Here is a 67,250-nt window from a genome sequence, read left to right as displayed (position 1 = left end):
CACAAACAACTGACCTGGGCTCCTCTCTCCGCTCTGCGATGATCTGCAGAGCCTCTTCCTCTGAGTGTAACTGAAAGAGAGCATTCGTGGAGTTAGCGTTTGACGCGTCACGGCGGGCTCCTCCTCGGCGGACCTCGCGGGATTTACCTTTCCTGCTGGGTTTTGAAGTATTTAATTCCTTTCGCAAACGGATTCTCCTCGATCTTCAGCAGCGACAGCTACAGAAACAAGAGACACCGTGAGATCGGGAGGAGCGAGGGGGCCCGGGGGCAGGAGGGGCATCTGCCGGGGTTCGGGGGGGACGGGGTCACCACGGACGTGGCAGACGGACTGACCCTGGGGTTCTGGTAGCTCGTCACGGCTATGAACGCCGTCTCGGGGAAAGCGATGGTGGCCGCGGCTTGCGGATGAGATCCGTGGCAAGAGGTGGGAATGACGTACAGGCGCAGGAGGTAGCGGTGCATGGACTGCAGCACGATCTGGGGAGGAAAAACAGGGTTAAAGTACATAATTACATGCAAGAGAGACCCCGAGAGGGTGGGGGCCAGGAGGATGTATAGATCAAATGACAGGCGCAGGAGGGGGTATCAGGAGCAGTTCAGTTGGTACAGCGCTGGTACAGGGGGCAGTTTAGCGGGGGTACACTGCTGGTACGGGGGGCAGGTAGGGCGCCCTCACCTGGCCGTTCTGATTCAGGGTATTGTTAGTCAGCCGGACTTTGTTGAAGCTGATTGGTCGGTCCATCCAGCGGTGACCCGGAGCAGGGGATTCTGGGTGCAAGTAGAGACGCGTCGGGGGCCCCGGCTCGGCCCGGCCGCTCGCACTCCACGCCCCGTCGCGCCACTTGTACCGGGTCTCACCGTCGGGGACGGCCTGGACGCAGAGCGTGTAGAGGGAGTGCGGCTCCAGCCCCGAGAGGGACACCGAAAATTCAGGGAACATCCGCCTGCGGAGAGGAAGGGTTAATAGAAACAACACAAAAACTTTTAAGAAGTTTCTACGGCAACAACCTATCGGAGCCTGACGGTGCGTCATGTGACAAAAAATCTGAGCAAAGCGAGACTTTCCATGATTAGGGGAGCCACATTGTACAGCGCTGCGGAGTATGACGGCGATATATAAATAATAATAACACACATTGTACAGCGCTGCAGAGTATGACGGCGATATATAAATAATAATAACACACATTGTACAGCGCTGCGGAGTATGACGGCGATATATAAATAATAATAACACATTGTACAGCGCTGCGGAGTATGACGGCGATATATAAATAATAACACATTGTACAGCGCTGCGGAGTATGGCGGCGATATATAAATAATCATTTTGTGGGATTCAGGAGCGGAGGTGGAACTGCAGCTTTAATCGGTTGAATCGGCTTCCCAGATCGGCCGCTAGAGGCGGCGGCCATATTGGAATTACCCCACCCCCAGCACCCCAACACCCCACCCCTTTAGCCCCCCCAGGTCCCCCCAGGTCCCCCATATCGCTGCCTCTCACCTGCCACTCTTAGTAAGAATCATTTCAGTTCCCACAGCGTTAAATTTCTCCCATAATTCCTTGTTCTCCAGCTCTGCAGTAACCGGGGGGTGAGGGGGTGGGGGTGACGGTGCAGGGGGGCACTGATGGGGCAGATAATACCCCACAGGGGGGGGGAATGAAACACCTGAGACAGGAGAAGGCAGAAAGAAACAGTTAAATACATAAAAGGACAGAAGTGGTAGATAAGTGGAACAGTCTCCCAGCAGAGGTGGTAGAGGGTAATACAGCGAGGGGAGTAAACATGCATGGGACAGACTTTCGGCTCCTGAATGTAAGACGAGACCAACGACTGATTAAGGTTTGAGTCGTTGTGACTAGACGGGGGCCGCGGGGGGCCGATCCACCGGCGGGTTCTGTTTCAACTAAATTGTGAAACCAGCTGGCGAGAAGCTGACGGCGCGTCCGACATCAACATAAAAACCGTCAGGAATCCATCGGCTCGGCGGAAAATCTTTTGGTTTCATTTTCTGTTGTGTAAAACCCGGGTATTTCTGTGCCAACTTCTACCACCTCTGCCGGAAGCTCATTCCATGCATTAACAACACTCAAGGGCCCAAATGAAAAACACTTAATGTAATATTTTGCTGTAAAGAACTCGCCCGGCATTCAAAAAAAATGTAATAATTATCCCAAAAAATACAAAAATACCCAAATCATGAACACAAAAATCTACCCAGACGGACCGGCGGCCGGACGGCTCATCCCGGGGGATTTTGGGGTAAAGTGAAGTCGTCGGTGAATATAGTGATTATTGGGCTGGGGAATCTGCCCCTGTTGCCCCGCGACTCACCCGTCTCTCTGCCCGGCGCGGGAGGCTCGGGGGCCGGCCGGCTGTAGCCCAGCATCGCTCTGCTGTGCATGGTGGTGGATACTGTCCCCGGGTGTCAGGGGGAGAGAGCTTTATACAGGGGGAGGGGAGAGGCGGTGGGGCAGGAGGCGGAGGGCGGCAGCTGGAAGAGTCATAATATAACCCATTACCTGGAACAGAGTGTAAGCTCTTGGGGCAAGTTAGCACAGAATGTGCAGAAGCGCTCAGCAACAGAAGCTTCTTATTATATAATAATATCTGCGGCCAATGATCTGCAACGCCGGCCTCTGTAATCCAATTAGTATCTGTTTATAATAACAACAACAACAACAACAACAACAATACTAATAATAACAACAACAACAACAACAATACTAATAATAATAACAACAACAACAACAATACTAATAATAACAACAACAACAACAACAACAATACTAATAATAACAACAACAACAACAACAATACTAATAATAACAACAACAACAACAACAATACTAATAATAACAACAACAACAACAATACTAATAATAATAACAACAACAACAACAACAATACTAATAACAATAATAATAATCATTTCACCCAGCAGGGGGTTGAGTCCAGATTCTGGGAGACCCCAATTGCCACCCAGCACTCCTGCCGCTCCTCCACGTGGACCTTCCCACGCGTGTGCGGCTGCATATGGGCTCCGTATCAGTGGCCAATCGCGCCGACATCCAGGGCATTCAGTATCATCCAATCCCAATGGGTCACAGAATGCCGCGTTACGGCAATAGAATGCCGCGTTACGGCAATAGAATGCCGCGTTACGGGAATAGAATGCCGCGTTACGGGAATAGAATGCCGCGTTACGGGAATAGAATGCCGCGTTACGGCAATAGAATGCCGCGTCAAGGGAATAGAATGCCGCGTTACGGGAATAGAATGCCGCGTTACGGGAATAGAATGCCGCGTTACGGGAATAGAATGCCGCGTTACGGGAATAGAATGCCGCGTTACGGGAATAGAATGCCGCGTAGCTCACGGAACGCCACGTTTGTGATTTGTTGCATGCAGACATTTTAGACGCACATTCTAGTTACGATTAGTAATCGATGTTTCTGCCCGGGTTTCTCTTTGACCATCTGCAGAGAGCACCAGTGGCTGCGGTAGCCGGGTAAATAAACACGCGGTCCATTTGTCCGTGGCTCTCGCTCCTTCTCTCCCCTTCGCTTCCTCCCTCTGTTTTGCTTTCTCTCCTCCGCTTGTTTTTCTCCCTGTGATCAGAGGCTGCTCTCCCCCGGGGCTCGCCGGGTGCTGAGTGTCCTTTAATCTGCCTCACACTCCACGTGTCGCTTTCCCCACCCGAGCAGGGAGTGTGGAAATGCCGAGTGTCCCTTCCCAGCGGCCACGACACCTGCCCCGGCCCTCTCACCGGGATAAAAGTCAATCTGCTCCCCTCTGATCTCCTGGGGGGGGGCAGCGGATCTCCCACAATCCCCCCGGGACAGCCTCTGCTTCTATGGACTTTGGCGTGGGCAGTAACGGGTTAATGTATGGACGTCAGACCTGATATACAGATCTCACAGAGCCCCCAGAACCCCAAATCCCTGCCAACTGCCCCATCTGCCCCGCGCACATCGTACAGGGGCAGACATCTCGTCTAAAGAGCTCACACTCCTCAGAAGAGGAGGTCATTAGACCCTCGGGACCTCCTATCCCAGTGTACAGCGTTACTGAATATGATGGCGATATATAAACCAATAAATAATAATATCAGCCCGTGGCCCATGCACACTAATAAGCCTAGACCCATAGATCGGGGGGTTGCGACTGTGGGAGTCCGATTAACCCCCCCATGGACTGGAAGAGAAAAAACTAATTTAAAGTGGGCCCCGCGGTAATTATATGTATTTAAGGTCATGTGTTCAACGTGCGCTTTCTATCAGGGGGTGTCGGATAACTAAATGGTGAGTTTGATGTCAGAGCGCAATCTTTTAGATCAATCAAGACCCCGACTCTCGAAGCCTTCGCCGCCCCCTGTGGTGATATCAGGAACTGCAGGTAAAAAGAACGCACAGAAACCTATAACCCGCTGGCAGATTGGCCCCCATCCGGCCCCCGTCTAGTCCCCCGTTTCTCCTGCTGTGAAGACTCAAACCTTAATCAGTCGTTGGTCTCGTCTTAGATTCAGGAGCCGTATGTCTATCCCATGCATGTTTAATACCCTCACTGTATTACCCTCTACCACTTCTGCTGGGAGGCTGTTCCACTGATCTGCTGCCCTCTCAGCAATATTCAGATTAGGCCAGTTGACCCACATGAGAGGTAGAAATTCCATGATAATTACAGTCATTACAGCGACGATTTCTTCACTTCATTATTTGCAAACAACCATTAAAGCCCCTCGATGGAGGACGACGATGACCCCCGGACTGGGCAAATATTTCACGGACGTGATACCGGCGGCAGCTGCTTCATTAGCACGTGGCTGTCGCCTAATTACCGGCCAGGGAATCTAAACCCCTTATCTGACATCATTATATAGCGCCATCATATTCCACAGCGCAGTACAACGGGGTAACCTGATCGCAGCACGTAGCATAGAAACTAAACAAAAAGGAAGCAGCTGCTTGAAAGAGCTTACAGTCTAAAGAGGTCGGATCTAACCTGCATATTCCACTTATGATCAGGTGGTGGATGCATGGAACAGCCTCTCAGCAGAGGTGACAGAGGATCTCGGGCTCCTTGGCCTTTCTTTCTAATACGTAGCGAGACCCCCGGCCTCTCCTTATAATACGTAGCGAGACCCCCGGCCTTTCCTTATAATACGCAGCGAGTTCCAGTAACATGCATTCCGTGTGGGACCCCGGGTTGAGCCCCCCCGTACTGTTCACACGTGGCTGAGAAGTGACTACAAAGCGTCATTTGGTGTCTGCAGCTCCGTGTGACTGGGGGGGGGGTGACATCTGGGGGCTGGGGGTGTCTGGGTTTTGGGGAATCTTTGTATAAGGGGAGATAGACCATATAGATCCATGTACAGGAACACGTGTTCTGTGAGATCTTCATGTATAGATCTATGCATGAAGCATACGTGTCCGGTCTCACGCACCTATACACATGGCTGTACATTATACACGTGTCCGGACCCTGTATATGACATACGGACAGAGCTCACGTATATCGGGGCCCCGTATCAGCTTCAAACCCCAACACATAAATCTCAAACAGGCATCATATATAGACCTGCGCGGGGCCCATATGTCCCAACCCCATATATATATATATAAAAACATGTAATATCTGTGCAGTCTTTGTCGAGATACTAAAAATCGCAGAAAACCCGGCGGCCGCATGTCTCACGTTACTACAATGAATATATGGTACATTTATTCTGATATCTGTAGGTATATAATGTATATATATAATGTATATATATATACTGTGTATCTGTAAACAAGCTTCTGCATAAGGATAGGTGACGGTTAGAAAACCCTTTTGCGATTATGTTCCAACAAAACAGCTCAGCGACCCCAAATGTTCTGTATGGATGTATAATATATATTTGTATACGTTCTGTATGGATATATAATATATATTTGAATATGTTCTGTATGGATGTATATAATATATATTTGTATACGTTCTGTATGGATATATAATATATATTTGTATACGTTCTGTATGGATATATAATATATATTTGAATATGTTCTGTGTGGATGTATATAATATATATTTGTATACGTTCTGTATGGATGTATAATATATATTTGTATACGTTCTGTATGGATATATAATATATATTTGAATATGTTCTGTATGGATGTATATAATATATATTTGTATACGTTCTGTATGGATATATAATATATATTTGTATACGTTCTGTATGGATATATAATATATATTTGAATATGTTCTGTATGGATGTATATAATATATATTTGTATACGTTCTGTATGGATATATAATATATATTTGTATACGTTCTGTATGGATATATAATATATATTTGAATATGTTCTGTATGGATGTATATAATATATATTTGTATACGTTCTGTATGGATATATAATATATATTTGTATACGTTCTGTATGGATATATAATATATATTTGAATATGTTCTGTGTGGATGTATATAATATATATTTGTATACGTTCTGTATGGATATATAATATATATTTGTATACGTTCTGTATGGATATATAATATATATTTGTATACGTTCTGTATGGATATATAATATATATTTGAATATGTTCTGTATGGATGTATATAATATATATTTGTATACGTTCTGTATGGATATATAATATATATTTGTATACGTTCTGTATGGATATATAATATATATTTGAATATGTTCTGTATGGATGTATATAATATATATTTGTATACGTTCTGTATGGATATATAATATATATTTGTATACGTTCTGTATGGATATATAATATATATTTGAATATGTTCTGTGTGGATATATAATATATATTTGTATACGTTCTGTATGGATATATAATATATATTTGAATATGTTCTGTGTGGATATATAATATATATTTGTATACGTTCTGTATGGATATATAATATATATTTGTATACGTTCTGTATGGATATATAATATATATTTGAATATGTTCTGTGTGGATGTATATAATATATATGTATATACTGTACTGTAGGTACGCGTCCCTGTTGTTGCCCCTCCTGTCGCCCCCACTAGGTGCATTTCCTGACAACTGGACAAACTGAACGTCAGGCGGGTCATAAAGACCCTTTAATAAAGTTTAATTCAGTCCTAATGTGTGAAGCGACCTCCCCCGGCTCTCCCCTCTCACCTAGCAGGAGGGTCTCACATCAAAAGGTGTAGGATGGGCTTTAAGGATCACTCGCTGTCCGGCCCTCAGAAGACATCAGCGGCCCCAGCAGACAACGTCTCCATCATTGTGTATCGCGAATCCCGGGCTCCTGCCGTCCATGGTCTGACCTCCCTGCGCCATGTATCCCTCAGACATATTCCAGCAATACGGGCCCTCTTACGGGGTGAGGCCCCCCCCGGCGCTCGCGCCCAACTACCCAGCGGCCAACGGCCACCACGAAGCCTACAGATACCCAGGTAGGTGGCGGAGACCCTTGCGGGGCTTCATTCGAGATCCATCAGGGTGGGAAGTCTTCTTAATGGTGGACGTGGCGGACCAGGGGACCGATTTAAAGTCAAGTCCCAAGTAGATCCACTCACCGCCAACGCGCGTAACTCGTGATTTTGGGTCGGGCGGCTGCGTTAGGGTTGTCGTATTATACCCCATGGCCACCAATGGTCCTCGTGTTGGTGGCAGCCTTACCAGGAGCTTGTGAAGTTCTAATACATGCGGGGTGTTTGGGTTCCTTCACCAGGTTTTTCCGCACAATTGGGGGATATCCAGGTGGGAAGAGGTCTCTTTTTTATGGGGTTCTGGAAGATAACGTTGTATCTGGCTCTACATTCTGAAGACTTTCTGTGGATCTGGAAGGGTTTGGTGAAGTTGGGTCTCTGGGGTTCTCCTGTATCCGGAGCTCTGAGGTTCTGATCATCTGGGTTGTTCTAATATATCTGGATCGGTGATGTGTTTGGGGTTGGGAAATTCTGGATTTGTGATGTTTTTGGTTTTATAAGATTCTGGTGCTCTAGATTTGTGATAGTTGGGTTTTTCAGGTTCTAGTGTTCTGAATTTGTGATGTTTTGGGGTTTGTGGGGTTCCGGTGTTCTCGATTTGTGATGTTTTAGGGTTTGTGAGGTTCTGGTGGTCAGGATTTGGGATGTTTTGGGGTTTGTGAGGTTCTGGTGTTCTGGATTTGTGATGTTTTGGGGTTTGTAAGGTTCTGATGTTCTAGATTTGTGATGTTTTGGGGGTTTGTAAGGGTCTGATGTTCTAGATTTGTGATGTTTTGGGGTTTGTAAGGGTCTGATTTTCTAGATTTGTGATGTTTCGGGGTTTGTAAGGGTCTGATGTTCTAGATTTGTGATGTTTTGGGGTTTGTAAGGGTCTGATTTTCTAGATTTGTGATGTTTTGGGGTTTGTAAGGGTCTGATGTTCTAGATTTGTGATGTTTTGGGGTTTGTAAGGTTCTGATGTGGTGGAACCCGTATAGACGCTGTGTCTGTGAGCTCTATGGGAAGAGGGGATTCCTCCCGGCTCGTTAACATAATGCCCCCCAGGGTTCCAATTAGCAGAATACAGGTGTCAGTTAGCACCTACCTGCCAACAGCATTCACTGCAGCCGCCACTCACACCATTAACCGGACATGTGAGAAGCACCCTTACCTTCAATCAAAGGGTTAAATCCCACCCCTATATTCCCCCCTAGACCCCCATTAACCCTTTTCCTGCTGCCGGGGTCCCCAGTGTGTTGTGTACTGATATTGCCTCCCTGTTCTAGAGCTGGACGTTCCCGCTCAGAGGTATGATGGTCTTTTCGCAGCATTGGACCCGTCGCAGAGGATCCTCGGAGCGCCCCCTCTCACGCCGCTCTCCTTGCCCCCCGGGCCAGCTCTGGGGTTTGGCCAGCCGCAGCCCCCGTGTGAAGCCCCCCGTCTTCCCGGGAACGTCAAGATGACCCTGGAGAACAGGGATCTGTGGAAAGAATTCCACGCCATCGGAACGGAGATGATTATAACCAAATCGGGGAGGTAAGACCATAAATATATATAAAAGGCAAAGAGATCTGGGGTCCTGAGGGGCCACTTTACAAATTTGAATACTTTCGTAACATTCCATTTGTTTCCATGGTGACTGCGGCACAACCAACCTCCGAAGTGCCCTGGTCTGCAGTTGCGCATGCTGGGGCCTCTGGACGGAGGGGTTCTAGATCCTGAGCGTAACTCGGTTCCCCGGTGACGCCTCTGATTTCTCCCCCTCAGGCGCATGTTCCCCCAGTGCAAAGTCAGCGTGAGCGGCCTGGAACCCGAAGGCAAGTACCTGCTCCTGGCGGACGTCGTCCCCGTCGACAACTCTCGCTACAAGTGGCAGGAGGATCACTGGGAGCCGAGTGGCGGAGCGGAGCCCCGGCTACCGGAGAGGGTTTATATCCACCCCGACTCGCCCGCCTCGGGGGCCCACTGGATGAAGCAGCCCATATCCTTCCACAAGATGAAGCTCACCAACAACACGCTGGACCAGATGGGACATGTGAGTGCGAGACCTATAACCCCACGGGGGGGGCGACCCGGGGTCCCCCCAGATCTATGACCCCCGCTCTCTCTCCCCAGATTATCCTGCACTCCATGCACCGGTACCAGCCTCGCTTCCACATCGTCCGCGCTCAGGACGTCTTCAGCCGCCGCTGGGGGGGCTGCTCGTCGTTCACCTTCCCGGAGACCATGTTCCTGACGGTCACCGCCTACCAGAACGAGAAGGTGCGGGGGGCAAATTCGGGACAGAATGGGGCAAATGTCGTGGGCAGATCAGTAGATCTTTTTCTGATGGTTCCTCTCTTCTAGATAACGCAACTCAAAATCCAGACCAACCCCTTCGCCAAAGGATTCCGGGAGGACGGGATGAAGACCAAGAGGTGAGGGAAGCCCCTCCAACCCCTCTCTGCCCAATGTTAACATTACCTTATGTACTGGGCGGCCGTGCCATCTATGTACTACACCCTCGTATGCGTTAGTATCCCTCCTCACTGTGTATTAACCCCGCGTTTCCCGTGCAGAGACCGCTCAGCCCGAGCGAAGAGGAAAGCGGCCGCCGGCGTGGAGCAGGAGCCCTTCGAAGCCGGTAGGTGATACTCGGGACCGCTATGGATGTTTTCTCAGACAGATAAATACCCGGCAGTCCTATACATGGCGCCGTCATACGTTATACTGACACACTCACTGTTTTTCCTCCCCACAGCTGAGTGTAAGCGGCCCCTGTATAGCGGCCCCTGCGACTCGACTCTGAGCGAGGAGCTGGATATATCCGGGGGTCTCGGAATCCCGCTCCCCAGCCCTGACTGCTCCTTCCATCCCATCACGCCGCCTACCCCAGGACCCCCCTCCACGGATGCCTCCGATCCATCCCCCCACCCCACGAAAGCCAATCAGGACCAAGTGCCCGAGCTGGAGATGCCCCAGCAAGCCACAGACACCTTCCTGCAGCCCGGACCACCCACTTACCCCGAGCAGCCCCGGGACAGCGGCATGTTCTCATGGTGAGTATCTGCCCGGTTACCGGGTCATGAACCGAGCCCGTGGGGGGACCTTAGCCATGTTTAATCCCCTCACTGTATTACCCTCTACCACTTCTGCTGGGAGGCTGTTCCACTTATCTACCACCCTTCCTGCAGCTTAGTATTCTTTCATTTTTACGGGGTAAGAGCTTATTCCCCATCGAGGTGTAACTAGGAGGAGTATAAATCTGAGCCCCCCGGTTCTTGCCATGAAGGGGTTCAGGGTGCAGTTACAGATCCAACTGCCTTCTTGCCCCAAGCGACTAGAAGGGGGCAGCTGCAGACACCCCCAATTACACACGGAACGCAGACCCGGTGTGATGTCATAGAGCTCGTCGCTGATTTAGGGTGGATATGTTGATGTCTCGCTCATCTCTCTCCTGTCTGTCTCGTCCTCTGCAGCCCCTCCGAGACCCCCATCGCGCAGGTCCAGGCGGCCCGTCCACCGCAGTCTCTTCAGAGATTCCCGCCATCCTTCCCAAGTGCCCAGGATCAACTAACCGACAGCCAATCAGATTTCAGGCTCTACGGGTCAGACCTCGCCTGCGGAGGAGAATTTACCCCCTCGGCCTGCGCGGTTACCCCACCTGCCCGCAGCGAAGGCGGCGCCGGCGTCCGGGGTTACCCCATGAACTCTGACCTCCGCTTTCCACACTTCCTGCCCAACACCGGCCCAAAGCTGGGCCTGCAGTTTTCGGGGCCACAACTGTCGCGTTTGTACCGGGGGGGCGGCTGGTTGTGAGCAGCGCGTTAACCCCACAAGCGCTACAAAAAACTTTAAAGAATTTCACGTCTATTTGGAGAATATTCTGCTTTTTATGTTACTTCTGTACATTTTTTCCAATCCCGATCTCCCCAGCACCCCCCCCCAACAACCCCCCTGGGTGCAAAACCCACGTGCCTCTCGCTAGCTATAAGTAACGGACAGCGTGCGCTCAATCACGCCAGGGATACCATCAAGCAGCTTCGCAGTGTGGCAATGTCTTCAAGGAGAAGCGAGGGGCGGGGCTTATCGAGGCAAGATGGCCGCCCGCGGCTCCCGGGACCACGAAGAAAATATGAACATAACCGGCGCTTACAACTAGAGGGAATTAACACTTTATTAATTGTTGATTATTTTTTTTATATTTGTCTGTTTTTTTTGCAGAATTATCCCAAAAATATAATAAACAAGAAGAGATTTGAAATGTAATTGAGTTGGGGGTCTCGGGGGGGTCTTTAGAATACTCCATCCGCATTTTCTGAATTTTTTACGACCAGGGATCTTTTATGTTGGGATATAAGTTTTGCATTGTGATATAAAAAAAGGGTTAATTAAAGGGGGGCCGCGGGGGGTCCCGCATTTCTTTCTCTTTTGTGATTATTTATCTTTTTTTTGTTTTGTTTTTATCGCTGTTTCTGTCGTCTTGTAATTTTTTTTCTGATGTACAAATAAAGTTATCTTTTGCAATAAAAGAAATTTAAATTGAGGATCAGTGTTGGGTTTTGGGGTAATGGCGGGGGGGCAGTAGGGGTACATGGAATGAGGGGGTGGTCCCAGACCACCAGGGTGTTATGGGGGTATTTACCCACCCTTGCTGTGGTTGTAATTATTCCTCGCCCTGGCTGCCTCAGATTGATAGGAGTTGCAGTCCTGTCACCATGAGGTGTCTGCCGGCCCGCGTGGGCATCCGGCGTGGCAGCTGCGCCCGTATAAATTCCAATTCATCTGTCTGCACCTGCAGTCCTCCCCCCAGACCCCGGCCACCATTTGTCCTCCCCCCACCTCCTGTCCCAGCGTCTGTTTTCACACCTAAGCTCCAGCCGCCGGCCCCCCGGACCAAACATCTGCCGGGACATCACAGCTCGGGGGCCGCGTTAACGAGCGAATAATGCCAGGCGATCAAATGGCCCGGACGTCAGGGGACAGTCACCCGGCAGAGACCCCCAACCCCATTTATGTGCCCCGAACCCGACAGCAGCGAAAATACACCGAGGGGGCAAATAATTTTATTTAATGCCCCCAACAATAAAATAATAAAAACGCCATTAATAACTCAAACGCACGGGAAAAAAGTTATATATTAAACAAAGTAATCGAATACAATACAGAGTGCAGGAGACCTCGCTGCGTATTATAAGGAAAGGTCGGGGGTCTCGCTACGTATTATAAGGGCTTAGACAGAATGGAAGAAAGTTTAACTTTACCGAGAGGGGGTGGATAAGTGGAACAGCCCCCCAGCAGAAGTGGTAGAGGGTAATACAGCGAGGGTATTAAACATGCATGGGATAGACATACGGCTCCTGAATCTAAGACGAGACCAACGACTGATTAAGGTTTGAGTCGTTGTTGTAATTGTTTTATTTGCGTGACATTTGAGGATTTGTCCGCAGATTTAAACATTAATGAGTGGATTAAAGTATTAAGAGACGCGCAGCTGTCCCCCCCCCCCCGTAAGGTGTGAATAGGGGAATCTGGCAGAGCTACGCCGCGGTCACATCGCCCCCTGCTGTACAACCAGCAGAACGCACGTCAGTTTCACGCTATTCTAATACAGGGCACAGGGTACCAGGGCTGCCATCAGGGGGTAGAAACAGTAACTGGTAAACTCTGCCTTCTTTAGACGTCGGGGCAGATAATATACCCCACGCGGGGCAGCAACCCGCAGATAGCGTCTGTTAAATGTTTGTTTGTCCCCAGCACCAAAAAGCATTGGGGGGTCTTCTGGGGTCTGCAGCCAATTACCCCCATTGAAAGCTACCATAGAGTTGAGGCAGAAAGCTCTTCTCTGGAAGGGGCAGAGGGGGAAGCGAGTCCTCCAGCTCTCCGTTCGGGAAGCATCAGGCGGTTTGAGCTCCAAACTAAAACAAGAAAACTAAAAAGGGGCCCATTATTTTTCTGAATAAGAAAATTCATAACGATTCTACCCCGTCCACAGCATGAGAAAGAACCTTAACGCATGAATTAGACTATTCCGTGCCCGGGATGCGCCCCCTGCTGGCTGGGGTCATAAGTCTTGCTTCCTTTTATTACTGGTGATTGTTATTGCTTCCTATAGCACCAACATATTCTGCAGCGCTGTATAGCAGTGACCCCCGTAACCTCCCCCATTGTGACTCTCAGCAGTCCTGCCAGCAAGGGGTTACAGAGCAGAACGCGTCGGGCCGGCAGCTTATCTCGCTGCTTGGAGTTTGGCGCAGTTCCCGCAGCAGGTTATACCGCGCCCCGGAGAACGCTGATACCCCGGGGGGGCAAAGTGTTCTGGTTTACACCGTGAGCAGGTGGGGGTGAATCTCACTGGGAGCCGGCGGACAAGAACCGGGGAGGGGTATTATAATATATATATATATAAATAAATCTTTTACTCCCACTCCCAGGACTAGTTCTCTACCTAGAGAACCAGGTTACAGTAATATAGAGCGGTAAAAACCTAAATCTGTAATTAATTCCCTAATAATCCCCCCCCCCCCCCATTCCAATAGTAAAAGTGATGGAAACATTTCTTAGAAGCCCGCAGAGGGGTGGGGGGGGGGGGCAAGTACACACCCTGACCCAGTTTAGGCACACAAAGGGTTAACTTTGATAGTTGAGGTGAACAGAATCCAGGCAGAGAATAGCCAGCCTCAAGTACAGCACCGGTTTAGGACTCGCTGGTGCGCCCACCTCCCCGTGTGTCTGAGTGTGATGGGAGTCGTGGCACAAAGAGCTAAATCAGTCCTTTAAATGGAAAAAATAAAATCATGAGTTCATAAAATGTGTCATTCTGTGTTTTTTCTGCCAACCCGACATCACGTTAGATCAGCGGGCAGAGTAATGTGGCGGCGGAACCGGTTACACGCTGGTAGCGCACGCAGGAGGCACCCGGGGCGGCTGAACGTGGCAACAAAATAAACTTCTATCTACAATCAGATCGATCGTCAGCTTCTCGGCCCCGGATCGCGCTTCAGAGTAAAAACACCAGACAGTCGTCTGATTACGTGAGACTTCGACTAAACGAGACGTTAGACGGCACGACCGCTGCAGCAAAGTGTTTCAGCGACCGCTTAAGCCTTAGGACTGTCGCTAGGTAGGAAACACATGGCTGGCACTCCAGGGGTTAAAAGTTACAGCGCAAGCCTCATATACCCCAACGCATCAGAAAGCCGAGCCTTACCCTGCAACCACATCTCACATAAAACCCTCCACGCGTTCGGCTCCAGCCCCCGTCCGCCAACCTCGTGTGATGTTACCAAGGGGGTCCGACGAGACCCCAGCCACGTTTGGCAACCCGAACAATCTCAAGAATGCACCAAGTCCTGAATCCTTTTCATACGAATGCACGGCGGATGAGGCGGTCCCCTTATAACCATCGAAGCGTATAGCGGAGGGGCTCCGGCCCAGACGGAACGCGGCATCAGCCCAACAGAACACAACCAAGCCCCAAGTGCAGGGGGAGTGTATATAAAACGAGGAAGGGGTATATAACCAGGCGGTCACCGGGGAACACAAGTGGGCACCACCTACACGACCAGAGCCCTGAGGGGGTCCGCAGCCCCGACGCTCTGTTATAACAAACACGTTACAGGACAGACTTCATAAAAATAACGAACCGAAAAGATGAATTTTTTTCCATTTTTAATAAGATTTTTGTTCTTGTTTTATTAGCAGATTTCCGAAGATTTATCCACCAAAAAAGTAACATAAAAAATAATAAAAACTCTTGACTGGTGATCGTGGGGGCAGGGTGGGGGAGACCGGAGAGTGCGGAGCGGGCTACGCCGACGGGAGGAGGGATGGAAAGATACGGCCGCTGGAAACACCTTTTCTGCAGACGCTTCCAATGGGAGAATAGTACATGGCGGCCAACCGATGGCTGCGCACGCTGTGCCTTAGTCTATGTAATGCTGCCCCCCCTCTCCCTAAAAAAAATAAGTTTTACTGCTTAATTGTGGCTTGAAATAGCCGCAGACCATGTGGGCAGCAGCCTCACGGCCAGTAAGAGCCAGCCTGGGAAATCAGAACAAAGCCCTGACTGCGCCCAAAAGCCGTCGGCACCAGAGACATCCACCAAATGTCAGCGTACAACCTCTAAATAAAGCTTCACATTATTTCAACCCACATCCTGGTACCCACCGGAATTTTCAGGCCGGCACCTGCGTACTAAGGCACTCCAAACAATCTCAGCAGGGATCGGCCCGCGAGGACGGGGCTCCGTCAGTGGGGGGGGCGGGGGGGTAGCGGGAAAGGAACGAACGGATTTGGGTGTCAGGAATTTTATAAAAATCATGGAAGAAACTCCTAAAAATGTCTACGTAAAACAAATTGGTTTCTTTGCATAAACACTGCCCGGTACCCCCCGCCCCCCCGGCGTAAGGATCCCCCTCTCTTTCCTGAGACTCGGCCCATCGATCCATCCACAGACGAGATCCTCTCGCAACCCTGCAGAGCATCCCTCCCGCACCCCCCTATATAAAGACACGAGGCAGATTCAGTGTCAGGACCCACAGGCCACCCTCCCAACCAGACAGGTCCTCCTCACCCCGTCCCCGATCACAGCGCCCGTTCCAGAGACCCGCAGAGCAATGTTCGACAGAGGCGCCCGCCAGCCGCAGACTGCGCTCCCCAGAAGGTTGTTCTAGTCCCGCTGGCACAGAGAGAGGGGGTGAAGGGGAAGAGGCGGCGCTGGGAGTCGTTTAGAGAGACACCGGGAGGAAGTAGTGGAGGCGATGGACTCCGGCCGGGAGGTCACAGGAAGTAGTCGGCGACGGGTTTCTTGGAGGGAATGCCTCTCGTTTCCTGCGGCGCGGCCTCGAAGATGATGAACTCTTTCTGTAGGTGCTCGTCGAGCTCCAGGATGGCAGCTACGTTGCCGCATCTATAGGAAGGAGGAGGAGTGAGACGCGGGCGGAGCGCAGAACGTAGCGGTGGGCTATACATACATTAAAGACTCACCTATAGCAGTAGTTGGGAGCCGACCACACGGTGAGCACCGTTTCATTGAAATGCCACTTGTAACCCTCCATGACCAGCTGATGTGCGCGGCAGATCATGTCTATGTTGTTCGCTGCATTAAACTGCGCCACCACGTCGCTGCCAAACAGGTAGCCGGCTCCACGCGGACTCACGCCCCAGCCGGTCGTATCTGCAAGGAATAAACCTCCGTCAGTATATCGCATAGCGAGCCCCAGTAAAAGCGCTAGCGCCTAAACACAGATACCAGCCAGGACGGGCACCGCCACCAGACACCAGCCAAACGGGACGGGCGCCAATACAGAGGCACCAAGATACCATCCAAACTGGCAGCTGCTACCCTGAACCCATCCACCGCCCTCCCTATACTTACAAAATGAATGACCGGTAAACTGCTAAATATCCCGTCCTCTCTGGCTTCAATAGTAGTTTCACCCGCCCTCGGTTTTAATTTGTACCTTATGCAAGAACTTAGTGCAATTATCTAACGGCCCCCGTCTTATGGGCCCGCAGTAAAGCGCTGCAGAGTACCGCATTTACATTACCTTCGGGATCCGACCAGAGCAAGTCACACATCGGCCCGTCGTGCGGCACTTCCTGCTTGCGATCGATGGTCCGGATCTGGTCGAGCGTTTGGATCGAGGGGGACAGACCGCCATGTACACAGAAGATCTGAGGAGGAGGATGATAAACGACAAGCTGTTCTTACTCCAGAATAAAGAGCACCGGCACCGGGCAAACACCTCGGAACCACATAATAAAGAAAGACAAGGTAAACGAACCCCCCCACACACACACACACACAGGGACACCGCTTAGCAGAACGTTCCCATCACTACTCCTCACCTTGCCGTCGATGATGGCCGACAGGCTGAGGTAGTCGAAGATCTCTGTGCAGTATCGCCATACTGTCACCGAGCCGTACTTGCGCAGACACTCGTCATAGAAGCCATAGACCTGAGTGATCTGTCGACTCTCGTGGTTCCCACGGATCAGAGTTATCCTGTCTGGGTAGCGGACCTGAAAATAAGGCATTACACCCGATTACACCGCAACCACCTGTAAATGTCACCCAAACCCAGGAGCCTGACCTCTACCCAACGTATAACCTCACACGGTTCTGCTATCACGCTGTACGGCTGTCCGTAGGATACCAGCAACAGAAGAGATCATTGTATCATCTAAAAAGCAACAACCCCACAGTGAAACAGAACAAGCGGACGCCGCAATCAATTACCCACCTTCAGGGCGAGGAGGAGCAGGAATGTTTCTACGCTGTAGAATCCTCGATCCACAAAGTCTCCCATGAACAGGTAATTCGTCTCGGGGACATCGCCTCCCACCTGAAACAGGAACACAATGCAGGGAGGATTAGGGGTTAACTGTTTAAAGAATATCACCTGCCTTGTATAAGGGTCGGGGATATAGCGCAGGAAAGCGACCGGCCGCTCCGGCGAGCAGCAGATTACTTCCTGTCTTCAACAACCTTTCTACAAACCGGGAGCGGTAACAGCCGACACGCAGCACTTACTCTGAACAACTCTTTGAGGTCATAGAACTGGCCATGGATGTCACCGCACACCTGCAGGAGAGACGCGAGGAAACCGTTACAGCAGCAGAGAGGTAATGACAATTTCTCGCCTAACCCCATCTTATAAATTATAACAAAGCTCTCCGATGGGGGGCGAGACGGGACACAGGGGGACCGGCAGCACTCACCGTGACTGGAGAGTCCACTCTCTGGACGTTACTCTCTTCCACAAGGATCTCTCTGCAAAAGTCAAAACGGAGCATGGTCAGTCGCCGCGTATCAAAGAGCCGAGTTGCTTTTATTACCAAGGATCAAAGATTAAGCCAGCGATTAACATTCGGGAGCACTCGGGTGAAGAGCTCCTGAGCAGCGGGCATGCGCGGCTGGCACTCACCGGGCCTTGGCACACAGGGCTTTCACTTCGCTTTCCTTTATGAGTTCACAGCGTCTCAGCTGCTCGATCTGACGGTCCAGGTCGCTGATCTCCGTCATGGCTCCTTCTCACCGAGCCTCGGTCACCTGAAAAGGAGCAAGAGGTCAAAACAGAGATCATTCATCATATCGGAGAACAAACGCCCACCGCCCGCCCGGCTGACACCAGTCTGTTAAACAACCCTTTTGGAGAGATTTATCACACTATAATCAGCACCGCGCAGGAGTACACAACCGGCTCGCCATCCATCGGTACCGGGTTCTAGCGGGAAGAGCAGGGGGTAGACCACCGTCACAGGTAACAAGGTAACGAAGCAGAAGCGTCACGCGTCAGACATGCGTCAGCGTTCCGCGGGGAGACCTCAGCCCGACGCGTTCGGAGCGTCACATCTCACACGGAGATTTAGAATTCCCGGTCCTCCCCGCGCATGTTTTCCAGAAGCTCTCCAGGACTTTTAGCCGCGTGTCAACGTGTCAGACTCTTGATCGAAGACGCAGCTCGTTACATGAAGCGGTATCCATAGTTATATCGCTTTCCCGAATATTAGAATATGTGGGGGCCACACAGAGCCGGGGGGCCACAACAAAGCATTACAGTACAAGGTAGCAGCAAAGGACAGCGCGAGCAGCCCGCAGGGGGGGGCACGTTATCAGACGAATTATTCACATCACGTACAGATACCCCGGTGATACTAAACGTTTCTGGGTTAAACGCTCACCCGTTTCCTGACGTCATGTTAGCTAATTGGATGGAATCCGAGGAAACGCGGCGGGAGGAAGAATGCGGGGACTCCGGGTATAAGCCGGAGGGGCTCTGGGTGGGTATCCGGGTATAAGCCAGCCGGGCACAGACCTTATACCCCGGAGCCTTAGTATAAGCCGGCCGGGCACTGATGGGGGTAGAATGGCCAGAATGCCCCTGTATACTGGCTATGTACAATGGCCCGTTATGTGCCCCAGGAATTGGGGTATAAGGCAGGCCAGGCTCTGCAATAGATAGCCGTTTAATGATCAGCTTCGACCGTAACCTAAGTACCTGGGCATAAGCCGAGCCCGCACCGCGTTAGCTGTATAATGGGAGAAACTCCCCCGTACACCGGGACCGCGGAATAAGCCAGGCCTTGCGTCGTGTTAGGCGTTTAATGGCCGGGATTCCCAGGTTTCTGAGTATAAGCTGCGCCTAGCACCGTATAATGACTTTGACGCCCCGGTATCCCGGGTATAAGACGGGGTTCCCACCATATTAGTCGTAGATTAGCCGAGATTTTCCTGATCTACGGCCCAGGCCTCAGGCTCAAGACGCGCAAGGCCCAGGACGCTGCCTGGAACTCTCCTGCTGACTCAGGCCGCTCTCCCTCACACCCAAACCGATTACCTGCGGTGGTTGGGGCCTCGGGATGCTGGTGCTTGTCCCGGTCGTATCGGTGTCTCCCGCTTCCTCCTCCGCACACCGAGAGCCCGCTACCGCGAGAGGCTGACGTCAATGCCGCGTCACGCACTGCACAGTCGCTCCTGCGCGCGCTCCTATCGTCACCAGGCAACGGTCCGTGCGCGAGCACGAGGCGGGAAAAGGGCTGTTGTTTGTGGGTGCGTTTGGATTGGAGAACTTTATTGGCAGCAGAGCGCAGACAGCAGCATGTGACTCTGAAACGTCTACAGAGTGGGCGGGGAGCGCAATCACCATGACAACCATAGGAATAGCCCTCCGAACTGCATCACGTTCAGCACGTTGCGCTTTATGCGCAACCCGATGCGGAGCCCATTAATAAAAAAGAAAAAGGAGCGATTCTTTGGTAATACGAGCTAAAATATTTCTAAAAGCAAAACGTGAAGCTGTTGCCATGTAAACCAAAGAACGTTACACAGGTTTTGTGGCCTCGTTTGGGATAAGCAGTCTGCTAATGATAACTACAACTCCCATCATCCGCCTCAGTTGCTGGGAGACTGTCTATATAAAATGGCCTCAGGATTCTGGTCTGTGATTAGCCGGGCGCCCAGGCAGTGGCCGGCAGTCTGTGCAGCGCGTGGGGAGCAGTTTTTAATGGGTTAATCCGCTGCGGCCAATATGTGCTGTGCGGGAACTACAATGCCCAGTATCCCAGACCGTGAAGAGACTATAATGCCAAGTATCCCGGACCGTGCAGGGACTGTAATACCCAGGATCCCAGACCATGCAATGACTACAATGCCCAGTATCCCAGACCGTGAAGGGACTATAATGCCCAGTATCCCAGACCGTGCAAGGAGTACAATGCCCAGTTTCCCAGACCGTGCAAGGACTATAAAGCCCAGTATCCCAGATGATGCAGGAGGTCTATAATGTCAAGTATTCAAGGGCTTCATATTGAACATAATGCCCAATAGCCCTGGGGTATGCTACGACAATAATGCCCAGTGTCCCAGATCTTTGCAGGGACTATAATGCCCAGTGTCCCAGATCTTTACAGGGACTACAATGCCCAGTATCCCAGAGCTCTCAGTCAGGCCCCGGAGACGTGAGGCTGTCAGCTAACTCTGTGTATACTAGTTGGATGGTTTGCGCCTATAGAGCAATTCTGTAGCAGACTGGAAAAGGTGCTGCAATCACCACGGCAACCAGAGCAACGTTTCTACCAGCAGGTCCACATGGCACACACCAGCAGTGGCCCCCGGCCGTGGCCTGAGGGTCCACCGAATATTAGCCTTTGCATACATATCCCAGAACCCTTTGCAGACGCATCGCTCTGTGCCACAGACATTGGGTCTGGGATAAGTACCCCGGGGGGGGGGGGAGGCAGTGCCCCAGCGGGTCAGAGCCCAGCTTACTGTATTTTGGGGGGTAAATTGTTGTTTTTGAAACATATTACAATATTATTGGTTTCTCTTTTATGATTTGGTGTGACTGGGTAATTGCCCCACAGCAGGCCAGTGTCACTTCACTGCGGGGTATTTACCCAGGGAGCTGCTCTATGCCTCACCCAGGAACGCCGGCACTCAGAACTCTCCGGGTGAAGTGCGCCTCCTTCGAGGCTCCCCGGGGAAACTCCAGGAGGTGGGAGTGGTCTTGCTGGATGCCCCACCCTCCGCCTACTTCCCATCCAACCCCGGAGCTCTCTTGCAGGCCGGAAAAGGGAGGACTCCGGGTAGCTGGGTGTTCCCAGGAATGTCCGCCACCCCCTCCGTGCTGCTGCCCTTAATACTACTACGGCGTCAGGATATGACATCATACACAGGCTCCCAACTTTTAAAGGAAGTGGGGCGCGGAAGGAGTGACAAGCGCGTATTAACACTTTATTCTGCACTAACTCGCCCCATTGGCTGCACAATACTAATTATTTTTATTATCGGGTAGAGTTTGCACCCTAATCCTTACATATTTCTAATTATTTTCTGGTGATTTATACCCAGCACACGAAGCCATACCTGTACACTGTCACGTTCTAGCCTTGGGTAGTCCCAATCACCCCAAGAATGCACTATGGCTTCATTATATTTCATCGTATTGGGCCGGAATCTTTCCCCAGAGGGTCGGAGGCTGAGATGGAAGGAAGTTTTACTTTACTGAGAGGGTGGTAGGTAAATGGAGCAGCAGCCCAGCAGAAGTGGTAGAGGGTAATACAGTGAGGGTATTAAACATGCATGGGATAGGCATATGGCTCCTGAATCTAGATAAATTGAACAGCCTCCCAGCAGAAGTGGTAGAGGGTAATACAGTGAGGGGATTAAACATGCGCGGGATACATACGGCTCCTGAATCTAAGACAAGACCAACGACTGATTTAGGTTTGAGTCGTTACAGCAGGAGAAACGGGGGCCGGATGGGGCCGATCTGCCGGTGGGGTCCGATACTGAATCCAGTGACGTCGCCTCAGGTTGTATTTACTAGAAGCAGAGCCAGGGCCGCACTGAGGGGCCGGAGTTACCTGGAAAGGTTTATTGAGGGGGCTCCCATGTGCACAGTGCCTCTTATCCAGACCCCCATACCGGTAGAGATCTGCCCGTGGCGGGATTTGGCGAGCACTGTGGATGTGGTACGGACCCCCAAACGCCCCTCCTTTCCCTTCCATGCAGTTACCCCGAGGGGCAAGAAGAGGTTCAGACAAACGTCGTGTTTCAGAGATCTGCTTTATTGGGATTTATCCAGCAGCAACACTAATAACGGTGACTCAGAGCTGAGAACGGGTGAACAACACGGACTAAAGCGCAGACGTGAGCACACACTCACACTCACAAGCAGCCCCACACATCGCTCGCTCCCTCTGCCGGTCCGCTGCGCTCTCTCCCCGGCGGCAGGCTAGCAGGAGGGGGCTTCACAAACTACGTTACACGGAAGCTGCCATCACAGCGACGACGCGACTCCAGCCAAGGACACGGAAATCAGTAAGCGTGATTCGACACAAACAGGGACTCTCCGGCCGCGGCGCCGGCCTGGCCGCTCGGCACGTATTTGCCCTGGCAGGCGAGGCTGTTAGCCTAGGGAGAGAAGAAGAGGAGGCAATTAGGGCATTTAAAAGGCACCTGTCACAGATCATAGAATATCTACATTCATTAACCTCGTGGGACGATCAGTTGTAATGGGGAGGAATAATTATGCGGATCTTAAAACAGGAAGTTAAGACGGAATACACACGGGGTGGGGTATTATCTCCCATTAGTTAATGTATAGAAGGTCAGGGAGAGCGCCTATATGTTTCTCTATCCTCGGGGGCGTGGGAATGGTGGCCCCTAGTGCCCGCCGGCGGTACTGCAGGACCCCCCTGGGCACACGTACCAGCGCACGCTTGGTGTACTCCTCCTGAGCGTTCTTCACGTTCTCCTTCTTGCCACCCCAGGCTTTGAGGGCAGAGGCCTGGAGAGCGCGGCCGTAGGAGAAGGTCAGGGGCCACGGCTTGTGCAGGGGGCAGTTGTTGATTGCGTTCAAGTGAACGGTGGCCTCCTCCTCACTCTGACCTCCGGACAGGAAAGTGATTCCTAGGGGCAAGAAAGATGGCGCGTTATAGACCCCCCCAACTACTGTCAATGGCCCCCGGCCGCCCTCTCGCCCGTACTCTGCGCTCCTCACCGGAGACAGCTGGGGGGACGGTGCGCCTCAGAGCTGTGACTGTGGCCATGGCCACCTCCTCGGGGGAGTACTTCTTGGTGCAGGCGTGTCCAGGGGTCACCATGTTGGGTTTCAGCAGGGTTCCTTCAAGGTAGACATGGTGGTCGCTCAGAGCTTTGTACACGGCAGCCAGGACCTGGCAGGGGGACACAAAGAACCCTCAGCACACCTCGTGGAGCGCGGCCGGCCCTCCCTCCAGCCCCCCCGGAAACACGCGTACCTTCTCGGTGACGTACTGGCACCTCTTCAAATCGTGATCACCGTCGGGGAGGACCTCGGGCTCAACGATGGGGACAATCCCGTTCTGGAAAGAGACTCATGAGGGTCAAAAGAGGAAAATAAAGAATACAAGATTGTGGGCGGCCCCCCGACGCGGAGCGGCTCCCCTCCTCCCGGCAGCCGTACCTGCTGGCAGATGCTGGCGTAGCGGGCCAGCACGTTGGCGTTCTCCAGAATGGCCAGGTGAGACGGCGTGTGCTCGGAGATCTTCAGCACGCAGCGCCACTTGGCAAAGTCAGCGCCGTCCTTCTTGTATTGAGCGCAGCGCTCAGACAGGCCGTCCAGACCTAGAGGGGACAGCAACCCGCGGTCACACACGGTCCATGCGCAACCCAATTACCGGAGGGACCGTCCAATCGGAAAGCTCCATCACACACACAAGGCGAGGTCATAGACACCAGTGCCCCCTCCCCCGACCAGGTCTTCCAACATCCCCCAAAATATACAGCCGCTCCCCACGTACCCTGAGTGGTGGTTTCTCCGTTGGTTCCGGCCAGGGGGACGACACCTTTGTCGACCTGGGAATGGGGAGGAAGAACATATGGAAGAGTTACCCCCAAAAGCAGCACCGCCGCCCTCCGTCCCACCCACACGTCCAGCCGCCATCTCTCACCTTGATGCCAACGATGGCGCCTTTGTCCTTGATGACTTTGGTGAAGGCGGTGCCGTCGTCGGTCTTGTGGTAGAGGGTCTCGTGGAAGAGGATGACGCCGCCGATGCAGGGGTTCACCCTCTGGTCGGCCGTGAAGAGGAGCTGGCGGTAGAAGCGGCGGTTCTCCTCGGTGTTCTCGGCTCCGATGGAGCTCAGGCGCTTGGCGATGCTTCCTGGAGACAGGATGTAGATTTCATAAGTGTATGATGACATCATACCGCGACTCTCGCTACGGTGACATCGGTAAGCCCACGTTCAGGGGCCACACTAACCTGTGGACTCATCGGCAGCCAGGATCCCCTTGCCAGTGGCTACAATGCGTGTGGCGATGCCATGGAGCTCCTTCTTCTGCTCTGCGGTCAGCGCGGGGTATTCGTGAGGCATGGTGCAACGTTCTGCGGGGCAAGAGGGAGGGAGCGTTAAGCGTTGGGGGGAGAGAGGTAAACGGGGAGGGGAGAGAGCGCTCTACGCCACTCAGATTTATGTACAGAAGGTGTGGCGTGTGCCAACCTGCGCAAACACGACTTGGGCACGCCTAGAGCGTGTTAGCGACCAGGCCAGCAACCATTAACCCCGTCTGCTGCACTGATAAACCATCAAATTCTAGAATCTGCCGATGAATCCCCTCCTACCCCGGGGGGCCACACAGGTTGCGTAATTAGTCCCCGCAGGTCTGCTGGATGTCTGGGGACGGTCTGTGATGTCACAGCTGTATTAATATGACATGCCCCATCCCCCACCGGGGTATTAAAATAAACTACCCCCACCACACCCCCGAGGTGTAATATGCAGATACACACTAGGGACACATCGACCGCCAGTCAAGGTGAGTTAAAGGACAGACGGCCGTCTGCAGAGGCACAGACCCCGGGCCCCATAGGCAAAAATAACAGAGGGGCAAGTACCCTTAGGCATCCCCAGCACCGTAATAGGCGTCTGATCCACGGGGTGGGAAAGGGTTAAATCTTACACATTCTCGCTCATTATTTCCCAAAGCAGCGGGGGGGGGGGGGGGGCATTTCCTTCTCTATTAAACGGAAATGATGAAGCAAAAATGCCCTCAATAAGCGGGGCAGAAAAAACCCGGGGGCAGAAAACCCGTGGGGGGGGGTTGCGGGACCGCAGAATACCCCTCTGCACCAGGCGCTATTAACCCTTTCTCACAGGAACCTCCAGAACAGAAAAATCAACCCATTCACCGCCAGCAACCTCCAAGAAATAGTCGTATTAACCCATTCCGCACCGGAAATGTACGCAACACAGTGATATTAACCCAATACCTGCCTCTGATCTACTGGATACAGAGTTAACCCTTTTCCTTCCAGTACTCTAAAGAAATCCGTTAGATTAACCCTTTCAATGCAAGGAATCTAAAAAAACATTAGGATATTAACTTCTTCCCTACACTTTAGCGATCTCCTCTCCCCAATGAGCAAGCTGTATCCGAGCATCAATCTACAGGACCGCATTGCCCATTAACCCTTTCAGTAACCGGTTTGTGGGTGTGGAGGCACCGGCTGGGTCTCTTTCTATGCCATGCACAGTGCCGTATATATCAAGCAGTCTGCCTGATCATAACAAGAGCCCCCCAACCAAGAGTGACACCCCCACCAACCCCAGCCGTGACACCCCAACTCCTCCAATACAGACCACCTGCCCTCAATCACCCTGCATCCGCTGCCCCCCCCCCCCCGCCCATCACCTGTCCTCCACCCAGGGATACTCTGCCCCCCCCATCCATGCTCCAAACTGCACCGTCCTCTGCCCCCATCATGCCTCAGCTCCTACTTTCTGACCCAACGGAGCCCATCGACCCTCTCAGCGGGATTACCGAGAACAGCTAAGCATGTTTTACCTCATCACCCCCTTCCTCTCATCTCTGCCCTCCATCCTCACACCCCTTTCTCTCTTTACCATTGGAACAGTCTGCCTCCTTTGCCTCAGTTAGGGGGTCTTTATTGCCCCTCTTTACACCCCACTAGTCATGGTCCCCGGGTTAACCCTCCGCGCGCAGCCCGGAGCTCTCACCTCCTCTCCGTTCTCAGGCGAAATGATCCCTAACGCTCTAAATCAGAACGTCACGTACCACCGGAAGGGGGCGGGGCTGATCTTAAAGGGCCCGGGATCCCTCTGCGAGGAGAGTGATGGTGAAGGTCACGCAGCTCCCCCACCCTGACACCCGGCATTACACGCAAGACAGTGACCCAGACCCACGCACACCCAACACGCCGTATACATGCTATATTTATTACGTGAAAACATACAATGCATGTATGACACACACGTCACGCAGTACACTGAGTCACACGCAGGACGTGACAGGAATCACATCTGATGCAATTACATGTCAGCCAGGGGCCGGCCCCCTGTACCCCTCCAGCAGAGCATCTCACCCCACCAACATGGGCAGAGCATCTCACCCCACTAACAGGAGCAGAGCATCTCACCCCACTAACAGGAGCAGAGCATCTCACCCCACTAACAGGAGGAGAGCATCTCACCCCACTAACAGGGGCAGAGCATCTCACCCCACTAACAGGGGCAGAGCATCTCACCCCACTAACAGGAGGAGAGCATCTCACCCCACTAACAGGGGCAGAGCATCTCACCCCACTAACAGGAGCAGAGCATCTCACCCCACTAACAGGAGCAGAGCATCTCACCCCACTAACAGGGGCAGAGCATCTCACCCCACTAACAGGAGGAGAGCATCTCACCCCACTAACAGGAGCAGAGCATCTCACCCCACTAACAGGAGCAGAGCATCTCACCCCACCGATAGGGACAGAGCATCTCACCCCACTAACAGGGGCAAAGCATCTCACTCCACTAACAGGAGCAGAGCATCTCACCCCACCGATAGGGACAGAGCATCTCACCCCACTAACAGGAGCAGAGCATCTCACCCCACTAACATGAGCAGAGCATCTCACCCCACTAACTTGGGCAGAGCATCTCACTCGAGTAACATCTCAACGTTTTAACAAGAGTGAGATGCAGAACATCTCGTTTGTCACTAGTGATGAGCTGAACGCCCCCGCAGCACACGGTGTGGCTTCGCCGGTTACCCCCGGGGTAGGATGTGGACTTCATAGCAGATCATGTCCCTCGGAGTAAAATAAACCCGGTAAGCGGGTGGGTGACGAGAGGAAGAATTTTAAAAGATTTATTAATATTGGGCGGTAAAAAGGTTGTGCGTTGGCCGGGAATCGAACCCGGGTCAACTGCTTGGAAGGCAGCTATGCTCACCACTATACCACCAACGCTGCACGGAGGATTCGTCCGCCTGAGAGTTTCTCATACCCGGCAAGGGGACAACACGTGACCTGCTCTTATAATTTATTATTAATTAATATTATTATCATTACATGTAGCTGCTGAGCTGGAGGTAGTAGATACAGGGTATTAAGGTAAGTATTTATGGCACAGGGCAAGGGGCATGTTAAGGGTAAATATAGAGGGGGGGTCTGGGCAGGTGGTGGGGGGCGGCTGGCGTGGCAGGATCAGGGGGTGCAGAGCTCCTGGCCACCAGCAACCGCCGGGGCGAGAGAAACCAATCCCACACGCCTGAAATAGCCCTGACCTTTACAGAGAGGCAGCTGCCGGTCACGGTCAACATGTGTGTGACAGGACTGCCCGTGTGTGTGACAGGAATGCCCGTGTCACGGGGAAACCGGAAGGCGCACCGGGGGCATCTGCGTGTTACTGCCCCAAACCCGGGCAGCGCAGGGATTTTATTCTGAGTGTGTAATGTGTTCTGTTGCGTGTTACGTGTTCTGTTGCGCGTGTCCTGAGAAGTCTTGTATGTTGTATGAGCCGTTGAGCCGGGGCATGTGCCTGCAGAATTTGCCCCCAGGGCCTTTTAAAAAGGAACAAAAGGCGCCGTCTGGACCTGCCCCGTGTGATCAGCGAAGCGTCCTGACGGGATTAAACACCCCGCCGGGAATCCGCCAGAGTCAGCGGGAAACGTCTGGACAGACAGGGTGACCGAGAGGCTGATTGACAGACAGGGAGAGTGACAACCGAGAGAGAGAGACTGACAGGGAGAGTGACAACCAACAGACAGAGAGACAGCCAACAGACTGACAGGGAGAGTGACAGCCAACAGACAGAGAGAGAGAAAGAGACAGACAGCCAACAGACTGACAGAGAGAGTGACAGACAGACAGACAGAAAGGGACAGACAGCCAACAGACTGACAGGGAGAGTGACAGCCAACAGACAGACAGAGAGAAAGAGACAGACAGCCAACAGACTGACAGAGAGAGTGACAGACAGACAGACAGAAAGGGACAGACAGCCAACAGACTGACAGGGAGAGTGACAGCCAACAGACAGACAGAGAGAAAGAGACAGACAGCCAACAGACTGACAGAGAGAGTGACAGCCAACAGACAGACAGACAGAAAGAGACAGACAGCCAACAGACTGACAGGGAGAGTGACAGCCAACAGACAGACAGAGAGAAAGAGACAGACAGCCAACAGACTGACAGAGAGAGTGACAGACAGACAGACAGAAAGGGACAGACAGCCAACAGACTGACAGGGAGAGTGACAGCCAACAGACAGACAGAGAGAAAGAGACAGACAGCCAACAGACTGACAGAGAGAGTGACAGCCAACAGACAGACAGACAGAAAGAGACAGACAGCCAACAGACTGACAGGGAGAGTGACAGCCAACAGACAGACAGAGAGAAAGAGACAGACAGCCAACAGACTGACAGAGAGAGTGACAGCCAACAGACAGACAGACAGAAAGAGACAGACAGCCAACAGACTGACAGGGAGAGTGACAGCCAACAGACAGGGAGAGTGACAGCCAACAGACTGACAGGGAGAGTGACAGCAAACAGAGAGAGCGAGACAGACAGCCAACAGACAGAGAGACAGCCAACAGACAGAGAGACAGCCAACAGACTGACAGACAGCCAACAGACAGACAGAGAGACAGCCAACAGACTGACAGAAGGACAGAGAAGCCTCATCAGGACACACACATAAAACCTTCACCCACTAGTCCGTGTCTTTAACCCTTTCAGTGTTACAGTGGTTGATCTTGCTGACAATGAAAGGGTTAATCTCCCCACCCCCCAACTTTTTTTGGCCATTTCTATAAAACATTTTGGCAGGGAGTGGGCTGTGCTCAGCAGTAATTACGGTAGCTCTCAATTCTAGTAATTACGGTAGCCATGTGTGTGACAGAGCTCACGTAGCCCACTTGCACGTACACAGAGACCCCCTGTACCCACGTCAGGCAGCCCGGGGGGCACGTGAGGGCACACGCAGAAGAAAGCACCATTCATTACATATATGTTTAAAAACACTCTATAAAATATTACTGTTATCTATTGATTTATATAGCGCCGTCATATACCGCAGCGCTGTCAGCTGATGGCATAGAAGTTCATGAAAGGGAATGACTATTTTATTAATGACATCATCAGCTCTGCCCAACAAAACCCTACTTAGTGTTACCCCGCAGCGTGTATTGGGATAACTTTACTGACACCCCAGTCCCTTACCCTGTAACCCCTCCCTCATTATTTAATTACCCCTTCCCATAGAGAGCCTTGGCTCCTGGCGTCTCTTTCCTAATCGCGCCTTAGACTGCGGGCTTCTATGGTTCGCCCTATTTGTGTTAAGAGGTCCTGGCTACATTATGAGTCTATGAATGATACTAAGGGGTTAATTAATATAAATTATATATTAATATTAAAATATCTTATCCCTCCTATTAAAACATTTTCTTTACATTGAGGTTCCTTAAAGTACCCCGGGGTCTCCCTGACCCCTCCCCCACCTTGTGTCACATAATACTGGGGGTACAGTGTAATTTACCCCCCCCCATCTGATCACACACACCCCTGTCCCCCTTACCTGGGGTCTCTGCAGATAGCCGGTGGGAAGCGGTGGGGAGACTCTCAACTCTGAGTGGCCGCTCTTGGTGCCCCGGGGTGGTTTATAAACCCTCCTGCCCCGGAGTGCGTGTGTCTGACCTTCACTAACAACCCCTGACCTTTCCCATACGGCTAAATATAGAAACCCGGCCCCCGCTATGTGAAACCGGAGAGACTGACATTCACAGGACGGAGGGCTATATTCACCAAGGTGAGGAGAGACCTGACCCCCGACGCATCATTAACCCCTACATTACATACAGACCCGCCGCTGTCTGACCAGTCCTGATAACGCGGTCACATCCCCTACATTACATACAGACCCGCTGCTGTCTGACCAGTCCTGATAACGCGGTCACATCCTCTACATTACATACAGACCCGCTGCTGTCTGACCAGTCCTGATAACGCGGTCACATCCCCTACATTACATACAGACCCGCCGCTGTCTGACCAGTCCTGATAACGCAGTTGCATCCCCTACATTACATACAGACCCGCCGCTGTCTGACCAGTCCTGATAACGCGGTCGCATCCCCTACATTACATACAGACCCGCCGCTGTCTGACCAGTCCTGATAACGCGGTCGCATCCCCTACATTACATACAGACCCGCCGCTGTCTGACCAGTCCTGATAACGCGGTCGCATCCCCTACATTACATACAGACCCGCCGCTGTCTGACCAGTCCTGATAACGCAGTCGCATCCCCTACATTACATACAGACCCGCCGCTGTCTGACCAGTCCTGATAACGCAGTCGCATCCCCTACATTACATACAGACCCGCCGCTGTCTGACCAGTCCTGATAACGCAGTCGCATCCCCTACATTACATACAGACCCGCCGCTGTCTGACCAGTCCTGATAACGCAGTCAAATCCCCTACATTACATACAGACCCGCCGCTGTCTGACCAGTCCTGATAACGCGGTCGCATCCCCTACATTACATACAGACCCGCCGCTGTCTGACCAGTCCTGATAACACAGTCACATCCCCTACATTACATACAGACCCGCCGCTGTCTGACCAGTCCTGATAACGCAGTTGCATCCCCTACATTACATACAGACCCGCCGCTGTCTGACCAGTCCTGATAACGTGGTCGCATCCCCTACATTACATACAGACCCGCCGCTGTCTGACCAGTCCTGATAACGCGGTCGCATCCCCTACATTACATACAGACCCGCCGCTGTCTGACCAGTCCTGATAACGCAGTCGCATCCCCTACATTACATACAGACCCGCCGCTGTCTGACCAGTCCTGATAACGCAGTCGCATCCCCTACATTACATACAGACCCGCCGCTGTCTGACCAGTCCTGATAACGCAGTCGCATCCCCTACATTACATACAGACCCGCCGCTGTCTGACCAGTCCTGATAACGCAGTCGCATCCCCTACATTACATACAGACCCGCCGCTGTCTCTGTATAACCCGCAGCGGTCTCTCAGGAGGTATTACGGATGCACCTTCCATCTCTTCCAGTTAATTAGATTAATTTACAAGCTGCGCCCGTCCTGTTTTTTCCCAGAGGGCCGACGCTGATCTCTGCACATTATGCCCTGAAGATATTTTTATTGTGCTTAATACCAACTCATCTGGGTTGCCCGTCCCAGCGCGGCGTCTCCGCGGTAATTTAATAAAATCATTCAAAAGTTGTTGGTTTTGGTTTTTTTTTTAAAACTCTGAAATTTAATTTAAAAATGAAATGCAAATAAATGTCACTCCTGCCAGGCTTAACCCTTTACATCCAGCGCCGGAGGTGCGAGGAGTTTGTTGTCTTTGCCATGTAAGGCATTTTTGGGGGAAGGTTAACCCCTTCCCTGCTGGGTTGCCCATTATACTTAGTTATATTAGGGCAAAGGGTCACCTCTGGGGCAAAGTTAAAAATATTGCAGGGTGTTTAAAGGGCAGCTTTTTGCAGGATACATATGACAGACGTGGCGGGTGACATTTAGAGACAGACGAGGCGGCCACAGGCGAAAAAAAATATCTTCACGGGTTAAACTCACAGCTGAGGGGTCAGAGGGGTAAATCGTGACCCCCTGCAAAGGCATAACAGAGGAGAGTATGTTCACTAACGACTCCCTTTGGCCATGAGAGATATTGGGGGTGATTTATTTAAAGCCCCTCTCGTGGAGATTGGAGTCTTTGGTTGAAGACGATACCTCTTATTGGTGTCTTCTTCACTTTTATCTGAAGGAGAGACCACTGAGGTCCCAAAACATATCTGTGTCAGCCAAATGAAATGTATCGCCTTCGGATAAAGACCCAGCCTTCTCTGCATAAAGCCGCCGGGGGCAGATCCCGTCGGCCGGGCAATTCTACTTGTTGCTGTGGTTAGAAATGATCATTAGAATCCCGCGTTGCGCTCTGTGCTGTCGAAATAGAATATTTTGAGCATCTCAGTGTAGCTGCATACCTCCCAAGTATCCCTATTTAGCTAAGCAAGTCCCTCTCCCAAACCCTTGTGCCCCCCCCGATGCCCCTCTTTTCTAGGAGGTCAGAATGTTTGCTGGGTATGAGGGTATCGCAGGGTTCTACGGCCCTAAAAGCCCCGATAATGTGTATAGAAACAGCAGGAAACGGATTTATACATTAAACGGGGTAAATAAACCCCATTATTATAAATGCCCCCCTCAGTTACACAGATGGGGCTATTTGTGGTCTGGCTCTAGGGAACACACACACCTGGGAGTGCAGCCCTCACTGCTCCTGGCACTGGGTCACCAGGAGATGAGCCCTGATCACTGAACCTGCTGATCTCTCAGCTACAGGGTGTTATCCTGGGCGAAGCAGGGCTCTTTGGGCCCCCATACATTGGGTAGATGCCAACCCAGCAGGGAGGCTGCAGACTCCCTAATGCACAGAGCCCGCAGTCTCCACAGCGCCACCTGCTGGGCTGAGCTAAGAATGGTAACCAGGAGAAACCGCCCGTTGACCGCTGGTTTTATGCCGTAACAGAATATTGAAAAACAATACAAATCAATTTCCGTTACTAAAAGTAACATTTAGAATCCCCAAAACAAACAAAATGTAAAAAATAAAATAAAAAGATGGAGTCGCCCGAACAGGGACTTGAACCCTGGACCCTCAGATTAAAAGTCTGATGCTCTACCGACTGAGCTATCCGGGCTCCATGCAGGTTTGTCTCGCAGGATCGTATATCAGGGAACTGCACAGTCTGCTGAGGACTTTAAATTTACCCCAGAACTTCCTGTTAAAAGCCCCCTTTATGGATGTGTTTGAACAGTGCTTTATTTTTATAGACTTTTAACAAAAATGTTCATTTTAAAACTGATTTGCTGTGAATTTTGAGGATTAGATCCCTAGGGGTCCGAGGAAGCACTGAGTTCCAATAGCCACAGTTAAAGCAGTTGCATCAGCACTCACACTCGCACTCAGAAGTGATCTCAAGTCAATGTCGCACACACTCAGCAAAATCCCAAACTGAACTCGGCAGAGGGCGATCGCCGGGGGCCAGGAGCCAGATCCGGCCAATATTAACGTCAGCAAATCCCCCAGCCAGATATGTATTTACCTTCCACGGCCTTCAGTTGCCCCCTGCCCCTACATTAAGAGGCATTAACCTCCAGTCAACCCCAGAGCAGACTTGGGGCCCCTGGTGTGTGGGGGGTGGGAGGGTTGCTTTGGCCTGTTCAGACATTTGTAAAGCGCTGCTTGATTGACTCCTTCAAGCAGCCAATCAGTGACAAGAATAGTCAGACCATATTAAAGTACATTTTTCTATAGTAAGGGTGCCTGTGACATTAAACTGTCCCTCTAAATAAATTCTAGTAACCTAGTAATGTACCTTCCTTCTACCAAATAGAATTACATTTAACACATTTAAAAAAAAATTTAATGTACAAAATACTTATAAAACATATAAAGTTGAAAAAACAAAAATACATTCATTAAAAAAACGCATAAAAAAATGATTTTGGGGAGAAAAGATTTCGGTTAAAAAAACCCCTTAGAAATGACTGCTGGCCTGAACACACTTTCCCATCAGAATTAAATTTGCCCCAAGTCCAGTCCCGGAGAAGCGCCGGGGCCCCTGAGCACCTGTCAGCGCAGTTTGATTTCGCAGCAGAAGCAGTTGATGAGGTTGCAGTCGGGGGGTTGGCAGGTGCAGGCGACGTCACACAGCGGGCACCGGGAAAGACCACGGCAGTCTCTGCAGCCCTGCGGGGCAGGAGAGGATAAGTCAGCGGGGCAAACACATCGAATGGGAGCAGGATCTAGATCAATACTCATATCCCTTGTGTAAAATACCCCAGCGTGTGTCACCCGCCCCTGTAAAGTAAACCAGCGTGCGTCACCCGCCCCTGTAAAGTAAACCAGCGTGCGTCACCCGCCCCTGTAAAGTACCCCAGTGTGTGTCACGCGCCCCTGTACAGCACCCCGGGGTGTCATACTCGTACAGCACTCTGTGATTACAGGGGTCACTCACCGGCTTGGTGGGGCAGCAGCTGTCCATACACTGTGTGGCGGAGGGGACCCTGCAGTCACATGACTGGGCGCAGCTCACACACGTGTCGCACACCCCCAATTCATCCACCTTCTGCCAACCCAAGCATGACGGGCAGCACCCACGGGCCTGCGGGGAAAGCAAAGATTTAGGCGACGGGGAGAGCGAGAGCGGGCGAGGGTAAGAAGTCAATCACCCACCTGCAAGCACTGGTGAAGGAGCACGAGAAACAGCAGCACAATGAGATACAGCGAGACCGCCAGGAATATGACCCCCGGCAGAGGGATAGACAGCTCAGAAATGGCCGCTGCAGGGGTCGAGACTACTGGCAACGTGAGAGCCTGCAAACAGAACGAGAGAACCGAGTGAGAACACGAGAGACGCGAAGAGGAGAACACGAGAGACGCAGGGAAACAATGGCAGAGACAGCCGGATCCTATCACGAGACATCACTCAGAAGGGAGCGATTGTTGGTAAGATTCTCGGGGAGGAGAGGGCTGCGACGCTCTGGGTAACACTCACCGCCATGAGCCTGCGGGGGCACGGACCCTGTGAGGAGGAACACAAACCGTCAGAAATTCACAGCAACAGGAGGACCCCAGGTTACCCCAAACCACATGTACCCCCCTAAACTGCCCCCCCCCCCGCGTCTGGGCATCCTTACTCTACCCTACGACTAATACCACTGCATGCTCACACATACCCCAATACCCCTTCACTGATACCCCAACCCTAATATCACTGCAAACCCACCCTACCCTAATACCCCATCAGCAATAACACAGATGCCCAACCTATTCTAATACCCCATCACTTACCTCACTGCATGCCCACCCTACCATAATACCACCTCCACTGATACCCCATCATTTACACGCTACTCTAATATCCCTTCAGGGCCATCACCAATACCAGCGAACGCACACCGTACCCTAATACCCCTCACTACCGCAGCGCTGATACCCCAACAGCGTGGCTTCTGCCTCCTTAAAATTCCATGGGTTTCTCGCGAGCTTTCCGAACGCGTCCCTCGGTTTCCATGGGGACGGAACCAGCGCCTGGTCGGAGCTGGTGGGACGGAGGCCCTATAGGACCAAACCACCGCACAGGGGAAACGCCTGGCTCAGTGGGGACAATTGCTGGGGGTAAACATTGCTCTGGGGTAGTTGCTGGGGCAATACCATGCTCTGGGGTAGTTGCTGGAGGTATACCATCTTCTGGGGTAGTTGCTGGGGGTATACCATGCCCTGAGGCAGTTGCTGGGGGGGTATACCATCCTCTGGGGGTAGTTGCTGGAGGTACACCATCCAATGGGGCAGTTGCTGGGGGTATACCATTCACCGGGGCAGTTGCTGGTGGCATAGCATTCACCGGGGCAGTTGCTGGGGACGTGGGGCAATGTCCCACCGGCTGTGGGGTTTGTAGAATGGAGGAATTTACCCGTTTGCCCCCTGCTTGGCTCCCAGAAGCCCCAGGCTGGCACCCTTTAGGGACAGCCTGGCAAGGGTTGCAGTTGAAGAGCGTCAGTGTCGGCCCCCGCGGCCCGGCGGGGCATCCCTGTGTGCGCCTCGACATGTGTCAGACACGAGACATCGGCGAGAGAGGATCCCGAACCTGCGCAGCCCTAAGAGAATCGGCCCCCAGGAGTCCCGCAGCCGAGTGATCTGCCCACCAGAGGGCGCCCCAAATGCCCACCTTTATTAACACTTTCCTCACCAGCTGGCATCATTATTCAGTAGCAGCAGAAATGCCGGGTGGGAGGCTGTGCGGGGATGTAACCACGCAGGGCAGTTGTGATATAAATTTACCCCCACGGTAGGCATCTACCCCCGGCGGCTTCGGCTAAAGCCATGCGCTGATTCCTCTTATATGTTTTCCAGGCATTACCCGCATCCCGAATATTCCTGAATTCCTTTACCGTGTTGTTCCCAGCCACCTCCACTGGGTGGCACTACCAGGTATGCACTACCTTTTCAGCAAAGTAGCGCTTTAGACATTACTTAGGCATCTTTTCCACCACTGGCTGAGAGTCACGGGAGTTGGGATTGAATTCCTTGAGGAGAGGGGGTATTAGAGAGACAATAAGGTAATCTCCCGGTTTGACGTCTGTCTCTGTTTAGGAGCGACAGTCACGTTTTATACGGAACCGTTTAGGGGCGGATTTATTTGGGGTACATTTTAATTGGTTTAATTAGTGTCTGGGCTGTCGCCCCGCTGCCACCCACCTGCCCGCTCATAACAGCCCTCCTGCCCCACGGCCACCCCATCCCCGCGGCCCCCCCATCCCCGCGACCCCGGCTCTAGTGCTCTGGCTTTCCACGCACTACAATCCCCACAATCCTCCTCCAGCCGCAGGGAGTTTTTCTCCGCCGGTCGTTTCCTCTCCAGTTTGCAAACCAAAGCGCTGCGCTGCGAAGCAGATTTGCATGAAAGCCGCCGCTCAGCAGCCGCCGTCCAGCCCTAACCCCGCGCTCGCCATTAACCCCTTCTGCGTCAGGCTGCGGGGGGGTTTATATGGAGCTGATTCCCCCGTTCCCCGCGATGTAGCGGCGGCCCCGGCAGGCAGCGTAATGTTTCGGCTGCGCAGGCGTTAAAGCTGCAGCTTCCATAGCAAGTATTAGGAGGCTCTGGTGCCCAAGAGCTGACAATCATAAGATGCACAAGTTACCCTGATACGGGACGAGGTGCGGGGGTCTCCCTGGCACGGGACGAGGTGCGGGTTCTCCCTGACACGGGACGAGGTGCGGGGGTCTCCCTGACACGGGATGAGGTGCAGGGGGTCTCCCTGACACGGGATGAGGTGCAGGGGGTCTCCCTGACACGGGACGAGGTGCGGGGGTCTCCCTGGCACGGGACGAGGTGCGGGGGTCTCCCTGGCACGGGACGAGGTGCGGGGGGTCTCCCTGACACGGGACGAGGTGCGGGGGTCTCCCTGACACGGGACGAGGTGCGGGGGTCTCTCTGACACGGGACGAGGTGCGGGGGTCTCCCTCACAGCCATTCCGCGTGGATGGGACGCTCCAGTCCGGGATCCGCTGCTGCATTAGTCTGCCGATCGATCAGCGGGTTATTTGCTGCGTTATTTAGTTGCACAGATCAATCCGCGCATGGCTGCGCTTGCCAGAATCTGATGCCTGCTGGATGCTGACCTTGTGGTATCCCCTCCGTATTTAATGCCCCCGCACCCGGGGGGCTGGAGGACGGGGTGGCTGCATGGGGTATATCTGTGATGTAGAGATGAACCCCGATTAACCGTTGCTAGTGGGACCCCCGGACCCTCAGACAGTCAGCATGTCTCTTAACCCTTTGTGCGCTGGCAGAGAGAGGTTAACCCGTCCCCTGCTGATTTCTGGAGTGGATGATTGGGACCGTCACCAATACCCTGCCAGGGAGGGGCAAAGAAGGGCCATGACGCTCTTATACAGAGAGAGAGAACAGAGCCGCGTGACGCTCTTATACAGAGAGAGAGAACAGAGCCGCGTGACGCTCTTATACAGAGAGAGAGAACAGAGCCGCGTGACGCTCTTATACAGAGAGAGAGAACAGAGCCGCGTGACGCTCTTATACAGAGAGAGAGAGAGAGAACAGAGCCGCGTGACGATATTATACAGAGAGAGAGAGAGAGAACAGCCATTAGATGCTCTTATATAGAGAGAAAACAGAGTGATCAGACGCTCTCCTACAGAGAGAGAACAGAGTCGCAAGATGCTGTTATATAGAGAGTCAACATAGATGCGAGACGCTCTAATACAGAGAGAGAAAAAATAGAGCCATGAGACGCTCTTATAGAGAGATTGAGATCAGAGCCACAAGATGCTCTAATGCAGAGAGATGAGACACTTATACAGAGAGATGAGAGCCGTGAGATGCTCTAATACAGAGAGAGAGAGATGAGAGCCGTGAGACGCTCTAATACAGAGAGAGAGATGAGAGCCGTGCATCTTTCTAATACAGAGAGATGAGAGCCATGAGACGCTCTAATACAGAGAAAGGGGAGAGCTGTGAGATGCTCTAATTCAGAGAGAGAGATGAGAGCCATGAGACGCTCTAATACAGAGAGAGATGAGAGCCATGAGACGCTCTAATACAGAGAGAGATGAGAGCCGTGTATCTTTCTAATACAGAGAGATGAGAGTCGTGAGACACTCTAATTCAGAGAGAGAGATGAGATGCTCTAATACAGAGAGAGATGAGAGCCATGAGACGCTCTAATACAGAGAGAGAGATGAGAGCCATGAGACGCTCTAATACAGAGAGAGATGAGAGCCATGAGACGCTCTAATACAGAGAAAGGGGAGAGCTGTGAGATGCTCTAATACAGAGAGAGAGATGAGAGCCGCGAGACGCTCTAATACAGAGAGAGATGAGAGCCGTGTATCTTTCTAATACAGAGAGATGAGAGTCGTGAGACACTCTAATTCAGAGAGAGAGATGAGAGCCATGAGATGCTCTAATACAGAGAGAGAGATGAGAGCCATGAGACGCTCTAATACAGAGACAGCCGTGTTGCAGAGCGCTCTCGTCGAGGAGATGTCCTCATAAAGAGGGATAACAGCACAGACGTCTCCGGCCCGGATTAGCGCAGCCGGCAGTTTGTTCATCCTATCCCTTTAAATCCCTCCTCCCCGAGGCTCCCAGCCCTCCTCTCGCCTGTGTGTCTCGCTCCCTCTCTCTCTTACTGTCACAGATTCTCCGTCCTTTCTCTGCGTCCCTCCGCCGTCCCTCTCCCTCCCGTCCCCCGTGTGATGTGCGCCCGTCGGGGAGGCTGCCGGCTGCCGGATGCACCTTGCTCCCGCGAAGCATGTCTGCCCCTGCAGCATCACTGAGGCCGGTGTGACACTTGGGTACCACGCCGCATCCCCCCGTCCATCCGCCTCCCCCTCCAGCGCTCCATGACCCGCCTGCCCGTCTCTCCCTTCTCCCCATTGTCTCTTTGTGTATCGTAAGACTGTCCGTCTGTCTCCTGTCCCACCTTCTGTCTGTCTTCACCATCATCATCTCCCCCACCCTTCATTTCTGTCTCACCCCCCCCCTGTTATCCTCTCTGTATCTGTGCCTCTCCATCTCTCTCTCTCCCCCTCCCTCCATCTCCTCTCTGTCTCCCTCCCCCTCTCTTTCTGCCACATCTATCCCTCTTGCCGCAATGGTACATGTTTTGGTGGCCGGCAGCCTTTTTTTCCCGGGTCTCTTTCTCCTCTCCAAGGCCGGACTGCGGAGGCTGCGGCTTTTCCGCGGGGAGGAATCCAATACCGTCATAGTGTCAGCCAGGTAAGCGCCGCACTCCCCCCCGTCTCCCAGCCCCTGCAGGAGGACGTTGCAGCCGCCGCAGGGGCCAAGGACAATGGCATGTGCCACCATGGAGGGCAGCAGGACAGAGGGGGGGTGATATAGAGGGGGGCCGCGGGGGGGCAGGGGGGTCGTCGGGAGACCCTGCGATGGACGTGACATTGTACAGAGGACACAGACGCATTACTCTACAACACGGCAGCGCTGCGTGTGCCTGGCGTGTGGGGATCAGTATATGTGCCCAGCATATATGGATGTGATGTCATAAATCAGTGTATGCCGTGTAAGCGTGTCCCATGTCCGCGGATCATAGAAACATGGAACGCACAGATCGGCCCCATCCGGCCCCCATCTAGTCTGCCCGTCATTGGTCACGTCTTAGATTCAGGAGCCGTGTTTAAATCCCCTCACTGTATTACCCTCTACTACTTCTGCTGGGAGGCCGTTCCACTTATCAGTACTTCGGCAACTCTGCACATCACTAAGCATGCAAAGGAATGCAGGGATACATCCGTGTGTATGTTCACGTGTAGTGCCGCATGCCCCCTGTGAGTGTGACATACATGATTCCGAGTGTACGACGGGTTCACACTAATCTTCCTTTTTTTTCGACATTTAAATGAGACGCTCCTTAGCAGATCAGTCACTTTATTCTTTACCCACTGAAAATGCACCACTGAAACTTTCAAGAAACTTTTCCCGTTTATACGGCAACAGCCAATCAGTGCATGCTTTGGTTTCATTTGGCAATTAAGTGTTTCCAGCAGGACATCCTCCCAGCAGAGGTGGTAGAGGGTAATACAGCAAGGGGATTAAACATGCATGGGATAGACATACGGCTCCTGAATCTAAGACGAGACCAACGACTGGAGCAGTAGTTGGTTGTAGCCGTTGGGGGAAGCTAATGCCGGTTACACTCGCCGCTTCCTGTGTGTCTCACGGGGATTGTAGCTCGGAAAGTTTGCTTTATGGCTGCGCAGCCGGTTACAGAATTTGCTGATGAGGCGAAACTTCCCATCATGCGGTCGGAAAGCAGATGACGCGGCCAGAAACATGCGTTTTCTATCAATATATCGGGTGTAATAGACCGTAGTGGCCTCAAAAGCTTGCAATCAAGTGCAATTCACTCAGCCAGCAATGGTGCCATCTTTACCAAGTTTTTATATTAAGGGTAAATCCCATCATCCGTTACACCAACAGGGCAGAGACATTGAAGCGAGAGACCGGAATCTAACACTAGAGGGACAGAGGCTGAGATGGGACGGAAGGGAGTTTTACTTTACTGAGAGGGTGGTAGATAAGTGGGACAGCCTCCCAGCAGAAGTGGTAGAGGGTTATACAGTGGGGGGATTAAACATGCATGGGACAGACATACGGCTCCTGAATCTAAGACGAGACCGACGACCGATTAAGGTTTGAGTTTTTTGTAGATGGGGCCGGTCCGCCGGCAGAGCCTCCGTTCCCGTAGTGAATGGGATATAATAGTGTTACTGATACTCAGGTGGTACGTTTGGGAAATGTATGGATCCGGTGAGTGTCTCGCCGCGCTCCCCTGCTGTCTCTCCATCCCCCGCTCATCTCTCTCTCTCTGTCTCTCTCACAGATTGGTGTCTTCGATACAAGCTGTCTTGGCGTCTACGGCGGGTTACATCGTCGCTTCTTCCTGCAAGGATGTTATTGAGGGCAGGTGAGTGCGATCCGATGGCAGCGCTCCCCTGCGAGAGGCCACGAGACGGGCAGGAGAGCGCAGTCTGCCCCGAGAGTCAGGGAAACATAAGGAGCCATTAAACATTTATACAATCTGATGTACCCAGCGAGGGGCCAGGGAGCTCGGGAGGGTGAGGAGGCCGGCGTGGTGCGCCGTAGAAGGCGTGTACCCTGGGCATCGGTGCAGAGCGTTGTGAGTGCCGCGGGACGCCATGGCATTCGAGTCTCAAAATGAGTTTGGATCCTGGATTTCTGTGAAAAAAACACGGAAATGAGAAAAATTGTTCCACCTGTTACATGAAACCCACCAGTAATGCTCCGCACGCGTTCCTGACCCACCATTAATGCTCCGCACCGCGTTCCTGACCCACCATTAATGCTCCGCACGCGTTCCTGACCCACCATTAATGCTCCGCACGTGTTCCTGACCCACCATTATAGGTCCGCACCGCGTTCCTGACCCACCATTAATGCTCCGCACGCGTTCCTGACCCACCATTAATGCTCCGCACGCATTCCTGACCCACCATTAATGCTCCCCACCCGTTCCTGACCCACCATTAATGCTCCGCACGCGTTCCTGACCCACCATTAATGCTCCGCACGCGTTCCTGACCCACCATTAATGCTCCGCACGCGTTCCTGACCCACCATTAATGCTCCGCACGCGTTCCTGACCCACCATTAATGCTCCGCACGCGTTCCTGACCCACCATTAATGCTCCGCATGCATTCCTGACGTACAGCGCTGAATATTTGGAAAGCGCCAGACCACAGAATAATCACCCAGTCCACAGGTGCAGAGGGGCAGATCTGGCCTCATTTCCCTGAAATGCAAACACGAGTGTATACACGCAGGTCCGCGTGGCTTCCCAGACGTGTTTGCATGTAGAATTTGCGTGTAGCCGGGGTCAGTGATACAGAATGACCAAGCTCACAGGCTAGATCTTACCCCGCCGTGGGGTGGGTGCTGTTACCCCTGGGGTGGGTGTGCAGGGTATTACATGTAACAGACGTGTGTCATTGAGGGTCAGGAGCTGAAGGTTACCCCGACCCCGTCTCTTAATCTGTGTTACTCAGGAGTATTAATACATTTAAGGAGGATTAACTGCCCCAGCACCCCCCCTCCAGGGCATATGGAGATTTAATCCGAATTAACAGTCTGACATCTGCCTAATTGGCAGGCCGATGCGGTGTCACCTCCACGCTAGCAGGGGGCACATCCAGGGGTGCGGGGGCTACCCTCAACGATAAGGGGGGCATTTATCTGAGCGCCTCTCCCCCAACTTCACTATGTATTATGAAGGGTTAAAATAAACGAGTTCAGTGAATGAATGACGGCGTGCATATAACTGGTTAACTCTATGCATTCCAGAAAGGGGGTAAAATGCATTGGCGCAGGATGGGGGGAGAGGGGTAAACGGACTGGTGCTGTTTGGCTTTTGAAGGGTTAATGGCGAGATGCCCTAAATCATGCTTAACTCTTCCTCCGTCTCTCTTTATCTCTCACCTTTTTCCTCCCCATCACCTTTTGCCCCCAGGCACTGGCTCGCTGCCACATACACGCGGTTTGCGGTGCCGTATTTCGTGTACGACGTGTACGCCATGTATCTGTGTTACTGGCACAAGCACAAGGTGAAGGGCCACGTCTGCGGCTGGCAGCTCGTCGGGGGGTACCTGCGCAAGGAGTTCCTCATGGTCCTTCACCACGTCTTCATGGTGCTCGTCTGCTTCCCCGTGTCCGTGGTAAGTGGGTGGCCATGGGGGGCAAAAAAAATGACAACGTTAATGAGTCAAAGGGACAATCCCGTGTAAAGATACCTACAGAAGTAAAGTCCGGCCCCCGAGGAGCCCGTTTATAGAATTCAGCTTCAAGGGGCACCATTTAAACCGTATTTAAATTGACCCCGTATTGGGGCGGCTATAGAGTAACGTGGCCGGGGCAATTATTGTTAAAGGTCCCTAGCGGGGGCGCGGTCATGGCGGAGGTGGGTTTAACGGTATGTGAAGTTTTGGGGGTCCCGGTTATTAATGTCGTGTTCTTTGCAGCTCTGGCGGCAGGGGAAAGGGGACTTCTTTTTGGGGTGCATGCTGATGGCCGAGCTGAGCACCCCCTTCGTCTGCCTCGGAAAGATCCTCATTCAGGTGAGAATGTGTGAGCGCTGCGCAGGCACGGGCTCCCCGCCCGCTCGCTCAAGCTGCCCCTTTTACTATGGAGACCCTGGAGGCGGAACCCAGTGCGGGGCAGAAGTTTGGAGACTGGGGTGAAACTGATTTCTTGTTTTTGTTTTTTTTCTCATCAACTCCTATCCCCAAAATCTACCCCTCTCACTGTGTGTGGGGATTGTTCTAACCCCCCCCCTCCTTCCCCTCTCTGTGTGGATTTTGTCCTCATCCTAAATTGCCCCCCCACCCCAAATCTGCCCCTCCACCCAATCCTCCTCTATCACTGGCTCCCCTCTTTGTTGCCCCATCTGCCACCCCCCAATCACAGTACAAGAAGCAGCACACCTTACTGCACCGAGTCAACGGGGTCCTGATGCTGGTGACGTTCTTCTGCTGCCGGCTCCTGCTCTTCCCCTACATGTACTGGGTGTACGGGCAGCGGGTCGGCCTTCCCCTGTACAGAGTACCCTTCAGCCTGTCTCCGGAGTACAACGTCGGGGCGGCCATCCTGATGGCGCCGCAAGTCTACTGGTTTTACCTGATCTGCCAAAGAGCTTACACTCTGTTCCGACAGTCCGTGCTGAGCCAGCGGCCCAAGAATGGACATCCGACCCTCGATAGCCCCTCAGCCAAAGACCAGGACTGTTCGCAGTGACTCTCCCCTTCTGCCCTCACCCTGCGACATACACTTACCCCATCTACCCCAAACCAAGACGGGGCTAAGGGGGCATTAAAGGGCCGTGAGTCACCCTGCGATGCTCTGCTTAGGAAGGGAAGGTGTTGGGGTGTCGCAGGGAGCCGCCGGGGATTTTAATCCGTATATTCTGCCCGGAGAATACAGTGTTAATGATGCCCCCTGCAGTACCCACTGCGGCCACGAGGTGGCAGTATTGGACTTCAGTGCAGAAATACCCCCGCAGTACAGAGGAACCCTGTCACTACTACCCTCCATACCTCCTGATATTCCCCGCCACCCCGGGGAGTCTAATGCCCCGGAACCTGCCCTGACTCACAGTGACAGTTCCCGTGTTACTGCTCCATGGGGTACCCAGTACCCCGCAACACGCATGCAACGCAGGTCTTTTAATCTTTACGGGGCGTCCGCTCCACAGACACACAATCATCCCGGGGTTAACATGTTAAACCCCACCTGAGCTATGCTTATTCCAAACTGCTGTGAAAGTGAGGGGTTAATGCCCTATGCTTCTCTGCCTTTATATGAGGGAGGGAGGGAGGGGGGAGGGTTGGGGGCAACAGCATGCTAGGGGTAAATTTAAACTGCCCAGACATCTAACCTAGGGGAATAGCTGAAAGAAGCTAAATAAACTCAGAGCTGCTCAGCAAAGGGTTAAGCATGGCCAGATCCTAGCCAATCAGCAGGCTGATAGCTTGTTACACCTCCGAGGAGCTGTGCACTATTTAACCCCTTCAGTTCTGTCTTCTTTTGTTTTTAACACTCTTTAAGTGTCAGTTGACGCCCCGGTGGGTCGAGGAGACGCCGCAAATACACCTTTTATTTTCTGGGGTTCTATTAACCATTTAGGTGCCAGTGGGGCGTGCAATATGTATATATTGTCAGCCATTTGGCATTAAAGGGTTAAGCGGGATCACGGTGGGACAGGGGCAGCCCCCTCTTATTGCCCTTTATCGCATGGCTGGGCTTCTAGATGCTTGGGAAAAAACCTCCATACCAAGGACGGACAACATGGGTTAATGGCACAAGTCGAGCATGATGGGACTTGTAGTCCATGCCCTTGTCTGTGCCGCGGGGGAGGGGGGCAGCTTGCCACAGTAGCTGCGCATGAAAAAAAGTGGAGGGGCTTAGAAAAGATAAAACTCTGATAAAAATCAATATTTAAACTAAAAATATTTACTTAGAAAATAGAAATTCTCAAAAAAAAAACAATCATTAAACGGGGCTTTTTCTTTAAATATTTCCAGGTTTGAAACCTATATGCAGCCACGCCCCTTCAACCTGCAGAGCCCCGCCTACTCATTTTAGGCCCCGCCTTGAAATGAAGTGATATATATATTTTATTATGTATAAGTTGCTGCTATTCCAGAATTCAGGAAGGTCCTGGCGCTCCGCTCGTCCGTGCGTCTGTATACATATCTCTACGTGGACATACGGACACGGAAAGCTCTTTGTTTTTTTCACCCCACCCCCTGTCGCCGCCGAGCCCTTCCCCCCCGACAGACGGTTTTATTAAGTTATTTTTTCCTTGGGTTTTCCACGCTTTTTCTTTTTTTTTTTTTAAAGCGATGAATGTAAATAGTTGTCGGCGGGGCGGCGGATTAGTAAATGTCACTCGATTTCTAAAACTTGTACAAAGATATGAAAAAGATTAAATGCCTACCGGAAACTTCTCGCAGGAAAGCATTCTTTGCACCAAAAGTATCACCGCGTTCCGAAAGAGGTGGGGCGGGGGGGGGGTAACACCAGCGAAAATGGGGGGCAAAAGACAGAGGGGGTTATTGGAAGATGGGGGAAGCCACATTAAGGGGAACCGGATAAGGATGGGGGCACTAAACATACCCCGGGGGTAAGATCGGATTTGTGTGCGGTGAGGAGCGATTGGTGGATGGTGCGGCTCTGGGTGAGGGAGGGAATCACCCTACTTTGGGGGAGAGGGGATGGGAGAAAGAGACGGGAGAGAAGAGAGAGACGAGAAGAGGGGATGGGAAGGTGAGACAGGGAGACGAGAGAAAGGACAGGAGGGAATTTATTTCAAAGGAGGAGAAAAGTTACAACAAGAGACCGGAATCCAACACCAGAGAGTCAGAGACTGAGATGGAATCGAAATAAGTTTTACTTTACTGAGGGAGTAGTAGATAAGTGGAACAGCCTCCCAGCTCCTGAATCTAAGATGAGACCGACGACTAATTAAGGTTTGAGTCATTACAGACTAGACGGGGGCCGGATGGGGCCGATCTGCCAGCAGGTTTTGGGTTTCTATGACGATATCTGCAGAAGATCTGGTACTTAGAGGGATCCCAGGAGTAGTCCGGACCTGATCAGTATCACCAAACCCAACTTACGGCAGAGGAAACTGATATTTAATCACCGCAGCCCCCCGCTAATGATTTGAGTTTCTCCCCAATAAAGCAGAAACACTCCAACCCCGCCCCCCCTCCGGGTTTTACATAAAAAAAATGCATTCTGGAGCAAACTTTTAAAAGTTTTATCGCCATGACAACCAATGAACTGTCACCACTAAATGGATAATGCCATGGTTGCTATGGTGATAAGGCGCTCTCTCAGTCCCGATCGGTAATGGAAACCGGCCCCCGGTGACACGTGGCGATAAATGAGACAACCAGAGAGAGAGAGAGAGAATAGATTTATTGTGATTGTCACCCGGGTGTGAGACCCCCGCAGGCAGCACTGGGGTTGCGGCCCGACCCCTATTGGGGGCAGGTAAAGTAAGGCATGGGGTATTAAACAGCATTTACAGCGAGTACAAATCAAATACCCAGAACAGTGCAAATATTGGAGTAACGTCACAGAACGCGGGCCGCGGCCAGTCAGGTAGGAAGGGGTTAACGAGGCAGAGGACACAGCAGGGCAGGCTGCTGTGAGACACAGAAGGGGTTAAAGGGGCTGGGGGTGCAAAGCGAAATACAGGAAGGATTTCTTTGACATTCGTGGGGGACGTCGCAGTACAGGAGACCCCGTTCCTGAGCGGCAGGAGAGCGGTAGCGAGTATCACTCGGACTCCTTCCCCGTTATTGGTTTGGAGGTGAGGCCGAGCAGCCCGTGCGCTGTACTGAAGAGGTTAATAGGAGACGCTCCATCTGTGATCAGCGTGGACTGGATTCCCAAACCCTGCAGCAGCTTCACCTGTAACCAGAGAGGAACCCGGAGTCAGGAACCCGGAACCCGGAGTCAGGAACCCGGAACCAGGAGTCAGGAACCCGGAACCAGGAGTCAGGAACCCGGAGTCAGGAACCCGGAACCAGGAGTCAGGAACCCGGAACCAGGAGTCAGGAACCCGGAACCAGAAGTCAGGAACCCGGAGTCAGGAACCAGGAGTCAGGAACCCGGAACCAGGAGTCAGGAACCCGGAACCAGGAGTCGCCGCGGGGCATCACCAGATACCCCACAGCACAACCCCAGGAGCCGGAAGAGCCTCCAGGAAGAGACCCCAAGACTTGAACTCACCTGCAGCTCAGGTCCAGCCAGCGCGATGTCCCTCAAGGTGGACGTCCCGATGGCTTCCGTCATCTCGCGGAACTTGCGGATCTCCAGCTCCGTCAGCTGCTGCGCCTTCTCCACCTCCAGCTTGTTCTTGTCCTGAGTGTAGCGAAGCTCTTCGCTCCTCGCCTGCCGCAGCCGCGCCAACTCGGCCTCCTGCGCAGGGAGAGAATGCGGCGGTCAACGTTACAAAATCCTAATACACCCCCCCCCATGACAGTCGCCAGGGCTCGCTCGCTCGCTCGCTCTCACCGTTTCAATGGCCAGGGCCTCGGCGCGGAGCTTGGCTTGCAGGACGGCTCCCTCTCCCTCGATCTTGGCCGCCTCGGCCTTAGACTGCGCCTCTGCCTTCGCAGCTCCGGTGCTCTCCACCACGGTGCTGGGCAAAGGGTAAAAAGTAAAGGTCAGACCATGCAGGGCCACCGGGGCAAAAATTCACGGAGAAGGTTTGGAAGTCCAACGGCAGAGAAGGTTGAGGTTCCTCAGAAGGTCGGCGTCTACCTGAGAGCCTCCAACTCCAGCAGTTCCTTGCGAGCCTTCTCGGCCTCCGCCTGGTCTGTGATTCGCTGCCTCTCCAGACGGCCCTTAGCCTCCTGCTCCAATCGCTCGGCCTCGTGCCTGCGGGGAAGGAAAGTGTTAAAGACCGAAACGGACACCACTGGTGGTCCCGATCCAGCTCAACCACCCCTCACCTGGCTGTGGCCTCCTGCGAGTTGGTGGTTATTTCAATGGCCAGCTGGACGCTCTTCTGCAGAGCATCGCGCGTTCTCTGATCCACGGGTTCCACCGACTGAATGTCCACGCTGGTTATAACCAGGTTATTCTGGGGGAACTTGAAGGAGCTTCGAATCTTCAAGGACTCGTCAAACCCGAAGACGGCCGAGCAGATGATCCGATTGGAGTTCTGCGCGAGAAACCCGGAGGTGAGATTAAAAACGGGCGGGGGAGGGGAGTCCCGGGGGCAGCGAGGAACGCGTCAGACGAGAACCTACAGAAATCTCTTCTCCTGCTCACCTTATGGAAGTCATCGAACTGCACCGATGCGACGGCGCCCCTGATCTTCGACGCGATCGCCTTACATGCATCGCCCACGAAGTCCGGGACACTGAAGATCTTGGAAGCCTCGGCCGGGTTAGTCTTATCGACGATGTCAAAATGCCTGCGGGGCGGAAAAACATATCTCGTAAACCTCCGTTTAAAGGTCAGCGTTACACTTTTTCTCGGTAACTTTGCTTTATCATCGGTGACTTTTAGAGCTGAATCTGCAGAATCCAAAATCCGGAATGAACACAAGAGGTCGTCCTTTTTTTTGCACCCAATCTTGCGAGGCTTCCCCATCCCCACCAGCCGGCCCCCGAAACGGCCAAAGCGGACGGTGAGAATCTCACCAGTTGTAGGACAGCTGAATCTGCAGCCGAGCGTGGTCTGCGGTCTCGATGTTGATGAGGTCCGTGCAGAAGTCCGGACCCAGGAGAAGGCAGATGGCTTTGATGACGTTAGAGCGTTTGGGGGTCCCTCCAGAAAGGCTCAGGACTGTGAACTGCTCGTCGGGGCCAAGGATCACCAACTCGGGGCCAAAGACCACCCTTAAGAGATTAAAAAAAATTCACTGATGTTGAGGATGAAGAAGATGGAGGAAAAGTAGGAGAGAGAGGCAGGGATGGAGGGGTGGGGAGCGGGAGAGATGCTCACCGGGCCCTCTTCTCCCGATAGTCATAGACCTGCACGGCCGCATTGTGAGGGACGCGGTAGGTGACGGCCCGGGTCTTGTTCCTGGGCTCTGCTTCTGACATCTGCATCTGCCGTGTGGACCGGTCAGCTACCGGGTCCTTGCCGGAGGCCAGCAGGGTCTCCACGTTGGATGGAAGCTCCTTCTCCCACAGCTCCTCATCCTGGGTGAGCATGTACGTGTGTCCCACCACGGCACGCACCTGGAGGAAGCGGAACAGACGTCACGAGACAGGCAGGGGTCCGCGTCCGGTACTGCCGGTCCCACCCAGCGCAGGAGCCCGATCTGCCGAGCAAATTACCTTCCCGGTCTTGATGTCTCGCACGTATATCCCCTCGTTCTCATCCAGGGGTATAGACTCGCGTCTCACCACCACTTCCACCTCCACGGGGGGCACGTACTCTATGGGTCCGCGGATCATCCAGCGATCTCCGGGTTTGCGCTCCACTTCATTCCCGTCCTGGATGCGGAATAGATAGGGAGTGAGCGGGAATGGAGCGGCCCAGCCGATTGGGTGTTACTAGCGAAATCAGTAGCGAGTACCACGTACCTCATCCGTATCCTCCAGGACCTGCAGAGCCCGCAGAACCAGACCTTCTTCCTCGGAGAGTATGAACACGTCTTGGATCCCACACTCCAAACTCTCACCCGGCTGCAGGAAGAAGGACTTCTCCCCCTGTGGACGGTGGGGACAGACGCGTCACTTACAGAGTCTGAGGGGCATCAAGCAGGTTCTACTTCTTCTACTCTACTGACCACCCCAGCCGGGACCCTGATCGTGCCCATTTTCTGACCCACGTGCGTCGGCATCCTGCCCACAGATGTCCCCATTACCTTCACAACTTTCTTTTGGCCCAGCTGTGGCTTCCCATCAGGTCCCACAGGGTCCAGGATGACGCAGTACTGGCGGCTGTTCAACGTCGTGATATCGACGACCCCCAGCACCTCCTCGTACACATTGGGGATGTAGGCTTCGGCGTCCTCCATGGTGACCAGCCACTCTTCCCCCGTGCGGCGAAGGTTCTGCTTCTCATCGCGGAACGTCTTGGTGGCTCGGATGTGAAGAGCTCTCTGGAGGAGAGAGATGGTGGAACGTTGGGGTACCACGAGCATAGGACCCCCGGGATGTTTAATGGACCGAAGAAGTCCTTACCTTGTCCGTCAGCACGAAGGCATCGACGATATCCACCACCTCCTCGAATACCCCGGGAAGGTAGGCGCCAACTTTCTTCACCAACCACTCCTCACCTGACATGGAGACAACCGAGGTGAGCGGGGAGAGGTGGGAAGCACAGAAGGAAAGGTCAGGAACGGAGGCGAACGAGACAGCAAGTCAAGGGTGAGACAAAGCGGTGGCTCTTGGGGACTGACCGGTGACCCTGTCCCGGCCCTCGCGGTCCTGGCACTCCTTGCGGGCGCGCAGTCGGATGGCCTGGTTATGCCGGATCACAGTCGCTTGTATAGTCTGAACCACTTCCACCTCCTTCCTGGGGATGTAGGTACCTGCGAAGACCACGAAACACGCATGAGCTCGTTCTCAGGAGCCACTCATCTGATGAGACAGTCCTTCAAAGTGGGCACTCATTCCTGGCCTCTAACCTCACTCACCTGGTCCTTCAAACAGCCACTCGTCCCCAGCCTCTAACCTCACTCACCTGGTCCTTCAAACAGCCACTCGTCCCCGGCCTCTAACCTCACTCACCTGGTCCTTCAAACAGCCACTCGTCCCCGGCCTCTAACCTCACTCACCTGGTCCTTCAAACAGCCACTCGTCCCCGGCCACAAACTTCTCGTCGTCCTCTTCCAGGTCCAGCAGAGCTTTCAGATGCAGAGCGGTGTTAGCGAGGACCACGGTGAGTGGAGTGATTCTCTGAGTGGCAGATCACAGAGTCAGATGACAGACGTGAGTGTGCGAGGCACACATACTCAGGGGATTACGCAGTCACTCACCTGCTGCAGCTCCTCCCCGGGGTACAGAGGGAACGGGTCCTGCGTCAGTCGGATCTCCTGGTCGCCGTGGCGCAGCTTCGCCTGCCCCACGTCATCGAACTGCACGCTGCGCCCTCCGTCCCGCAGCACCGGGTTCTGGATCACGCAGTAATGCCGCGGCGGCACCATGACCATGCGCTGGGGCTGGAAGAGAACCCTACAGAGCATCGTACCCAATTAATACTGCGGAGGCCACACTAAACCAGCCAGTCTGCAGAGCGTCGCCCCACAACCCGCGCCAGCAGAGCGTCGCCCCCGCTCACCTCTCGTTGTCCTGCCGGATGTAGGTCTTGGGTCCGGTCTCCACGCGGGAAATGTTACTGTTCTGGTCCAGAACATGTATGTAGTGATAGGGGGGGATCCGGATGATCGATTCTTCACTCATCTTGAGGGCTCAGAATACTGGGGAGGAAAAACAGACGAGTATGGAGGATGAGGAATAAACTCTAGAAGGAGCGGTCGGCAGGCGTGTGCGGTTTATATACCGGCCAAGGTCCCCGGCGTGCAGTCAGCCGGATACCCCTCCTCACCCAAGGAGCCGTGTAACGTGTGCCGGAGTCCCATTTCCTGGTGGTGGCCTCGCCCCGTGGCCCCAGAGACACCTGCCGGTGACCGTCGCTGCTCCCTCTCCTGTGCCCTGCGGGGCTCGGCGGCCCTGGTTATGATTATATTTATGCTGCCCCCGGGGCCCCTGTATGGGGTAACTGGGCCTTAACGTAAATATTATCAGATGGTGACAGCGGAGATACCCCGTCCGGGGCGACACCGGAGACCCCCTGGGGGGCGACATTGGATATGACCGGTGTTACGGGGTAAACTCTCTGAAACGCTCCTCAGTGGGGCGGATATATGGGAGGGGGGGGGCAATAAGGGTCTCGAGGGCAATAGAATGGGAGCTGGGTATTACCTGGGGGGCTGCTGTCACGGCTGCTCCGGGAGTCACAGGGCAAAGAGTGAGTGGAAACTAACACTAGTGGGAGTGGAGACAACTCCCTGCGACCGGGAAGAGGAAGGTGTGGAGGGCAGGCCCACGATTAACCCAATCATCACCAGAGAGCAGGCAGAAAGTTAACCTATACATAACCACAGGGCTGACGGAGAGGTCGTTAACCAATCAATAACCGGAGAGGAGGAGAGAGTTAACCCATCCAGAGCCAAAACGCTTGCCAGGAGTTAACCCATTCATCACCAGAGGACAGAGAGTGTGTTAACCCATTTGTTGGCATAGCGCCGGCTATGGGTGTGCTCAGTCACTGTTGCCCCGCTGGGTCATTTGTCTTTAGCAGCGTTAATGCTTTTCGGTCTCCATTCCAGATCCGGCTCGACCGCATTCACGGCTTTTATGGCTAAATGTCATCGTTAAGGCGTGTATCCGCCACCCAAAGGGAGAGGCCGCCGGCAATGAAAGAGAGGCAGGGCGACAAACCGTGTGCCCCGGGGGGGTAACTGCCACCTGTTTACAACATACTTATTACGCAAACAGGGCAAAAGGCGGCGTGGGCCAACGCGGACCGGGGGGGGGTTATAATGGAATCATTGGTCTCGACTTAGATTCAGGAGCCGGATGTCTATCCCATGCATGTTTAATACCCTCACTGTATTACCCTCTACCACTTCTGCTGGGAGGCTGTTCCACTTATCTACCACCTTCTCAGTAAAGTAAAACTTCCTTCCATTCCCCCTCAGTCTCTGACTCTCTAGCGTTAGGTTCCGGTCCCTCCTGTACATTTTCCCCCAAATCTCCTGCATTTCACAGTAACGTCCCGAGTATTATTTTCCAGATATAAAAGCGCCAGCAGATACCGTAGCGCTGTCACCGAAGACAAGTGAAAACTGAATGAATGATTAAGCGTCTTCTGCCCGGAAACCTTGCTGTTTAAAACCAGCCAGCAAGAAAGGGGTTAATCGACCTGCGGTAGAAAGGAGGGCAGTAGGGCGATGGTCTGCGGGATGCCAGCTTGGAGAGGATTTCCCGGACAGCCGGGCGTCAGGCGGGACATGGCGAGAAGCTCTGCCAGCTGCTACGCGATGAATGAAGCCACGCAGGGAAACGCTCTGCGTCTGATAACATTACACCGGCGCTGCGCTCTGCCAGGCGACATGCAGCGAGTGGTGCGATAGTCTGCGATACGGTACACCTGTTGTCTCTAAGTCAATTTCTTACGTTATATATTACTTGTTATCTCCTGTCTACCCATTGTACAGCGCTACGGATTTCGATGGCGCTTTATAAAACAATAATAATAGTCTGCGAGGCGGATATGCAGCAAGCGGCGCGATGCTCTGCAACCTCCGATGAGCTCTTTAAAGCTGGAATGTGCTGAAAGCTGCGACGCTCTGCAGAGTGCCGGTTGCCAGGCGCGGTGCGTGTTTGCATGTTGCTTTGCGTGTCCCGCACCTGCCGTGTCTCTTCTGTGAGACGTTAACCATTTGAGCCCTGAAAGATCAAAGTCTCCGCCCCGTGGCCGCAGAGACTCGTTACCGACATACATCACTCCACGCAAAAGCAGGCGGAAAAGATTTAATGCGAAAAATAATTACACCGCGATTCGGCATTTACACGCGGAATTCCCCCCCTACCCACAGACACGCCACACGCGCGCGCATGCACACAAACACGCCACACGCGCATGCACCTCATTTTCATTATATTTCAGCAGTTTGAGGTTTTTATCACAAAGCGACGTTATTTCTTAGATCTTTTAATGAAAACATTCCAGGAATGAGCGCATGATCAGGCGCCCCCCCCCCCCCCCCAGCTATTCACAGAGGGCAGCACTAAGAGGATACGGCGGAAGCCGAGTGCGCGAGGGTCTTGTAGCTCTACCCATCGTGTATGCGGGGGCAGGAAAGCCAGTGGGACCCCCGGGTCCAGGATCTGAGTGTAGAAAGCATCAAGATAGCCGCAGAGCGGACGACAGATAAAAGGCCGGGGCGGCTCGAGGGGCCTGAGTTCAGTGTTCACCCTCCCAGCCGGAGGCTTCTAAGCCCCAGAGCGCCCCGCGCAGGCACAGGGGCCGCTAAATCCTTTGTAGAGTGTTCAGTGTTTAGCAGACGTGGCAAAGCCCAAAGTCATCGGCTCAGCGAGAGGCGAAAAGCTCCCCCGGAGACGCTTCACCGTTTCATCGTAACACAAGAGCGTAACGCGGCCGCCGGCTCCTCGCTCAGTATTTCCGCTGCCGAGGGAAGATGGCGGACGAGCGTTTCGGGGTGGGCACAGAGTCGGGGTCCATGTCGAAGAGGTCTCGCCCGGTTTTCAGGATCTGCTCCTCGATCTTCTTGTGTCGCTTCATATCGGAAAGGACCTTGTCGAGTCGCGCCTCTCGCTTCTGGCTGCGGGACAAGCTTCCTAAAAGGAGGAACACAGGGGGTTAAACGGGTCACGCGCAGAAAAGCAGGTACCGAGTATCTCAGATGGCTCCCCGCGCAGCCCCCACAGACCTGGCGTCCTCCTGCGGTCAATCAAAGAGTTCCTCGGAGTCGAAGGTTCATCATCAAAGTCAAACTCGGTGGGAACGGCCGGCCTGGGGAGGAAAAACAAGACACCCTGAGTTTGGGTCCGTAGGGTGAAGATGGGCGGCTCGAGGGTCTCATCTCCACAAAATACTTTGCCCCTCCCCCCCATTCCCATCTGCTTCCTACCACCAGGAGCGACTGGCCTTTAGTAGAAGCTGCAGCTCCCTCGAACACATCAGCCGCACGGCAAATAGCCAGAGGGAGAAAGGGGGCAAAAGGCACGGGGGGGGGGGGGGAATTGTGCAGATTCCCACACGCGTGTGCGAGGAGGCCCCGTTAAAAATTATAGGGACCTCTCGGCTATCATCTGCATTAAAGGGCATGTGTTACAAACCTATCGGCCCCCCGTCAGCAACGTCTAGTCGCCCGTTTCTCCTGCTGTAACGACTCAAACCTTAATCAGTCGTTGGTCTCGTCTTAGATTCAGGAGCCGTATGTCTGTCCCATGCATGTTTAATCCCCTCACTGTATTACCCTCTACCACTTCTGCTGGGAGGCTGTTCCACTCATCCACCACCCTCTCAGTGAAGTGACGGGCTCGTACTCACGTCTCCTCCTGCTCCTCTTCTTCCTCCGGCTCCTGATCGGATTCCTCATCCAGCAGATCTGGTTCTGGAGTCGGTGGCCGCCGAAGCAGTAAGTCCACCTGTAGAGGCAGAGTCCCCTCGCCGGCTATGAGCTCATACAGTCTCTTGATCTCCTCCGCAGGTGGGGTCCATCCCTCGGTGTCCTCCAGCTCGTCGTCGCTGCACGGGACGCACCACTCCTCGTCCTCCTCTTGCTGCTGCTCTTCCTCCGCTGCCTCGTCCTCCTCTGCTTTCTGAGGATCTGCGGAGTCCTCCTCTTCCTCCTCCGCTTCACCTTCGCCCTCCTTTACTGCCAGCGACTCCATGCCAGCCGTAACCTTCTCCTCCCCGTCCTCCGACGCTTCCTGCATCTGGATAGGGAACACACAGGGGGGTAGAAGGGGTTATCTGCCTGGCACACGGGGCATTATCCGTGTCACCCGTATGATAATGTGTGCATCTCTTTTGTGGCTGGCGATAAAGTTGGGTCACTTTGTAGCGTGGCAGGGCAGCCATATGCAAGGACTGGATTTAAAGGAAATCTCCATATTGTGTGACAAACTGACATCGCCAAAGACCTTGTAACATAACGGCGGAGATCTCTAACGGTAGCGAGTATCACCTGGGCTTATTACATGTCATCTGACGCACTGCAGTGCACGTCACATAAAAATGGGAGTGCACTATCCAATCAAGTAATGATGTCATCACATCATAGCAACACACCCCACCAACACTACAAATTATGTCATAGCAACATACCCACTCTAGTGATGATGTCATAGCACCGTATCAACAAGCTTAGCAATGATTCCATAACGATCTTCTCATGATATTATCGCACCACATAAACCTGCATTATCTTAACTCTAGTAACCATAGTAACCTGTCCGGTCTAGTAAAGATGTCATAGCGTACCCCGCCAACTATTAGGTCACATTTCCGTGGGCCCCCGTCGCCAGCCGTTCCCCTTGTGGACTCACTTTTGTTTCTGGTGCCTCCCGGTTGTAGTCCAGAGCGGGTTTTACCGAGTGCGTAGATACACTCTAAGCCACCATGTCCCTGGGTCTGGTGACGTCAGTTCCGGTCTCGCTGAGAACCTGGCTGTCAGGACGTTTGCTCCGTTAGTATGGACGGTTACCGGGCTCTTAGCGTCCCCGGCGGACCACAAATTAGTAAGCAGCCGCAACTTTTCCGGTCGCTTTCCGGCCCCGTTGTAGAAACCGGGCGGAAATACCCGACAGCCATCTTGGTTTTGGGCAGAGCTTGGGACCGTTATACGGCGTGAGATGTATTGGTGATGGGGAAGTAGGGAGCTAAGCTGCCCCACATCGGCTTTAGTAACGGTTGAGCGTGTGAGATGTCCTGGCCTTCCTGTTAAACTCGGAAAGAGAAACAGTCCCTTTTCGAACGTCCAAACGGCGGCGGGAACGGATAGTTGCCCGAGTCTAACATGGCTCCCTTCTGCCGGGACGTCCGTATCACGTGACGTGCGGTAGTTTTTAAATTGACCAGTGACGCGCCTTGTGCGCCTCATGCCTCGCTTTGATTCGGGGTTGTGAGCGTCACGTGACATTTCCTGGTCAGCTCATTGGCGGAGAACAACCCAGGGCGCAAAATATGAAAAAGGAATAGAGCAGCCGATTAATCTAGGCAGGCCCGAACTGACCGAGACCGCGAGCTGACCGGGTAATGTTCCATGCTGTTTCCCCGTGAACCTTAGACAGAAACATCCCCGCCCCGGGTTAGTGCCCTTACCGTGCCCCCTGCACCCCCTTCTGCCCTCACCCCTGTACCCCCAGAATCATGTGAGCAGCGCCTGAGCCCACAGACACCGGGCAGTTGCTTTATTATCTCCGTGTGCCATTAATGCTTGTGATCTAAGCGATTCTTTATCCGCCCCGTTTTGCGCTTATTACCCCCGTGGCATAATTGTGAAGTGACTCCGGTGTTTAAATGCCCCCCACCTGGTGGCCCCGCCCTGTGTATGATGTCACGAGTGTGTATCTAGACAGGTAATGGTCACTCGCTGCCGGTAACGGCCCCGGCAGAACGGCTTCTCATGGTAATTCTTTTTTTTCCCCCCAGCTTGTTATATATTTTGCGGAGAGAAGCGGATCGAGGGAAGACGCTTTGCTGTCGGAGACGTGCAGACCCCCCAGCCCGTGTAATCCCTGCCCGCCGAGCTGACACTTCATACCCTCTGTAGGCATATAGTTCATCTGCTTATGTTTTTGCCCCTGGGTGGCTTGTAAACCCCCCCCACCCCACCGGTGCAGGATACGGAGCGGCTTCTAGTCGGATATTTTGCGATCGGGTTTTTCGGAATGAAGTTTATCGGGAATCGATTCCGGGGGGGGGGGGGGTCAGACTTTAACTCCTTCACGGCAAAGCCTGTACGTGTACGGGTTCGCAAGGAGTTAAACGGTTGGATCCTCGTGGTGTAATTCCTGCCAACTGCCCTGTGTCAACTTTCTTATTCCTATACTTTTTTATTATTATTCAGGTAACTATGGCGACACGAGCGAGCGTGATGGACTGCTCGGTGGGAAGTAAGAAGCTGTCCCCCTCCCGCGTCAGGGTAGCGGTCCGGTTGAGGCCGTTCATGGAGAAAGACGATAAAGCGCAGCAGCCGTGTGTCAGAGGCCTAGACTCGCAGTCACTGGAGATCGTAAACTGGAGAAACCAGCTGGAGACCATGCAGTACCAGTAAGTGAAAAAATAGGTTAATCAGATACAGAGTAAGGAGAACGGGGGCTCCCGTAAGACCCCCAGGAAATACCGTTGCCTGGCAGAGGATGGAATGTATCCACTACAACATGCGCAAGGTGGGGTCTGCCGGCAGTCAGGGTTCTTAGTCATAAGGCTGACCGGACGCTGCTTTCGGACCATAAGTTGGTTCTGTCGCTGATTCTGGTTCTGGACCGATTGGCCGCTCTGCCGCAGACGGTTAACGTGATGGGTTTGGGTGACCGTCTCCTACCCCCGCGCAGGTTTGATGCGTTTTACGGGAACGAGTCCAGCCAGAGGGAGGTTTACTCCGGCTCCGTGTGCCCGATCCTCACCAACCTGCTCAACGGGCAGAACGCCAGCGTGTTCGCCTACGGACCCACGGGAGCAGGTACTCCTCTTTAGTTGCCCCACGCAGGGGCTCAGAGTATTAAGAATGAGCTTCCAAGAACGAGTTTAAACGTCTTTTGCCCCCCCCCAGGAAAGACTCACACGATGCTGGGGAACCCTGCGCAGCCCGGCGTGATCCCCAGAGCTGTCAGAGACCTCCTGCAGCTGACCCGGGCGGCCGGCGGCACGTCGGACAACACCGGCTGGACCTACTCCATCACCATGTCCTATGTGGAGATCTACCAGGAGAAGGTACGACCCGTAACGCTCACCCTGCGCCTCTTACCACGCATGCTGACGATGCGACCTGCGCTCTAACGCCGTGTGCTCGGCCCCCAACCCCCCCCCCCCCCTGCAGGTCATGGATTTACTGGAGCCCAAAAACAAGGACCTTCCGATCAGAGAAGACAAAGACCACAACATCCTGATCCCGGGACTCACCCAGAAGACCATCAGCACCTTCTCGGACTTCGACGAGCACTTCATCCCGGCCAGCCAGAACCGCACCGTGGCCTGCACCAAGCTGAACGACCGCTCCAGCCGCAGCCACGCCGTCCTGCTAATCAAGGTGAGGCTGCCGAGTCCTACCGGATCCGCCTCGAGGGCCGGCGTGAACGTTTTTGTTTTGATATTTTTTGCGGGCGTCTCACGTTGGCCATCTTTGTTCTTCAGGTGCTTAAGACGCAGCAGGTGATGCCGTACCGGCAGCTCACGGGAAAGCTCTACCTGATAGATCTGGCAGGATCCGAAGACAACCGGCGTACCGGCAACCAGGGGATCCGGCTGAAGGAGAGCGGAGCCATCAACTCCTCCTTATTCACGCTGAGCAAGGTGGTGGATGCGCTGAACCAGGGGCTGCCGCGGATCCCGTACAGAGACAGCAAGCTGACCCGGCTGTTACAGGTGAGAGACCCCCGGGGGTCCGGCTTGATGAGCGTCGATGGATCCACGGATCTTCTCTGTGATCTGATTGAACTTTCTTGTCGTCCTTCAGGACTCCTTGGGGGGCTCGGCGCACAGCGTCATGATCACAAACATCGCGCCGGAGCAGAAGTATTACTTCGACACGCTCACCGCGCTCAACTTTGCTGCCAAATCCAAGCAGATCATTAACAGGCCCTTCTGCCAGGAGACGGTGCCGGCGGCCGGTGAGTAAACGGCGCAGAGTGACTGTCGGTCAGATCAAGTACCAGAAGCAGCCCCTGAACGCTGATAGACATCCAGAACCTGCAGGCAGATCGGCCCCCGTCTAGTCGCCCGTTTCTCCCGCCGTAAAAACTCAAACCTTAATCCGTCATTGGTCTCATATTATCCTCTACCACCTCTGCTGGGAGGCTGTTCCACTTATCTTCCACTCTCGCTAATCGTGATCTTATGAGGGAAAAGAGTCTAGGTCCAGCTGTTTAGCCGTAAAGCGCGACCAGCTTTTGGGGGGATACCAACGATAGGTCAGGCGGGTTAACACGCGGTGAGCTGAGGCGAAACCAGACTTACCCTCATTTATCACCCTTTCTGGGGTATCTTAACGCGCCGGGGTTTCTGTTACAGTTCAGCCTCCGGCGAAGAGACTTCGGGAAGATGCTGAATCCACGTCGTCCTCTCGTCAGCGAAAAAAATCCAAAACCGAAGGTGGAGACGATTCCCCCAACCCTGAGGACAACCGAGTCAAGTGAGTCCATTCATGATGCCCCATGGGGCTACCTGAAGCCAAGCAGGGGCATAAATATATATATATATATATATATATCTCTAAATAATTCGAACCACCAGCCCATATCCCTCTAACGCCATCTTTCTCGCTTCAGGCGCAAACTGAACTTGGCCTCCCTGGACCCGGCCGTGGTGGAAAGGCTTCTGAAACTGGACAAGATCCTGACGGAGAAGGGCGTGAGGGAGACGCAGCTGCTGAGCACCCCCAAGCGAGAGCGCATGGCCTTACTGAAGAAATGGGAGGAAAGTCAGGTGGAGATAGAGGTGAGGTGGAGAGGAACCCCCGGTATGTGGGGGGGGGGACCGGTAAACATGCGCGTCGGGAGGTTTCTGACTCGGCTCTCGCCCACCAGAGGCTGAAGGAGAAGCAGAAGGAACTGGAGCAGAAGGCTCTGGCTGCTGAGGCTCGTCTGGAGAAGTCAAACACCTCGGACTCGGGTTTGTCGGACTCCAGCGTGAACGAGAGCGCCTTCCGGGCGCCCCTGAGAGGGAGAAAACGGGTCACCTCCACTGCCAAGTCCAAAAAGGTGGTCCGCGTCCTGCCCCTGCAGGGTGAGCATCGAGGGGCAAATCCCGGAGACTTGTCCCCAGAGAGGCAGCACTTTGACCCGGGTAGGGGGCATCTTTATGGCCGTTGGCGCTCCTTTGGGATGCAGACCGATGGCCGATGTCCCTTTGGTGACCAGAAGCAGCTGGAATTACTTGGCTGTGAAATTGCGTCACCCTTGTATCCGGTTGGCCCCCCGTCCATGGGGTGATACTTTGGGGTATGATATAACGAGATGCTGGCGATGACATCATATCTTCTGTCTTGTTTCGCAGAAAACAACCAGCAGAAGAACTCCATTCTGGAAGAGGGTCTCCCCGTGTTTGAGAAGAAGACTCGGGTAAGGTTTGGTTCTCTTGCCTGCGGACGTCCGTCTCTGGTTCTGGGTTAGAAAATATACTTTTGGTTACTAGGTTAACGATGTAACGATGATGTCTGTGTTGCCCCCCCGCAGTCCGCGTGCGACGGTCGTGAGAACGAACCCGGCTGGGAGGTGAACATCCGGACGGATCTCCTGCAGAGCGGCCGGCAGAAAATCCTCCACCTCCTGAACTGCGGCTCCGTCAAAGAATTAAAGTCGCTCCAGAAGATCGGAGACAAGAAAGCCAAACTTATCATGGGCTGGAGGGAGGTCAACGGGCCCTTTACCAACGTGAGCGGGGGGGGGGGCTTTAAATGCTACTGAGGCTCCGTCCAGGGGGCCGGTTCCGGTTTAAAAAGTAGAGTATTAATCACAAACCCAGAAGCTGCCGGTGGATCGGCCCCATCGGCCCCCGTCTAGTCGCCCGCTTCTCCCGCTGTAAAGACTCAAACCTTAATCAGTCGTTGGTCTCGTCTTAGATTCAGGAGCCGTATGTCTATCCCATGCATGTTTAATACCCTCACTGTATTACCCTCTACCACTTCTGCTGGGAGGCTCTTCCTCTTATCTACCACCCTCTCATCATCCAAACTGCAACTCGGCACAGGAATGACGTGGCAGGCGGCCAATCGGGATCTGTCTGGGTTATAGTGCTTTTCCGCTCCCCCCCCCCGAGCAGCCGGTTCCCTGTAACGTGTTCTTTATTCCCGCGCAGGTTGAAGATCTGGCTTCGTTGGAGGGAATGTCTCTGAAGCAGGTCACTTCTTTCCTGAAGGTAATTCCGCATTTCGGGGCAAACGATAAAACCCGCTTGGTGGAACTTTGCCGAAAACGTGCCAACTGTCTCGCTTTTACTGTCCGCAGGCAAACATCATGACCATGGTGACCAGCTGAGGCCGTGGCTTCCACCCAGACCCTCCGCGGGCTCCCTGGACCTGCGGATCGTGATTTCCTTTCGCTGCTTTGGGGTTAAATCCTCCATCCGGCAGCTTCGGACTTCCTTCCGTCCTCCATGTTTTTTTCCTCCCCGTTATTTTGCGTTAAACCATCGAACGTACGGGAAGCCGGCGCGCTCCTTAGTGTTTTATCGCCCGCTGCGACCATCGTGATTTTAGGTCTCGCTGGGCGCCAGAGACTTTTCTGCGATTGTTTGTAGCGTTTTTTTTTTTTTAGTTTTTTTTATATTTGACCAATTTTTGATTTTATTTCTGATTATCGAGCGAGCCCCAGACGGACCGAAAACGGCCAATTCCCAGCGTTTTAAGACTAATCGTTTCCGGTTTATTCTGTGGTGTTTTTTTTGCCGACATCCATGAAGGCGTTGTGTCTGGGGGGGGGGGGGTGTTAACATGTGAACGACCATCATGCCATTAACGTGTCCGTGTTCCGTGTGGATAATCTGTATGTTTTACCCGCCGGTTCTGTTGAAAATAAAATATTTCTGTTTTTATATTTTTTATTTAATGATGTGAATATTTGTAGCGACGTTGAGGAGGAGGAATGTTGTGGTCGCTGTCGAGCCGTCAGACACCGGCTGATGCCAGAGCCGTCGGCCAAATGCAATAAGGTACTTTTTTGTTTGATGCAGGGTTTTCATTTATTTTTGACTCGGTGATTATTGCGCCAACAAAACGGGGAGAAATCAAAGTCCTTTTTTTTTTTTTTTTTTTTTTATCTCCTACAAGAGGTGCTGTTGGATGACTTCGTACCCCGTTGGGGGGGGGGGTAGAGGTCGGGGGCATTTATTTTTTAGATTCCAGCCTCGGGCTGCAGATGCTGAACGGCGATTCTTTAAGGGAGTTCTGTGTTTTACCAACCCTGCTGGGTTCCTCTGCCGTAAAGGAATACTGAACGCAGTTTGTTTGGTTTTTTTTTATAAATTTGGGGTACTTTGACGTAACTGGGGGGGGGTGAAATCTGCAGCCGGATGGTGCGATGGCGTCCCCGATATCGGTGTTTTTCTGAGCGCTGTTTGCTGCGCATGCGCCGATCCCTCGCTCTGTTTTGTGTATGTATCGGTGGTTCTAGCAGCGCCCCGGGGACCGGAGTGTTTTGCGCTCTTCTGGTTTTGTATATTTTTCGGACCTGTTCTGTGTAGGAGAAAACTAATTGGTCGACACGCGGGGGCCGCGTTTATTATGGATCCGTCACCGATCCTGTTTTTATTGGTCCGGTTTGGCGACGCCCCTCCGGGTATCAATGAGCTGGTGTTTTTGGGTTGCGCTGATCTCGTTCCCTTAGAGGTTGGACCCGGTTCTGTTGGGGGTTCCGTCTCTGGGTTGGCCGGGGTCGCGCTGCACGTCCGGGAAGGCGTTGGGTTTAAGTTCAGAGAGATAAAGCCTCCAGCGTTGGTAAGAAGGTCTCGGCAGATGAGCCGCCCCACAAGACTGAGACTTGTCCGTTCTACGGATCTAGAATAACGTTTGGCCAGAAAGGTGGTCCGAGGGAGCCCCCAGGGTCGTCTTCCATCGCTGAGCTTCTCCGGCCGATTCGTTTTATGCTGCGGGTCAGTATGTAGTGACATCAGACGCAGTGATACATTACGTTACCCCTGGGGCAAATGCCTCCTGCCCCCCCCCTGCTGGTTAATGGTTCTATCACGAGGTGTTACTGGGTTGATTGGGTTTTCATGGAGAGCTGGTGGTCTTTCCACCCTTCTCAGAGCCAAGCTTTTGGAGCCCACCCATATCTTCCTACCGCTCGCTCCCCGTGTGCCTGCGCAGACACGAGGGGCCTCGTTGGATTAAAGACGCCGACCAATTGTTAGAGAAAATGGAACTTGTATGGCGTTTGTGGGGGAGCCGCCAGCGACGGCCTCGTGTCATTGGAGGAAAGAATGGAAAGTTTTGTGGCTTCTGCAGGGACGGATGATAATTGGGGCCGAGACCCCCGTGACGTAGCTGATTGGATCGCGGCGTTTGGGTGAAGATCCCCCCCCCTTTATTCTGAAGGCTCCGCTGCGTTCTCCGCTCTTCTTCTCAGTGTCCGAAATAATTGTCTCCGGACCCTTCAAGGAGCAGAGGATTAATCACAAAACTTCACAGGCCTGGAAAGTCGTGGTTTCTCCGCCAGCGATGGAGGCCGACGGCGACTTCTTCACAGAGCGTTTGATGGCCGGCGGCCGCCGGGGTTAATTGGGGAGAAATATTGGCCGTCACCTTCAGCGGCGTCGCGCGGCTTCTCAGATCCCGGAAGGAAATGAAGGTTCTTCCCGCCGCCGTCGGGCGAGGCCCAAGTTTTCCCCGATTGGCGGGGCTTAAAGCGCCATGGGCACCTCAGACCCGCCATCTAATTAATGCCCCCCTCCAGCCCCCCCCGCGAGACGGTAACCGTTTAACGCGTGGGTTTAGTGGACGTGGCGTGTTTTTTGCCGCCTTCCTCACCCAATCACGACAGCGGGCGGTGATGCGGAATTATTTCCTAAATTCCCTATTCCCAGAATATCATTTAAAATGGGATTTCATAAAAAAAAAAAGGGGGGTTTATACCGTCGGTCTAAAATTCAACAAACCCAAAGCGTTGTTATAGAGACTTATATATCGCCGTCATACTCCGCAGTGCTGTACAATGTGTGTTATTAATATTTATATATCGCCGTTATACGCCGCAGCGCTGTACAATGTGTGTTATTAATATTTATATATCGCCGTTATACGCCGCAGCGCTGTACAATGTGTTATTTATATATCGCCGTCATACTCCGCAGCGCTGTACAATGTGTTATTATTATTTATATATCGCCATTATACTCCGCAGCGCTGTACAATGTGTGTTGTTTATATATCACCGTCATAGTCTTCAGCGCTGTACAATGTGTTTATTTGTATATTACGGTGCACAATTTAAAAGTAACCTTATCACCGTAGCAACCACTAGGATGTTGGCCATACCACTGGTTGCCATGGTAATATGATCACTCTGTGCGCCGGCTTTCATTGTGTACGCCTGCGCCTTTAACTGCAGCGCAGCGACTCCGCCCTCCGACAAATAAACACTCTGCCGACCGGGAGGGGGCGGGGCCTCACCGACCCTTTAAAGAAGCCGCCTTCCCATTAATGCAGGCGGGAGGAACCATTTGAACGCACAAAGAAGGGGTGCACAGTTAGTGTTTTGCAGGCAGAATCCGCCATCTTGCTTGGTTATTGCTTCAGGTTACAGATTGTGCGAAGGGAAGGGGGGGGTTTAATGAACGCTCTTGTGATTTATTACCCCCGGGTGGGGTAGGAAGGCGGGTTTTCAGCGCCTGCTTTGCTCTGCAGGTCGATTTGGGGTAAATAACTACGCTGTACACAATGCAAAAGCCTCGGGTTGCACCAAAGCAGCAGCTTGCAATAAACCCCCCCCTCTATTTTCTTTAGTTCGGTCCCAGCTCTGCGGAGAATTCCCCCGTTATATTGCAGTTCGTTGGGACTTTTTATTGCAACGAGTGCCGGGTGGGCAGCCCCGCACCCCCCTCCGCTCCCGGTGCATGGTTCAGGCCAGGGAGATTTTTTTTTTTTTTCTTTATTATTTGCGGAGGGGGCAGGGAGGCAGCCGAGGGGTGAAAGGTCACAGCAGCTGCCATATTCCGGGTAGTAAATAATGCAAAATTAATCATTGGGGTGGGGGAGAGGGGGCAGAAAACATTCGGGGAGGGGGGAGAATTTGGGTGAAGAGAGAGAAAGAGGAGGGGGGATCTTGCCAGTCTCTGCAAAGAAGAAGGAGGAGGGCAGTGATGACGTCATTGCAGCCCTGATCTGCTCTTTATTCAATGCTGTGTATTTTTAATGGGTTTATTTATTTTTTTTTAAATCAAGGGAAAAAAGCGAGCAGCCTTTAGGGGGCAGCAAGGGAGGCAGACAGAGCGGAGAGCCCAGGAGGAAGGGAGGGAGGGGGAGCGCAGAGCAGGGAGAGGGGGGGAGCCACCAGGCTAAATATTACATTAAAAAAGCTTATTATTCCCCACTATGGATGCCAACTGGAGCAGTTTTATATTCCAGGTAATGTATGTGTGGGGATGCACAGGGGGAGGTGGTCGGGGTATGTATTTGGGTGCATGTAGGGGATCAGAGCCCCCCCCCCCTTTTGATGGGGTACTGTAAAGAAAGGGGTGGGCTGGGGGGGCTTTAAATGTCTGTCTGTGGACGTGGAGCAGCCCTGGGATCAGCATCTTCCCCTCCACGCGAGTGGGTTCAGTTTGCAGGGAGGGAGGGAGTGGGAGAGATGGTGCTGGGTGCTGAAATCACCTCCCCTCCCTCCTATCTGTTCCCTCTCCCTCTTTCCTTTCATATAAATACTCCCGGCTCCCGCCAACGGTATGATATCCGCTCCCCACATTGTGTTGGGAGCACACGCGTTCTGCACATTAACGGGGCCGTGTAACACGCTAAGAGGATCCCGTGCCCGCTCCCTGGCTCGCGTGATCCTATCCTCCTGAGGGGGTTTAACCCCCCCAGCTTTCTCTGTTAATGTTTGTGATGTGACACGGGGTGCGTGTGTCGGTGAGCTGTTTGTGTTAGTGAGCTGCTCGTGTGGTGAGTTGTGTAAGCGTGTGTGT

General features: G+C 53.0%; 8 protein-coding genes and 2 non-coding genes across 12 annotated transcripts in view; 4 read left to right on the top strand and 6 right to left on the bottom strand.

Moving 5' to 3' along the window:
* The first annotated feature begins 7,343 nt into the window (after positions 1–7,343).
* On the top strand, positions 7,344–11,274 carry LOC149285668 (T-box transcription factor TBX6-like). Its single transcript, XM_089495084.1, has 8 exons — positions 7,344–7,461; positions 8,763–9,012; positions 9,244–9,511; positions 9,592–9,738; positions 9,823–9,893; positions 10,035–10,088; positions 10,200–10,514; positions 10,935–11,274. The coding sequence occupies exons 1-8, from the start codon at positions 7,344–7,346 to the stop codon at positions 11,272–11,274; spliced, it is 1,563 nt and encodes a 520-aa protein (XP_089351210.1).
* Positions 11,275–16,236: 4,962 nt separating this feature from the next.
* On the bottom strand, positions 16,237–18,484 carry LOC149285667 (serine/threonine-protein phosphatase 4 catalytic subunit). Of its 3 annotated transcripts, none has more exons than XM_089495085.1 (8): positions 18,387–18,484; positions 18,181–18,232; positions 17,993–18,043; positions 17,703–17,804; positions 17,308–17,481; positions 17,007–17,133; positions 16,444–16,633; positions 16,237–16,366 (listed from the first exon to the last, which is right to left on the bottom strand). In XM_089495085.1, the coding sequence occupies exons 1-8, from the start codon at positions 18,482–18,484 to the stop codon at positions 16,237–16,239; spliced, it is 924 nt and encodes a 307-aa protein (XP_089351211.1). The 3 variants fall into 3 exon arrangements, with proteins under 3 accessions (XP_089351211.1, XP_089351213.1, XP_089351212.1); XM_089495087.1 differs by having other exon boundaries at positions 18,181–18,287; positions 18,328–18,463; XM_089495086.1 differs by lacking the exon at positions 17,703–17,804.
* Positions 18,485–22,623: 4,139 nt separating this feature from the next.
* Positions 22,624–24,819, bottom strand: LOC149285666 (fructose-bisphosphate aldolase A). The gene is made up of 8 exons (XM_089494972.1): positions 24,708–24,819; positions 24,397–24,608; positions 24,247–24,301; positions 23,910–24,070; positions 23,725–23,808; positions 23,466–23,640; positions 23,175–23,374; positions 22,624–22,876 (listed from the first exon to the last, which is right to left on the bottom strand). The coding sequence occupies exons 1-8, from the start codon at positions 24,817–24,819 to the stop codon at positions 22,781–22,783; spliced, it is 1,095 nt and encodes a 364-aa protein (XP_089351098.1). The 3' UTR covers positions 22,624–22,780.
* Positions 24,820–27,629: 2,810 nt separating this feature from the next.
* On the bottom strand, positions 27,630–27,701 carry TRNAG-UCC (transfer RNA glycine (anticodon UCC)). The gene has a single exon. It is a non-coding gene; the product is annotated as a tRNA-Gly (tRNA).
* Positions 27,702–33,411: 5,710 nt separating this feature from the next.
* TRNAK-UUU (transfer RNA lysine (anticodon UUU)) lies at positions 33,412–33,484 on the bottom strand. Its single transcript has one exon. It is a non-coding gene; the product is annotated as a tRNA-Lys (tRNA).
* A 6,481-nt stretch (positions 33,485–39,965) lies between these two features.
* On the top strand, positions 39,966–44,636 carry LOC149285663 (ceramide synthase-like). Its single transcript, XM_089495134.1, has 5 exons — positions 39,966–40,090; positions 41,712–41,795; positions 43,357–43,561; positions 43,865–43,960; positions 44,310–44,636. Exons 1-5 carry the CDS (start codon positions 39,966–39,968, stop codon positions 44,634–44,636), a joined length of 837 nt encoding a protein of 278 aa, XP_089351260.1.
* A 3,051-nt stretch (positions 44,637–47,687) lies between these two features.
* On the bottom strand, positions 47,688–52,279 carry LOC149285662 (major vault protein). Its single transcript, XM_089495005.1, has 16 exons — positions 52,158–52,279; positions 51,856–52,051; positions 51,655–51,775; positions 51,277–51,408; positions 51,059–51,153; positions 50,740–50,976; positions 50,456–50,581; positions 50,207–50,365; positions 49,869–50,107; positions 49,565–49,762; positions 49,191–49,335; positions 48,869–49,080; positions 48,678–48,794; positions 48,429–48,555; positions 48,144–48,332; positions 47,688–47,822 (listed from the first exon to the last, which is right to left on the bottom strand). Exons 1-16 carry the CDS (start codon positions 52,277–52,279, stop codon positions 47,688–47,690), a joined length of 2,550 nt encoding a protein of 849 aa, XP_089351131.1.
* Positions 52,280–55,058: 2,779 nt separating this feature from the next.
* Positions 55,059–56,347, bottom strand: LOC149285661 (PAXIP1-associated glutamate-rich protein 1-like). Its single transcript, XM_089495055.1, has 3 exons — positions 55,959–56,347; positions 55,336–55,418; positions 55,059–55,243 (listed from the first exon to the last, which is right to left on the bottom strand). Exons 1-3 carry the CDS (start codon positions 56,345–56,347, stop codon positions 55,059–55,061), a joined length of 657 nt encoding a protein of 218 aa, XP_089351181.1.
* A 2,141-nt stretch (positions 56,348–58,488) lies between these two features.
* Positions 58,489–62,608, top strand: LOC149285660 (kinesin-like protein KIF22). The gene is made up of 13 exons (XM_089495019.1): positions 58,489–58,685; positions 58,970–59,097; positions 59,188–59,348; positions 59,455–59,664; positions 59,769–59,999; positions 60,091–60,244; positions 60,645–60,765; positions 60,902–61,070; positions 61,160–61,358; positions 61,629–61,693; positions 61,808–62,005; positions 62,430–62,489; positions 62,579–62,608. The coding sequence occupies exons 1-13, from the start codon at positions 58,489–58,491 to the stop codon at positions 62,606–62,608; spliced, it is 1,923 nt and encodes a 640-aa protein (XP_089351145.1).
* A 4,052-nt stretch (positions 62,609–66,660) lies between these two features.
* The window catches only part of LOC149285659 (myc-associated zinc finger protein-like), a 4,746-nt gene continuing 4,156 nt past the window's right edge, over positions 66,661–67,250 (top strand). The window contains exon 1 of the mRNA XM_089495065.1: positions 66,661–66,693. Coding sequence (XP_089351191.1) covers positions 66,661–66,693 — 33 coding nt within the window. The remainder of the gene's footprint in view (positions 66,694–67,250) is intronic.

The sequence above is a fragment of the Sceloporus occidentalis genome, unplaced genomic scaffold, assembly GCF_023333645.1.
Source record: "Sceloporus occidentalis isolate IW3139 unplaced genomic scaffold, rSceOcc1.0.p SCAF_76, whole genome shotgun sequence".
In the NCBI taxonomy this organism is placed as follows: domain Eukaryota; kingdom Metazoa; phylum Chordata; class Lepidosauria; order Squamata; family Phrynosomatidae; genus Sceloporus; species Sceloporus occidentalis.
The sequence above is the reverse complement of the archived record's forward strand: the minus strand, read 5'-3'. Positions and strand labels throughout refer to the sequence as shown.

Coding starts and splice junctions, on each gene's coding strand:
- LOC149285668 (XM_089495084.1), top strand. CDS start 7,344: ATGTATCCCTCAGACATATTCCAGCAATACGGGCCCTCTTACGGGGTG. Junction 9,739..9,822: donor CCGCCTACCAGAACGAGAAG/GTGCGGGGGGCA, acceptor CCTCTCTTCTAG/ATAACGCAACTCAAAATCCA. Junction 10,515..10,934: donor GACAGCGGCATGTTCTCATG/GTGAGTATCTGC, acceptor CGTCCTCTGCAG/CCCCTCCGAGACCCCCATCG.
- LOC149285667 (XM_089495085.1), bottom strand. CDS start 18,484: ATGACGGAGATCAGCGACCTGGACCGTCAGATCGAGCAGCTGAGACGC. Junction 17,805..17,992: donor ACCTCAAAGAGTTGTTCAGA/GTAAGTGCTGCG, acceptor TTCCTGTTTCAG/GTGGGAGGCGATGTCCCCGA. Junction 16,634..17,006: donor GCTCTGGTCGGATCCCGAAG/GTAATGTAAATG, acceptor TATTCCTTGCAG/ATACGACCGGCTGGGGCGTG.
- LOC149285666 (XM_089494972.1), bottom strand. CDS start 24,819: ATGCCTCACGAATACCCCGCGCTGACCGCAGAGCAGAAGAAGGAGCTC. Junction 24,071..24,246: donor CGGAGAAACCACCACTCAGG/GTACGTGGGGAG, acceptor TGTCCCCTCTAG/GTCTGGACGGCCTGTCTGAG. Junction 23,809..23,909: donor ACGCCAGCATCTGCCAGCAG/GTACGGCTGCCG, acceptor GTCTCTTTCCAG/AACGGGATTGTCCCCATCGT.
- LOC149285663 (XM_089495134.1), top strand. CDS start 39,966: ATGGTACATGTTTTGGTGGCCGGCAGCCTTTTTTTCCCGGGTCTCTTT. Junction 41,796..43,356: donor AAGGATGTTATTGAGGGCAG/GTGAGTGCGATC, acceptor TTTTGCCCCCAG/GCACTGGCTCGCTGCCACAT. Junction 43,562..43,864: donor TCTGCTTCCCCGTGTCCGTG/GTAAGTGGGTGG, acceptor TGTTCTTTGCAG/CTCTGGCGGCAGGGGAAAGG.
- LOC149285662 (XM_089495005.1), bottom strand. CDS start 52,279: ATGAGTGAAGAATCGATCATCCGGATCCCCCCCTATCACTACATACAT. Junction 50,366..50,455: donor TCCTGGAGGATACGGATGAG/GTACGTGGTACT, acceptor TTCCGCATCCAG/GACGGGAATGAAGTGGAGCG. Junction 49,081..49,190: donor AGTTCGATGACTTCCATAAG/GTGAGCAGGAGA, acceptor TTTCTCGCGCAG/AACTCCAATCGGATCATCTG.
- LOC149285661 (XM_089495055.1), bottom strand. CDS start 56,347: ATGCAGGAAGCGTCGGAGGACGGGGAGGAGAAGGTTACGGCTGGCATG. Junction 55,419..55,958: donor GAAGAGGAGCAGGAGGAGAC/GTGAGTACGAGC, acceptor TTTCCTCCCCAG/GCCGGCCGTTCCCACCGAGT. Junction 55,244..55,335: donor TGACCGCAGGAGGACGCCAG/GTCTGTGGGGGC, acceptor TCCTCCTTTTAG/GAAGCTTGTCCCGCAGCCAG.
- LOC149285660 (XM_089495019.1), top strand. CDS start 58,489: ATGGCGACACGAGCGAGCGTGATGGACTGCTCGGTGGGAAGTAAGAAG. Junction 59,098..59,187: donor CTACGGACCCACGGGAGCAG/GTACTCCTCTTT, acceptor GCCCCCCCCCAG/GAAAGACTCACACGATGCTG. Junction 59,349..59,454: donor TGGAGATCTACCAGGAGAAG/GTACGACCCGTA, acceptor CCCCCCCTGCAG/GTCATGGATTTACTGGAGCC.